This window comes from Ranitomeya variabilis, chromosome 2 (genome assembly GCF_051348905.1).
Source record: "Ranitomeya variabilis isolate aRanVar5 chromosome 2, aRanVar5.hap1, whole genome shotgun sequence".
NCBI classification, from domain to species: Eukaryota; Metazoa; Chordata; class Amphibia; order Anura; family Dendrobatidae; genus Ranitomeya; species Ranitomeya variabilis.
The window spans coordinates 880,795,208-880,867,296 of NC_135233.1; the positions used below are offsets into that span (position 1 = coordinate 880,795,208).

General features: G+C 43.6%; 1 protein-coding gene across 2 annotated transcripts; it reads right to left on the reverse strand.

Moving 5' to 3' along the window:
* Positions 1 to 24,291: 24,291 nt before the first annotated feature.
* LOC143808084 (uncharacterized) lies at positions 24,292 to 46,135 on the reverse strand. 2 transcript variants are annotated; one of them, XM_077290350.1, is made up of 3 exons: positions 45,478 to 46,134; positions 39,250 to 39,284; positions 24,292 to 29,549 (listed from the first exon to the last, which is right to left on the reverse strand). In XM_077290350.1, exon 3 carries the CDS (start codon positions 29,540 to 29,542, stop codon positions 27,134 to 27,136), a length of 2,409 nt encoding a protein of 802 aa, XP_077146465.1. In that variant the 5' UTR covers positions 29,543 to 29,549; positions 39,250 to 39,284; positions 45,478 to 46,134; the 3' UTR covers positions 24,292 to 27,133. The 2 variants fall into 2 exon arrangements, with proteins under 2 accessions (XP_077146465.1, XP_077146466.1); XM_077290351.1 differs by lacking the exon at positions 39,250 to 39,284 and having other exon boundaries at positions 45,478 to 46,135.
* Between the last annotated feature and the right edge of the window lie 25,954 nt (positions 46,136 to 72,089).

Consider the following 72,089-nt stretch of genomic DNA (forward strand, 5'->3'; position numbering starts at 1 on the left):
TTTGGTATGGGTTCATCGAGTTCCACGTTCAGTCTCTCTTTGGCCATAATATAATTGTGGAGAACCACACAAGCCTTCACCACCTCATCCACTGTCTTAATTTTCAGATTAATGGCGGATCCTAATATACGCCATTTGGAGACAAGGATGCCAAAGGCGCACTCCACAGTTCTTCTGGCCCTGAACAGTCTGTAATTGAAAATACTTTTTGTGTGGTCCAAGCCCCGACTGGAGTAGGGTTTCAGTAGGTTGGCACACATTTGAAACGCCTCATCCCCCACCACAACAAATGGCATTGCCGGGCCTTCGGTGTTGGGAAGAGGTCGTGGCTGGGGGAAATTAAAATTGTTCTCATATAATCTTCGCCCCATATCAGACTCCTTAAATGTCCGTGAGCCATTTGCACGGCCAAACGCACCAATGTCCACGGCGAGAAACCTGCAGTCCGCACCTGCAATTGCCATGAGCACGGTGGAAAAGTATTTTTTGTAATTAAAAAACAGAGATCCACTTCTTGCAGGCTTTGTAATCCTAATGTGCTTCCCATCCACCGCTCCAATACAGTTAGGGAAAGAACACTGTTGTTCAAATTTATTGGCGTTGGCCTCCCATATTTCAGTTGTAGGGACGGGTAAAAATTCATCACGGAGATTATCCCACAAAGCGCGACATGTGTCGGCAATAATTCCCGAAAGTGTGGAGACTCCAATCCTGAATTGGAAATGCAGGGATCTTAAGGTCTCTCCGGTAGCCAGGAAACTGCCAAGAAGAAAAATAAAGAAATTAAATTAAAGTACATTGTAATAAAAATAAATACATGTACCATACCCAACCCCAAAAACTTACCAAAAAAAAAAAAAAAGTGCACAAGGGCAGAAAATATCACTGTCATGCTACGTTACGTACCGTAGAGTCACCAGCAGCCGTTCCTCTGCAGAAATTGATCTCCGGAGCTGCGTGTCCTGCCTGGTAATGACTCCTTCCACCAAACGCAGCAGATAGCGGAAGCTGTCTTGAGGACATCCTGTTATATTCAAAATATTTGTCCAGCTTGTCATTTAGCTCGCCAAACAAGCAATGGTAGGCTCCACGGCTCTCCCGGACTTCCACGATAGGGTGTAGCCAAAAGCGCCGATGAATCCTTCTCCGTTTATCCCTTTTCCTTTGATGGTAATAGGCGGTAGCATAGGCATTAGCCAAGGCAAAATCCATCTCCATATCCATGTAGATACTCGCCATAGGACGCGCCATCATGATGCTGGAAACACAAGCAAAATGGGAGGAATTCATCTCTGCCAGGTTATATATAGACAATTACATTTTCCACCCACCCTCTTCTAGCCATTGGTGGTCTTTATCTAGTGTCTAGACACTATTTGGGGTTTTTTTTTTTGGAAGAATGACATCACTTTAGGAAAACGCATGCGTCGGAAAACGCTGCGTTTTTTGGTTAAAACGCAAAGATTTTACCAAAAAGCGCTGCGTTTTCCGATGCATGCGTTGAGCGCATGCGTCAAAAAAACATGCGTTTTTCCAAGCATTTTCATGCATCGTGCGTTGCGTCGCCGACGCTGCGCCCAAAGGCGCAAATGTGAACGTAGCCTAAGGGGTTAGCATTGAAAATTATTGAAGTATTTATGAGTTACTCTAGTCTAATCATTATTTAAGGGGTTATAAGTCCCCTGTCTACAGGTTCTAAGTTGCTACTAGGCACCTGAGGGCAGGTAGTGGTGTGGGGCGACACCAAGAAAAAAATATTTATTTATTTTAAATTTCCCCCTTCTTCTTACATCCGCTGGGCAAAGTATGAAAGCCGCCATCTTTATTGGGGGGACGGCGGGTGCATGGGCAGAGGAGCAACTATCCTCTCTGCCTGGACGGAAGAGGATGAATCACTGAGGTAAAGGACCTGTGATGACGTCATGCCCATGTGACTCTTATGGGAGGAGCCAGGCTACAGATTGCGAGTAAAATGTTTTCCCTGGCAGGAAACAGCAAATTAGTCACTGGTGACAGGAAATTAGGGAACAGCGGGGTACATGGGGTGCATGCTACATGTGGGGTTACATATAAGGGTGCAGGCTATATGTGGGGGTAAAAAGTAGGGGTCCAGGCTATATGTGGGGGTACATATAGGTGTGCCGGCTATATGTGGGGGTACATATAGGGGTGCCGGCTATATGTGGGAGTACATATAGGGGTGCTGGCTATATGTGGGGGTACATATAGGGGTGCAGGCTATATGTGGGAGTACATATATGGGTGCAGGCTATAGGTGGGGGTACATATGGGGGATGCAGGTTACATGTGGGGTACATATGTAGATGCAGGCTATATGTGGGGGTACATATGGGGTGCAGGTTATATGAGGGGGTACATATAGAGTGCAGGCTATATGTGGGGGTACATATAGGGGTGCAGGCTATATGTGGGGGTACATATAGGGTACATATAGGGGTGCAGGCTATATGTGGGGGTACATATAGGGGTGCAGACTGTATGTGGGGGTACATATAGGGGTGCAGGCTATATGTGGGGGTACATAAAGGGTGCAGGCTTTATGGGGGTACATATAGGGGTGCAGGCTATATGTGGGGGTACATATAGGGGTGCAGGCTATATGTGGGGGTACATAAAGGGGTGCAGGCTTTATGTGGGGGTACATATAGGGGTGCAGGGGCGAGGTACTTATCTTTCACGCTCTGGCATGCTACATGAAGATGGAGATCCTGGTTGGGTGTGTGGGCTTCGTCCATAGGGGCGCTACACCCTTGCGGATCACATGATGCTGATGACTTCAGCTGTTGAGCGGTTCAATGAGGGAGACCACCAGTCAACAATAAACAGTTTTTTAGTGAACAGTAATTTGGCAGGAATTATGTACAATAGGTAGCAGGTACATAACTTCACAAACTTTTTTTTAGAACATGGAGCATCTTCATATAAGCAGTTTGCGGGATGCAGTGATGGACAGAAGGCAGACCAAGGGTTAACAAGGGGTTTAATAAACAGTATTTACTCCTCGTAGGGAGATATGTACACAAGGAGCAAGGTTATACCTAATACAGAGAAAACTAATAGGGGGGAAAGTTTTTTAACAAACAGGAGAGAGTAATACAAATAATACTCAACACTTTGGGCATCAGCCACGGGTGTGCTCCTGCCCATGACTGAGGACGTTTAGATTATGTGACAAAAAAAGGATCTGTCACAGTTCTATGAAAACAATGAGGGAAACTTCCCTGGTGTTAACGGTTTCCTCCTGTGGTCCTGATGATGGCGGTGTCCTCTGGTGGTCCTGGCAGTGGTAATGTCCTCTGGTGAACCTGGCAATGGCAGTGATAGTCTGAGGTATTATCATGGGCACTGGCCCCAACGGATGAAGGGAGGAAGGAGGAATAGTCTCTTCCCTCAGCGGTGAGAGTCCCTACAATGCTGGTGGCTGTGACATTGTCCCGATACACTCTATAATGGCCAGCTCGGTCCGCTGTGCCATACTGATGAGCGCCTGTATCCTGTACACAGGCCTTGCCTCTCTCGGTCAGTACTCCTGGCCGGGGCTGTCTTGTCAGCGTCGTCAGTTGAGTCAGCAGTCTCTTAAAGGTCCACGATATAAGCGGGGACAGCAGTGTTAGTGAGGACAGCGTTATCTGTGGTGTCTCAGGGGGACCCTGTCTGTCGTTTCCTGTCAGCGGAGTCCTCTTGTCTCCAGCTCCAGTCAGGGCCGCCCCATCGCCTCACAGCTGATCTACTCTGACAGGACTCTCATATGCGTGCCTTTCCCGCCTGAACTGTTTGAATTTCTGCACGCGCATTAACTGTCTGCTAAGCCACGCCCCCTTCTCTCGAGCACAGGAACACCCCAAGCTCTCCCCCCTGTATCCTAGGTGACAAACCCATTACGGATGAGGCAACCCTGGTTTGTTTCTCCCCCTTACATTCCCCCTCTCTTTGTGCTTGCCATTCCACGGGTTGAGAGTTCCTGCAAGAGGCATTGATATTCTTTTATGTTTCGAACACCTTGTAGCCAAACAAAATTTTCCTGGTCAAATCGGTTAGGGGGTTTTCCTGCTGTCGAACATTCAGAACGCCGTAAACTGGGAATTTCAGCTGGTTCTGCTTGAGTACTTGAATCAGGCTGTATAGACAAAGGTGTGGGTTCGCTCTGCCCTGGAGAAACAGCCCTTATAGGAATTTCCGGAGTCTCTGGAGTCTCAGATTTCTGTTCTTTTTCTGATTCTATCCCTGTAGGTTCAGCATACTCGTCATCTTCTTCATTACTTGCAATGGGTAGAGGATGCTCAAGGGCATCGTTCTGTCAGGACTCTGAACATTTTTTACCTTTTGTGCATTTCTGCCCTTTTCCAACATGGCGTCTTTGGTCTCATGTGCACTTGTCTTCCTGCTATAAAACTCCACCCCAGCCTTCAATCTGCTTTGCATCCAGCTCCTGATTACTCCCTGGCCTTGCACCTGCTCCTGTGAACCTGTGTTGGAGATCCTGCCACTCTGCTCTGAGTTCCTGCTGCATACACCAGTGTTCAGTAATCCTCCTTCATCTGCTGCTCATGTTACTTCCATCTGCATTTGCTGGACATGTAAGCTGTTTGCTGCTCTGCAAAACCTGAGACTATTAACCAGGACTCCCTGGTTGAGCTAAGATATGATTTGAACTGCCTTATAGCATATCTATCTGTGTCTGGACTAAGTCAAGGATCTATTCGTGTCAAGTTTCCTCAAGAATAACTGTGCTTCGTAGACTTTCTGTTTATTTGCATCTACCTCTGAAGTTTGCTATTGACTGCTAAGCTGTGTTTATTATTTGCACCAAGTGTTGTGGACTTGAGTTTCTCTCTGCACCTGTTTGAATCACCGTGTGATAATATAAACTTTACCACTTATAAAACTGTGTCCTGTTGACTTGTTCCACGCAAAGAGTCTCCTGAATTATCCCCTATAATTATTACAGGATAATCTAGCCATAAAAAAAAGGAGACTGCTGGAACAATGAGTGCAGAGAGCAGATTAGAGCAGGTGTTTTCCATAATTAGATCACTGCAGAAAGATGTGGAAGGTCTGCAAAAGAAGTTTGGAAGCTTTGAACTTAATCAACAAGTGTTTGGACAAACTTTGCAGGACTTAAGCAATCGCATGGCTGCCCAGGAAAACAAACTTGCTGGCATAGAGTCCCAGTATGGACGGGCTTTTCAGGACATAAGCACGCAAATAGCTGCACAAGTGACTTTACCCTCTGGGCAACCACCACCAGCTAGCCCACCTAAGTTGCCCCCATTCAGATTTAATGGTGATCGCGACAAATTTCGTGGCTTTGTGAATCAATGTATGCTATAATTTGATGTGCATGCTGACCGTTTTCCTACTGATAGATCCAAAGTATTGTGTGTAATAATGCTACTGACCTCACGAGCGCTCGCCTGGGCGAATCCGCTGATTGAGTCTCGTGACCCACGGTTAAATGACTTGGATGATTTCTTGGCCGCTATGGCATTAATGTTTGATGACCCTAATCGCCGTGCAACTGCTGCATCTGCTTTGTTGCCTTTACGCCAGGCTAAACGTTCTGTTATTGAATATGCCACTAAATTCAGGAGATTGGCGGTAGATACCAATTGGGACAGTTATGCACAATTGCCTATTTTTAAAAGGGGTCTGTCTAGTATTATAAAAGATGAACTAGCTCGCTCGGAGTCACCACAAGAACTAGAGACATTTATACAGCATTGTGTGCGCATAGACATTCGCCTTACTGAGCATAGGCAGGAGAAATTTGCTGCATATAACCGTATTTCTAACTTTTCCCTTCCTTCCAAAGAGCCTGCAGGTAAAACATCTCGGGAAGTGGAGGAGGTGCCCATGCAAATTGATTCCATTCAGAGACGAGAGATCAATGAGTGCTGCGAGCATCGCCTTCGTGAAAGTCTATGTTTCTACTGCGGCCAGTCTGACCACTTCTTGATCAATTGTCCTAAGTGTCCTAGATGGCCTAACAAGGTGCTAGCAGCAATAGGGGAGTATGACAACTGTGATGATGAATCTGACATCTCTGAATGTAGCCTGCCTTTAAACGCTGTATTCCATTCACTTTCTATGACTTCACCCCCCAAGGAGCTGAAGGAAAAGAACTCTCACTGTTCTCTCCCTATTAAGATCCTGTGTTCAGGACAGTGGATTTCCAGTTCAGCTATGATTGACTCTGGTGCAGGTGGCAATTTCATGGATATCGCATTTGCCAAGGAACATGGTATTAAAACTCAGCAAAGAGCCTCTCCAATTACCATGGAAACAGTGGATGGGTCACCTTTAATCTCTGGGCCTGTGGATCAGGAGACCGTACCCCTTGAAATTTTGTTGGAGCCTAATCATCAGGAGCAACTTTATTTCTTGCTAATTTCTTCTCATTTTCCTGTGATTTTAGGCATTCCTTGGTTGCGTTCTCAGAACCCAATTATCAACTGGGAGACAAAGGAGATTATCTTTCCAACAAGGAGCAACTCAGCGTTAACAGAAGCTGTCCCTGAGTCCACAGCTACGGAACCACATGTACAAGTATTTTCTTTACCTCCAGCATATAAAGAGTTCTCTGACCTCTGTGACAAGAAGAGTGCAGATCAGCTTCCTCCACACAGGCATTATGACTGTTCCATTGAGTTGCTTCCTGGGGCAGGTATTCTTTTTGGTCACGTATACCCTTTGGCGGCACCTGAGCTTCAAGCCTTAAAGGAGTATATTGATGACAATCTGGCCAAAGGCTTCATACGTCCTTCTTCCTCACCAGCAGGGGCACCCATTTTTTTGTAAAGAAGAAGGATGGGACCCTGAGACCCTGTGTTGACTATCGGCAACTCAATAAGGTAACTGTTGTGAATTTGCTTTTTGCTCCCTCTAGTGGTTACTAGTTTTTTGACTCTGGTTTTTCTGTCATTCCTTTTATCCGCACCTGGGTCGTTAGTTAGGGGTGTTGCTATATAAGCTCCCTGGACCTTCAGTTCAATGCCTGGCAACGTAGTTATCAGAGCTAGTCTGCTGTGCTCTTGTCTACTGATCCTGGTTCCAGTTATATCAGCTAAGTCTGCCTTTTGCTTTTTGCTATTTGTTTTGGTTTTGTATTTTTGTCCAGCTTGTTCCAAATCTATATCCTGACCTTTGCTGGAAGCTCTAGGGGGCTGGTGTTCTCCCCCCGGACCGTTAGACGGTTCGGGGGTTCTTGAATTTCCAGTGTGGATTTTGATAGGGTTTTTGTTGACCATATAAGTTACCTTTCTTTATTCTGCTATCAGTAAGCGGGCCTCTCTGTGCTAAACCTGGTTCATTTCTGTGTTTGTCATTTCCTCTTACCTCACCGTCATTATTTGTGGGGGGCTTCTATCCAGCTTTGGGGTCCCCTTCTCTGGAGGCAAGAAAGGTCTTTGTTTTCCTCTACTAGGGGTAGCTAGATTCTCCGGCTGGCGCGTGTCATCTAGAATCAACGTAGGAATGATCCCCGGCTACTTCTAGTGTTGGCGTTAGGAGTAGATATATGGTCAACCCAGTTACCACTGCCCTATGAGCTGGATTTTTGTATTCTGCAGACTTCCACATTCCTCTGAGACCCTCGCCATTGGGGTCATAACAGTTTGCCAGGCCAGTATTAAATGTTTAATGCATTGCAGAAGAGGGATTATAAGAAAGAAGATTCTGAGTTGTTTTTTTTTTTTTTTTTTTCTTCTTCCCCTTTACCTCAGAGTGGCTATGCTTGCTGCAGACATGAATGTCCAGACCTTGATTACAAGTGTGGACCAGCTGGCTACTCGTTTGCAGGGCATACAAGACTATGTTATCAGAAATCCTAGGTCAGAACCTAAAATACCGATTCCTGAACTGTTTTCCGGAGACAGGTTTAAGTTTAGGAATTTCGTGAATAATTGTAAATTGTTTTTGTCCCTGAGACCCTGTTCATCTGGAGATTCTGCTCAGCAAGTAAAAATTGTTATTTCGTTCTTACGGGGCGACCCTCAGGATTGGGCTTTTTCGCTGGCGCCAGGAGATCCGGCATTGGCTGATCTTGATGCGTTTTTTCTGGCGCTCGGTTTACTTTATGAGGAACCCAATCTTGAGATTCAGGCAGAAAAGGCCTTGCTGGCTATGTCTCAGGGGCAGGACGAGGCTGAAGTGTATTGCCAAAAATTTCGGAAATGGTCCGTGCTGACACATTGGAACGAGTGTGCACTGGCCGCTAATTTTAGAAATGGCCTTTCTGAAGCCATTAAGAATGTTATGGTGGGTTTTCCCATTCCCACAGGTCTGAATGATACTATGGCACTGGCTATTCAAATTGACCGGCGGTTGCGGGAGCGCAAAACCGCAAATTCCCTCATGGTGTTGTCTGAACAGACACCTAATTCGGTGCAATGTGATAGAAAAACCGCAAATTCCCTCATGGTGTTGTCTGAACAGACACCTGATTTAATGCAATGTGATAGAATCCTGACTAGAAATGAGCGGAAAATTCATAGACGCCGGAATGGCTTGTGCTACTACTGTGGTGATTCTACACATGTTATCTCAGCATGCTCTAAACGTATAGCTAAGGTTGTTAGTCCTGTCACTGTTGGTAATTTGCAACCTAAATTTATTCTGTCTGTAACTTTGATTTGCTCACTGTCATCTTATCCTGTCATGGCGTTTGTAGATTCAGGTGCTGCCCTGAGTCTCATGGATCTCTCATTTGCTAAGCGCTGTGGTTTTACTCTTGAACCATTAGAAAATCCTATTCCTCTTAGGGGTATTGATGCTACACCATTGGCAGCAAATAAACCGCAGTATTGGACACAGGTTACCATGTGCATGACTCCTGAACACCGCGAGGTGATACGTTTCCTGGTTTTACATAAAATGCATGATTTGGTTGTTTTAGGGCTGCCATGGTTACAGACCCATAATCCAGTCCTGGACTGGAAGGCTATGTCAGTCTCAAGTTGGGGCTGTCGTGGTATTCATGGGGATTCCCTGCCTGTGTCTATTGCTTCTTCTACGCCTTCGGAAGTTCCGGAGTATTTGTCTGATTATCAGGATGTCTTCAGTGAGTCTGAGTCCAGTGCACTGCCTCCTCATAGGGACTGTGACTGTGCTATAGATTTGATCCCAGGCAGTAAATTTCCTAAGGGAAGACTGTTTAATCTGTCGGTACCTGAACATACCGCTATGCGTTCATATATCAAGGAGTCTCTGGAGAAAGGACATATTCGTCCGTCTTCTTCCCCTCTTGGTGCGGGATTCTTTTTTGTGGCAAAAAAGGACGGATCTTTGAGACCTTGCATTGATTATCGGCTTTTAAATAAGATCACTGTCAAATTTCAGTATCCTTTACCGCTGTTGTCTGACTTGTTTGCCCGGATTAAGGGTGCCAAGTGGTTCACCAAGATAGACCTTCGTGGTGCGTACAACCTTGTGCGCATTAAGCAAGGTGATGAATGGAAAACCGCATTCAATACGCCCGAAGGTCATTTTGAGTACTTGGTGATGCCTTTTGGGCTCTCCAATGCGCCTTCAGTTTTTCAGTCCTTTATGCATGACATTTTCCGGAAGTATCTGGATAAATTTTTGATTGTTTATCTGGATGATATTTTGTTTTTTTCTGATAATTGGGATTCGCATGTGGAGCAGGTCAGGTTGGTCTTTAAAATTTTGCGTGAAAATTCTTTGTTTGTCAAGGGCTCAAAGTGTCTCTTTGGTGTACAGAAGGTTCCCTTTTTGGGGTTCATTTTTTCCCCTTCTGCTGTGGAGATCTACCCAGTCAAGGTCCGAGCTATTCTTGATTGGACTCAGCCCTCGTCAGTTAAGAGTCTTCAGAAGTTCTTGGGCTTCGCTAACTTCTACCGTCGTTTTATCGCTAATTTTTCTAGCATTGTGAAACCTTTGACGGATATGACCAAGAAGGGCTCCGATGTAGCTAACTGGGCTCCTGCTGCCGTGGAGGCTTTCCAGGAGTTGAAACGCCGGTTTACTTCGGCGCCTGTTTTGTGCCAGCCTGACGTCTCACTTCCCTTTCAGGTTGAGGTGGATGCTTCGGAGATTGGGGCAGGGGCCGTTTTGTCGCAGAGAGGCCCTGGTTGCTCTGTTATGAAACCTTGTGCCTTTTTCTCTAGGAAGTTTTCGCCTGCCGAGCGAAATTATGATGTGGGCAATCGGGAGTTGTTGGCCATGAAATGGGCATTTGAGGAGTGGCGTCATTGGCTCGAGGGTGCTAAGCATCGTGTGGTGGTCTTGACTGATCACAAAAATCTGATGTATCTCGAGTCTGCTAAACGCCTTAATCCGAGACAGGCCCGCTGGTCATTGTTTTTCTCCCGCTTTGATTTTGTTGTCTCGTATTTACCAGGTTCAAAGAATGTGAAGGCCGATGCTCTTTCTAGGAGCTTTGTGCCTGATGCTCCTGGAGTCGCTGATCCTGTTGGTATTCTTAAAGATGGAGTTATCTTGTCAGCTATTTCTCCGGATCTGCGACGTGTGTTGCAGAGATTTCAGGCTGATAGGCCTGAGTCTTGTCCACCTGACAGACTGTTTGTCCCGGATAAGTGGACCAGCAGAGTCATTTCCGAGGTTCATTCCTCGGTGTTGGCAGGTCACCCGGGAATTTTTGGCACCAGAGATCTGGTGGCCAGGTCCTTTTGGTGGCCTTCCTTGTCAAGGGATGTGCGGTCATTTGTGCAGTCCTGTGGGACTTGTGCTCGAGCTAAGCCTTGCTGTTCTCGTGCCAGCGGTTTGCTCTTGCCCTTGCCTGTCCCGAAGAGACCTTGGACACATATCTCCATGGATTTCATTTCTGATCTTCCGCTATCTCAGGGCATGTCCGTTATCTGGGTGATATGTGATCGCTTCTCCAAGATGGTCCATTTGGTTCCTTTGCCTAAGCTGCCTTCCTCTTCCGATCTGGTTCCTGTGTTTTTCCAGAACGTGGTTCGTTTGCACGGCATCCCTGAGAATATTGTGTCAGACAGAGGATCCCAGTTCGTTTCCAGGTTCTGGCGATCCTTTTGTAGTAGGATGGGCATTGATTTGTCGTTTTCGTCTGCTTTCCATCCTCAGACTAATGGACAGACGGAGCGAACCAATCAGACTTTGGAGGCTTATTTGAGGTGTTTTGTCTCTGCTGATCAGGACGATTGGGTGACATTCTTGCCGTTGGCTGAGTTTGCCCTTAATAATCGGGCTAGTTCCGCCACCTTGGTTTCGCCTTTTTTCTGCAACTCTGGTTTCCATCCTCGCTTTTCTTCGGGTCATGTGGAGCCTTCTGACTGTCCTGGGGTGGATTCTGTGGTGGATAGGTTGCAGCAGATCTGGAATCATGTGGTGGACAACTTGAAGTTGTCACAGGAGAAGGCTCAGCGCTTTGCCAACCGCCGCCGCGGTGTGGGTCCCCGACTACGCGTTGGGGATTTGGTATGGCTTTCTTCCCGCTTTGTTCCTATGAAGGTCTCCTCTCCCAAATTTAAACCTCGTTTTATTGGGCCTTACAAGATATTGGAAATCCTTAATCCTGTATCTTTTCGTCTGGATCTTCCTGTGTCGTTTGCTATTCACAATGTATTTCATAGGTCCTTGTTGCGGCGGTACATTGTGCCTGTAGTTCCTTCTGCTGAGCCTCCTGCTCCGGTGTTGGTGGAGGGCGAGTTGGAGTACGTGGTGGAGAAGATCTTGGATTCTCGCCTCTCCAGGCGGAGGCTTCAGTACCTGGTCAAGTGGAAGGGCTATGGTCAGGAGGATAATTCCTGGGTGGTCGCCTCTGATGTTCATGCGGCCGATTTAGTTCGTGCCTTTCATGCCGCTCATCCTGATCGCCCTGGTGGTCGTGGTGAGGGTTCGGTGACCCCTCACTAAGGGGGGGGGTACTGTTGTGAATTTGCTTTTTGCTCCCTCTAGTGGTTACTAGTTTTTTGACTCTGGTTTTTCTGTCATTCCTTTTATCCGCACCTGGGTCGTTAGTTAGGGGTGTTGCTATATAAGCTCCCTGGACCTTCAGTTCAATGCCTGGCAACGTAGTTATCAGAGCTAGTCTGCTGTGCTCTTGTCTACTGATCCTGGTTCCAGTTATATCAGCTAAGTCTGCCTTTTGCTTTTTGCTATTTGTTTTGGTTTTGTATTTTTGTCCAGCTTGTTCCAAATCTATATCCTGACCTTTGCTGGAAGCTCTAGGGGGCTGGTGTTCTCCCCCCGGACCGTTAGACGGTTCGGGGGTTCTTGAATTTCCAGTGTGGATTTTGATAGGGTTTTTGTTGACCATATAAGTTACCTTTCTTTATTCTGCTATCAGTAAGCGGGCCTCTCTGTGCTAAACCTGGTTCATTTCTGTGTTTGTCATTTCCTCTTACCTCACCGTCATTATTTGTGGGGGGCTTCTATCCAGCTTTGGGGTCCCCTTCTCTGGAGGCAAGAAAGGTCTTTGTTTTCCTCTACTAGGGGTAGCTAGATTCTCCGGCTGGCGCGTGTCATCTAGAATCAACGTAGGAATGATCCCCGGCTACTTCTAGTGTTGGCGTTAGGAGTAGATATATGGTCAACCCAGTTACCACTGCCCTATGAGCTGGATTTTTGTATTCTGCAGACTTCCACGTTCCTCTGAGACCCTCGCCATTGGGGTCATAACAGGTAACCGTACGAAACCGTTACACTTTGCCTCTGATTCCCGAATTACTGGAAAGAGTCCACCATTCTAAGGTGTTCTCTAAGCTGGATCTTCGTGGGGCTTATAATTTGGTGCGTATTCGTCCAGGGGATGAGTGGAAGACAGCATTCTGATGCCGGTATGGACACTTTGAATCTCTTGTGATGCCCTTCGGGCTTTGTAACGCCCCTGCAGCATTTCAGCACCTTGTTAATGACATCTTCAGAGATTTGTTGGACCAGTTTGTGGTGATCTACTTGGACGACATACTAATCTTTTCTGACTCTCTACAGGAACATGAAGAACATGTCAAAACTGTTTTAAGACGTCTGAAAGAGAACCAACTGTATATCAAGCCGGAGAAATGCGAGTTCCATCGTTCTGAGATACAGTTCTTGGGTTATATCATCTCTCCCCAGGGGCTGAACATGGAATCTGGTAAGATTCAGGTTATCCTTGACTGGCCGGCACCCAAGAACATTAAGGAGGTCCAACGTTTTATTGGTTTTGCAAATTTCTACAGACGCTTCATTCGAAATTTTTCTTTTATTGTCCGTCCCATTACTTCCTTGACAAAGAAGGAAAAGTCCTTTAAGTGGTCATCACAGGGTCAAGAAGCTTTTGATCGGCTTAAGATTTGTTTTACATCAGCACCGCTGTTGATACACCCAGATCCAACACATCCTTTCATTGTGGAGGTGGACGCTTCTGATAATGCTTTGGGGGCTATTCTCTCCCAAAGAACTGGAGAGAAGGGTCTGCTACATCCTTGTGCTTTCTTTTCCCATAGACTAACCTCAGCAGAGAAGAATTACGACGTGGGAGACAAGGAATTGCTGGCTATCATTGCGGCTTTCAAAGAATGAAGGCACCATCTGCAAGGAGCTGCACAACAGATCATAGTGCTAACTGACCATCACAATCTAGAGTTCCTTAGATCCGCTAGATGTCTTTCTCCTCGTCAGGCTCGTTGGAATTCTTAAATCAATTTAACTTTGTTATCTCGTACCGTCCAGGTTCTCGTAATGGGAAGGCTGATGCTTTATCCCGAATCCATGCTGCGGATTCCGTACCTGGAGCCCCGTCCAAGTCCATTCTATCTGATGCCAATTTCATCGGAGTTATCCACGATCAGGACTTGTGGAAGGAGTGCAGGGAGGCCTATGAAGGTGATGTATTTCTGGCCAACCCACCTGTGGATATTAATCTTGTCTTTAAGGGTGGCATGTGGTTCACAGATCGACGTATCTACGTCCCGGAGGTCGTCCATCTGCAGATCCTTAAGTTGGTACATGACTCCAAGTTGGCTGGTCACAGGGGGGTACAGAAGACACAAGAGTTCCTGAGCTGATTCTTCTGGTGGCCAACTTGCCTGAAGGATACCAAGGACTATGTTCTCTCTTGCGAGGTATGTGCCCGTTACAAGACTCCTCATGTGGCACCTACGGGTCTTTTACAACCATTACCTGTTCCATCCCGCCCTTGGGGGTCTATATCAATGGACTTTATTGTGGAGCTGCCTACATCGGGGGGCATGAATACAATCATGGTGGTAGTTGATCACCTGACTAAAGCTGCTCATTTTGTTCCGTGCACCAGCCTCCTCTCAGCTAAAGATACAGTGAACTTGGTTATACAGAATGTCTTTCGGTTGCATGGGGTGCCAGATGAGATCATCTCTGACCGTGGAGTACAGTTCACTTCAAGATTCTGGAAGGGGTTTTGCTCTGCACTCAATATTATTGTCTGTCTCTCTTCTGCTTACCATCCCCAGACAAATGGTCAGACTGAGCATACCAACCGGACGCTGGAACAATATCTAAGATGCTATGTCAGCCATCTCCAGGATGATTGGTTGGAGTTGTTGCCGTTAGCTGAATTTTCATATAATAATTCTCAGAGTGCCTCCACTAAATTTACACCTTTCTTTGCCAATCTGGGTTATCATCCGTGTATTTTACCTAGGTCTCCAATTAATTCTCCGTTTCCAGCAGTGGAGGAAAGGCTGACTACGATGAGACAAAATCTGGAGGTTCTGAAGGAATCCCTGACCACGGCTCAAGAACGTTATAAGAGATCGGCTGATAGATTCCGTAAACCTGCACCCATGTTCAAGGTAGGAGATTCCGTGTGGTTAGCAACTAAGAATCTAAAGTTAAACGTTCCTTCACAAAAACTTGGACAGAAATTCATTGGCCCTTTCAAAATCAACGGTATTGTGAGCTCTGTGGCCTGCCGGCTGAAGCTACCTAGGACAATGAAGGTACACCCAGTTTTTCATGTATCTTTACTAAAGCCTGTATCTCCTAATACCTTCCAGGGACGTGTTGTGCCACCTCCGCAGCCTGTGTTGATTGATGGGCAAGAACAATTTGTGGTGGAGGAAATTATTGATTCAAAGATTCGCAGGAATCGGCTCCAATATCTGATAAGATGGCAGGGATATCCCCCTGAGGAAGATTCTTGGGAACCTGTGGAAAACATCAATGCCCAACAGAAGATTTCTCATTTTTATCAGAGATTACCTGAGAAACCAGGTCCAGGATCGTCCTGAGGCCGCTTCTAAGGAGGGAGTAATGTCAGGACTCTTAACATTTTTTACCTTTTGTGCATTACTGCCCTTTTCCAACATGGCGTCTTTGGTCTCCTTTGCACTTGTCTTCCTGCTATAAAACTCCACCCCAGCCTTCAGTCTGTGCTAGATTATTCTGCTTTGCATCCAGCTCCTGATTACTCCCTGGCCTTGCACCTGCACCTGTGAACCTGTGTTGGAGATCCTGCCACTCTGCTCTGAGTTCCTGCTGCATACACCAGTGTTCAGTAATCCTCCTTCATCTGCTGCTCGTGTTACTTCCATCTGCATTTGCTGGACATGTAAGCTGTTTGCTGCTCTGCAAAACCTGAGACTATTAACCAGGACTCCCTGGTTGAGCTAAGATATGATTTGAACTGCCTTATAGCATATCTATCTGTGTCTGGACTAAGTCAAGCATCTATTCATGTCAAGTTTCCTCAAGAATAACTGTGCTTCGTAGACTTTCTGTTTGTTTGCATCTACCTCTGAAGTTTCCTATTGACTGCTAAGCTGCGTTTATTATTTGCACCAAGTGTTGTGGACTTGAGTTTCTCTCTGCACCTGTTTGAATCACCGTGTGATAATATAAACTTTACCACTTATAAAACTGTGCCCTGCTGTCGCAAAGAGTCTCCTGAATTATCCCCTATAATTATTACACGTTCTTTTCTTTCTCTATTTGCATGGGATCTTTAGACACGCAGGGGCGTAACATGTTTCAGTGTACAACACGAGTAGAAGTATTGTCAATACCTTCGGGCTGGACTTCGTAAACAGGTCCTTCACAATTGACTAGTCACTGTACACGGTACGGTGTATTTTCCCATCGATGATCTAATTTGTTTCGAGGATGCTTCTCTCTGATTAACACCCTGCCACCGGCCTGTAGAGCTGTCCCACATAGAGGAGCCGTTTCTGGATGTTCCAACGTTCGAAAACGAGTCTTCACCAGACGATACAGAGTCTGTAGTCGATGACGATGTCCTCGGACCCAGCTTGACACCCCCGTTTTTGGGTAGTCCTCCTAAGGGTCAAGCTCCAACTCAGTGATTTCTTTTCCTGGCCGGCTGAAAAGCAGAGTATAGGGCGTGTATCCGGTGGTACGATGTACCCGATTGTTATACACCCACACTAGTTCTGCTACATAACCTGGCCATAATCCCTCTTCTAGGGTTCGCTACATTTGTATGAGGATTCGATTGAACCGTGTAGGCCGTTGGTTGAGTGCCACCCATTGCTGAAGTCAGGCGAGGTCTTCATCTTCCTGCTGAATCAGTACCCACTCATCACGAGGCTGCTCCAACACTCCCCCCAGAATTTCTGTCTGTTCTGTTTCCCTCGTAGCCGCCAACATACTGGCAGATCAGTGGAACTTCGGCACTTCATCAGCCTCCAGCTCACCATCACAGTTGTGTACGGATGAGGGCCTGTATCCTGTACACAGACCTTGCCTCTCATAGTCAGTACTCCCGGCCGGGGCGGTCTTGTCAGCGTCATCGGCTGAGTCAGCAGTCTCCTGTCAGAGCATCCTCTCAGCGCTGCCCCGTCACCTCACAGGTGATCTTCTCTGACAAAACTCTCACACGCTTGCCTTTTCCGCCTGAACTGTTTAAATTTCTGCACACGCATTAACTTTCTGGTTAGCCACGCCCCTTCTCTCAAGTATAAAGAAAACCACCAAAAGTTCCCCTGTATCCTAGGTGACAGACCTGATGGTTCTGGACCCGTTACGGATGAGGCAAACCTGGTTAGTTTCTCCCCGTTACATTCACACACATTTTTTGCTTTCCTTCTCAAGTCTCACTTGCCTCTGCCTCAGCTAGGATCTCTACCTTCATCACCACAAAGCACAGTACTCCGGGTGTCTCTCCAGTCCCCAATAATGGTACCACCATCCTGTAAATGAGTGTCCTATATGTTAACCCGTGGTTCTGCATCCTTCTTTCTCTTAGGGGAACTAGTATGGCAGTTACTTAACTTCTTTACTTGCTGATGCCTTGGAACTACCGCCCAAGGCACTCTCTTCGTCTTGCGTTCCCTGTTCTGTCCTAGCCTGTTACCTCTCTGACTTGCAAACTCATACAGCTAAGCATCTTGTCCCACGACCCATCTCTGATGCATCACTCTGTCCTTCTGTCACTTTTCTTTTCTCTACTCCAGCTCTCAATATTTGCTGCCTCGGTCTAAACTCACATCAGGGACATTGACGTTTTGCAGCTCTGCTGACTAGTCAGACCTTAGGGCTGCTTTTGTTCCATGCTAGGCCCTATCTGATCTCCAGACAGGAAACTGTCTCTGTCCTTGTTACCTTAGCCCCTCCCACTCTGGACTAGTCACAAACATTAAGCCTAACTGCCCCCTACTGTTGGACAAAATTCAATGTATCACTAATAAAGTATGCTCAATACGCGTTGCACAATATAGCAATACATCTGTCTTCAAGGGGGAACGTAGGCAGACTGTGCATCTTACAACACTAGGTTCAGGACCTGGGCACAAGATGGTTGAGGCCTGTGCCCAAAGAAGGGCAGAAAACTGCAGAAGAAAGAAGAGAACAGTAATGCACATGTGCAAAATTTACTCTCGAGCAGCCGATGTCACAGGTAGAGTGACATGGATGGGAGGCGAGATGTATGGAGGTGAAATGTGAAGGCAAAGTTATCTTCTGGACATTGTCCTGCACCATAGCCTGGAAGAGGTCATTTACATAAACAGATAAAAGATGATTTACCAGCAACAAGGCATCTGATAAGAGGCAGACAGATATCACTTTTTTCAGCATTCTATAACCTGTATGCTCATATTCCTAGTTTAGATAGGTCAAATGTGGTGACAAATTCCTTTTAAAAATGATTTAACTCAACAAACTAATGTGTCGCTCGTACATCGGTGACTGGAAGCCTGTTTGGAAAGGCTGATAATCGGTTCCAATGTAAATACATTTAAAGAGTGACTAAAATTTGTGGAGGGTTTTTTATGCTTTAGGCACTTTATTTCTGAAAAAGAAGGGATACTTATCATCGCTCATAGTGTCTAGTGTAGCTCATGAATCCACAAATTCACAGGGGGAAGTACGGATAATAGATTCCCAGTTGGTTGCTGGGTGGGGTGCAATAGAAAAGGAAATAAAATCCAGCAATCCCAAATAAAATAAAAAATATTAAAATTTCACATTTAATAGAAAATCTTTAAAAAAAAATTATCATGAAATAGAATAAAAATAGAGGCAAAAAGGGGGAACTATAAATTATGAATATGTGATGCATTTCAAACCACACTGGTTCTTAACCATTGCTAAATCTGAAAACTCTGATTGTGCCAGAAGTACTGCTGCACTCAGGAAATGGATTAATACATCATTGGATTTAGGATCTCTTTGCCTACATCTGGCTGCTCTCGGATGAGGTAGAAGTAACCTGCTGATAGTTTTCCTTTAATTTGTCAGACTTGACAACAGATTATCATAATATCAGTGTACAAGTGTGAGATGTGTGTCAGCATCAGTATAATGGCTAATCTGGCTAATCGTTACTCGGACGTGTCCGCTCTTCGCCAGTCGTTACACTGGCTGCCCATTCATTACAGGATACAATTCAAAGTACTTGTTCTCACCCACAAAGCTCTGCACAGTGCGGCACCACCTTACATCTCCTCCCTCATTTCTGTCTATCGGCCTAACTGACCGCTGCGCTCTGCAAATGACTACCGACTAACCTCTGCACTAATCCATACCTCCCACTCCCGACTCCAAGACTTCTCCCGTGCTGCGCCAATCCTCTGGAATGCTCTGCCCCAAGATATTAGGAACATCCATAATTTGCATAGTTTTAGGCGTTCGCTCAAAACACATTTGTTCAGAGCGGCCTACCACGTTCAGTAATCAAACTCATTTTATATTTGTGTGTGTGTAGCCCATTCACTATCCCCATCTATCCCCCACCCCCTGAAGATGGCTGGACCATCATTGTAAATACATCATTGTAAATACACACCTGTACTTTGTATCTCCCCCACCTCATTGTAGACTGTAAGCTCTCACGAGCGGGGCCCTCTTATTTCGCTTTAATTATTGTATTGATAACGTTGTTACTTATGATTGTTGTGTTTGAAACTGTTAAACTGTAAAGCGCTGCGGAATATGTTAGTGCTATATAAATAAAGATTATTATTATTATTATTATTAATGCTGTACCTGTTGTAAAGAGATTTGATTCTTTGAAGTAATGTTCTTATTCAGGCACAAGATGTCGCTGTTCCCTAAGCGTTACTGAAAGACTGTAAAAAGATGCAAAATGAATATCGGAGGAGGAGTTACAATGAAAAAAACACCAAAGCACAGGCAAAGATGTTTAACTATCCAGGCCTCTAAACAAATGCACTATCAGGGTGCAGCGGACCCAAGTAAAGATGGCAACTGCACAGGTGCAGTAATACCAATGAGGCAGACAGCTTACAATACGTTAGCTGGCATGTGACCATAATATCAACTAATACCTTACATACACATATATTATTATGTGTTTTTGTCCAATTTATTTATTTTTGGGGGTGCAGCTGGGCCCAGATGGTTCTGTAAACTGTGGCCTCTATTCACACTGGATGCATTATAGTTATCACTGGGCAGCCCGCCATAGGGCGTCATTAATAGGCTGTGAGCCAGATGCTCTGCGTTTTCTGTGTGAACATCGCCACATACAGATTATTTTTTGTTTGCACTAGTGTGCCAAGCGGCCAATCCCTGATTGTAGGCTGGCTGCCTCATCGGTATTACTGCACTTGTGTAGTTGCCATCTTTACTTGGGTCCGCTGCACCCTGATAGTGCATTTGTTTAGAGGTCTGGACAGGTAAACATCTTTGCCTGTGTTTTGGTGTTTTTTTCAATAATAGTGGAGGATTTTTCCTCTTTTGGTCTTTTGATTGTTTTTGTTGTTAGAGTAGGACTTGCAATTGTGAGGACCCTTGACGTGGGTTGCCAGCTTACGTATTGTGGCCATCATATCAACTAATACCTTACATACACATATATTGTTATGTGTTTTTGTGCACTTTATTTATTTTTTGAGGTGCAGCTGGGCCCAGATGGCTCTGTAAACTGTGGCCTCTGTTCACACAGGATGCATTTTAGTTGGCACTAGTCAGGCCACCATAGAGCATCATTAATAGGCTATGAGCCTGATGCTCTGCATTTTCTGTGTAAACATTGCCGCATACAGATTATTTCTTGTTTGCACTGGTGTGCCAAGCGGCCAATTTCTGATTGTAGGCTGGCTGCCTCATCGGTATTACTGCACCTGTGTAGTTGCCATCTTTACTTGGGTCCGCTGCACTCTGATAGTGCATTTGTTTAGAGGCCTGGACAGGTAAGCATCTTTGCCTGTGTTTTGGTGTTTTGTTTTAATAATAGTGGAGGATTTTTCCTCTTTTGGTTGTTTTTGTGGAGACACAATGAGAAATGAGGTGAAACACAGGAAGAGGAAGTGTGGCTATCCTAAGGGCAGTCTACAGTTATTGAGATCAGGGAGAGGACATGCTGGAGGGGAATCCAACAACATCCTCTCATGGATACAACACTGAGACCAGAGCAGTTACAAAGTGGAGCTGATGGTTTCCGTGACCAGAACCTGTCCAGATGTGAGAAGATTTCTGCCAGCCACACTGCTGACAGATGGAAAAGGCCGGGATCTAGCGTGAGAGATGTTGGACGCCACTGAGGAGTTAAGTCACATTCATCAAAGGTACCATTCATCTGCCCTGCATCGGTCCATATACACCAATTGTTTTTCCAGACCAGACCAGGTTGAGTAAGAAATATCAAAAGATTGACCGTCACTTCCAAACAGAAATCAGGTGTGTACAGGTACTTGCTAAGAGTAGCCATCTCCATATCTAACAAACAAAATAAAGTAGCACTCTGTAGCACTATAGCATGCAAACATGAAATTTGAATTGCATTACTGCACTAGAAAATGTGAAAAATTAAGAATACTTAGAGAATAAATTGGCAAATTTGCATGTACCTGACAGCCGCAATAAGGTGATTCTCGTTGCTAGGACCTATCCTGTAGGGACTCCTCTCATGGGCTAATAGCGTACATTTATATGGGAAGGTAGGATCTTACTGTAATTAAAACTGTCAGATGCTGAGGGATGGAGTGCTCAGTCAGAGCCAGTGTACTGTATGCAGTCAGTAAGAAAACTTAGGCCCACTGCACCGCAGTGGGTAACCTTGCACGCACCTCAGTACATTCCAGCGCCAAAATACTCAAGGCTGAAATAGAGCCTGTAGTTACATAGTGTGGCATAATGACTGCTTCAGGCCACATTTGTTGCCAACATTAGCGTCCAGAATGTCCAGATTTGCTGCCACGTTTCCTGTTTGTTCCGCAATTAAGAATCCTAATCTACACCTGCTCTGGTATTCGAGTCAAGCAAATCATAATGCTTGGGTGCTCGACCCAAGTAACAAGTATAATGGAAGTCAATGGGAAAATCGACCATTTTTCCGGTGGCCCCTACTGGTAGTCTGAAGTGGGTCTAAAAATTGCTGAAAACTATGGATATAGTCCTGAAAAGCCATGGGAACAGCAAGGGGAAGACAAGGTTGGTGCTGAAAACACTGTTGTCAGAGTATTACGCCACTTTTACGGACTGACAATATAACATACAAAACCGGACTTAAAAAGGATTTGACTGGAAAAAATGTTAAGAAACATTCTTTCCAGGATAATGATATGCATATAAGACAAAATGAATAAGAGAAATAAGAGTTGCTCCACACCTTGGGCAATATTCCCACCCAGTGTTTTTGCATGTTTGCATTGCTTTCAATGGTGAAGAAAACATTCAACAGGAAATGTAACTTTATAATTTTAATACCTTATCTGGTCATGTGGTGTGTGAGACATGGTCAGACACATTAAAAGTCACTTTTTTTCTTTTCAGGTCCATCACTATTTGTAAAGGGCCATCAGGGGGCCTTTTGTACTGTTAGAGGACCAGAAGGTGTCTTGGGGACAGATAAGACCAAGATAGAGTTTTTTGGTAAAGCACATCATTCTACTGTTTACTGTAAATGGATTGAGGCCTACAAATAAAAGAACATAGTATGGTGGAGGTTCAAAGATATTATGGGGTTGTTTTACTGCCTCTGGTCCTGGGTGCCTTGACTGTGTTCAAAGCATCAAGAAATGTGAAGATTACCAAAGGATTTGGGTATGCAATGTAGAGTCTGTGGCCAGAACTCTGGGTTTGCATCGTAGGTCATTGGTCTTCCAGCAGGACATTAACCCGAACATACTTCAGGAAGCACCCAGAAATAGATGGAAGCAAAGCACTGGAGAGTTCAGAAGTGGTAATTCCAGCTCCAGCGTAAAGTCCCTTACCATTGCCTCTTACATACAGATGCTAGAGAGAAACTTCAAATGGACACATTAAATAAGTTCATTTTGCCTGCTTTGATTAATTTCTGAGTACAGAAAACCATAAAAAACATTAATTGGTCAATGAGTGCATGGAAAAAAAACAGCAGCAAGGCTTAGAATTTATAAGGTAATAATCCCTGACTAGATGCCTCTCATACACTATTCCTACTGCCACACCTCACCGTAGTCAAAGTGCATATGAGATTGGTATTAGTATAACAGAATAGAATCTATTTGAATTAGTCTTGAAAAAAAAGTGATTAGCTTAATTTAGCAGCATCAAGGACTGTTATTTCATCAACCTTGCTGGGGAATACAGTGGAGCGTTTCACATCTACTCAGCCTGATATGGAGGAGACCAGGATCTTCTGTACTTACTGCACAAACTCTCCTGTCCAAGCTGTGAAATCCTGTATGCAGTGTGAGAACTCCCTCTGTGACGACCACCTGACAGCCAACAGCAAGGCACTGTATCACATACTAATAGAACCCATAGGTTCTTTTGATTTCAAAAATATTTCCCTCAACTAGAAGTTGGATCCACTGAAAAGCAGTTTTCCCTTTACTAAGGAGTGGGTCTCCTACACTGGTAAAGGGTATGTACTAAGTGCAAGGGATGCCAAAAATTAGAAGCAGGCACTCCCAATACCACTTTGAAGAGATGTAGTGGAGGGCCTCAGAAAACATTTTTTTTTCCCATTATTAAGGAGTGGGTATTCTAGACTGGTAATGCCCATGCACTAAGTGCAAGGGCTAAAAAACATTTACCCCTGGAGGGTATACATACACATAAAAGAATGTTCAAGGTAGTCCTCTAAAACTTGTCAATGGAGCATCATAAACACCCTTAAAAAATGTATAGAGAGGGTAGCATGATCACCCTGTTGATATGGTGGTGGAGGAGGACGACACAAAAAAAGGACGAAATCCTTAAGCGTATACCGTCTGGGTGGGAAGGAGTGCATGGGAATAGACCAGAAAACCCTCCCCACTAGATTTGAGTTTAAGTTCTCCTGCTGTCATCTGGTGGTTTATAGAAGTCTGGCCCAACAGTGGGGTATAGGACAGCAGAAAGAAGGTGGCGAGAAAAGCTGGACATGGGACAGCAGAAAACAGCTACAGAAATGTATGTATGAAATGGCAGGAAGTTTTGCAAGCAGCTCATAAATGTGACTGAGGAAGAGGTCTTTAGGTTCTGCACTAGTCCAGCTAGCATTTGAAGACCATGACATAACTGATCAGCTGGGTGATTCTACAGGAAGCTTGGTGACTGAGCCCACAGCATTCTTGAATCACTTACACACACTAATTACAGCATTTACAAATGCATTGTATGAGGTCACGCCGATTTAGTCATAATGTTGTTGGGAGTACACATATCGCACACTTGACTTATTATTTCTACACAACTGTGCAGCCATTAACAATAGGCAAACACTTTCCAACGATACACAGGAAAGTCGCAGTGATTTTTATGAATATTCTGCATTGCACTATCCAATCCACTACAAGGGACACAGAAAGCACTTTAATAACTCATTTAGTTAGCCATCCACTAAATTATACCTGTCAATAAGGCCGGCTTCACACATAATTTTACAATCTGTGGCTTTGATTCATCAAGGCCAGCAATGTTCATGCTAATCTTGATGAGGGATGTGTTGGAGTCAGAGGCTTCTGATTTATTAAGAGGAGCACACCTCTTATTGAATCAAGAGCATCTAAAAAGTGTTATACGCCACCATACACAGAGCCTGGGGAGGGACTGGACTAAGGTTTCTGATATAAGGAAAGCCTCAGCTCATCATGAATTAGACAGCACTTCATAAATCCCAATATGGGTGGAGATGGGCAAAATGGGCTTAAGAACACCAAAGGCAAATTGGTATAAAAATTTAGCGCAGCGCTTTGTTAAGCCAAAATGTAGCTATTTTTCAATTTACAATTTATATCAGAATTCTAGCATACTTGCTTGGATAAGTTGGGGCCTATGTGCAGTTCACAATTTCTGGAGAGACTTCAGGGTTATTGACCATAACTAAAAGCCTCATATATGCCTATAGGAATGTTAATTTGGGTCTTGAAACCAGTGATCTGTCTCAAAATTCCAAATTGTGTGCAAAATTGTGAGGCCAACCTTAATCTCCTACCTTATTTTCATAGCGTTATGTGATGGGTACTATGAGCACAGGAGAAGCATATGGTGAACAATGTAATATAAAGGATTGTACACAAGTCAAATATAATGGGATAAGGGATCTGCACATGCCACATCAAAAAGACAATTCTTACAACACTATACAAAGTGCAACCTGTCACACAATATATATTTTTATTCATACTTTAAACAATTCATTACACATCATAAACAATATTTTATTTTATGCTATCATGAAATCTCTCATGTGCCTAATATTTGGTCTGTTTCTATAAAATCTTTGGGGCTAATCTACTAAAGCGTTTTACACCAATTTTCTGGTATAAAACCATTTGCAAAATGTGAAGATGCGCAGAAAATGTTGCAACCTTTGTGGTTATGACACCAGTCTTAGCCAGCTCTGCCAAAATGAGCTGAGCTTGGTTATGACAATGGTGTGGCCTGTCTAACATTGCCAGATGTGGTGGAAGCACACGCCACTCGGAAGTTGTGCCTGCTTCATTAAGAGGCATGTTTCTCCCTAAAGAATCAGCCTCCTCTTACTCAATCTAGTCCCTTCCTCAAGACCACGGTGAACAATCCCAGTATTACTGGATCAGATCATTAGTCTCAAATTTCTTCACATATTGGGCACAAAGCACTGTGTGGACATGAAAACTAGTGTATATTATGACTTTTATCAGAAATCCCACAAACCAGGCATTTATTGCTCTTTTTAAGCTATGTACATTAGATTAAGTAAGATCTTGGAGATATTGAAAGGATCTGCAATCAATAGAATGGGGAAAGTTGCTTACCGAATTGTGTTAGGAATCAGGATGGAACATGTTCAATGCCAATCCCGTTGTACAAAGCTTCCACTGATAGATTGGGCGCTGTAAGAAATATCAAGCCGATGCTTGTCTCCCTTTCACTTTTGGCATGTATTGAAGGTGAGGAAATAGCAATTAAACCAATATCTTGCTAACAGATATAATATGTGTATGACCAGCTTTAGGGACAGAGGGTAAAGCCATGCAATTGTCAGTGATTCCATTTTTCCCTTGTGGCTTATTGTGCACTTTGAGTCTTTACTGTAAAGCACTGAGTCAGCTCATACACTTTATGGACAGAAGTGTTGGACACTATGTCTTAATAAGGTTTTTAGTCCTACTGTCAAGGGTGTATAACATCCACCAGTCTGCCTTGCTTTACAAACGTTTGTGAAAAGAATGGGTCTTTCTAAAGAGCTCACATACTGTACTTCAACCATGTTTGTATAATAGTATGCCACTATAGCAACAAGTTAGATCATGAAAATTTTTCCCTTCTAAATATTCCACAATCAACTAAAAATGCTATTAGTGAAAAGTAGAAAAGTTGGGGAACCACAACATTGGTGACGACCATGTAAAGTTACAGAGCAGGGTTGCCGATTACTGAGGCACATAGGGCATGAAAGTCATCACTTTTCTGCTGACTCACAAAATCTGTATGTTAGAAGCTTTAACGGCATGGATTTAAATGTCTGAGTAGCTGCATTCAAGTCTTACATCACCAAGCACAATGACAAGCATTGGATGAAGTGATATAAAGGACGCCACCAGTGGATTCTAGAGCAGTGAAACTGTGCTGTGCAGTGACAAATCACTCTTCTCTATCTGACACTATGATAAACAAGTCTGGGTTTGGTACATGCCAGGATAAAGTTCACCACCGACTATATTGTGCCAACTATACAGTTTTCTGGAGGAGGTATATATGGTATTTTTTTTCCGCATTGGTCTTAGTTCCTGCGAAACAAAATCTTAGTGCTTCAGCATACCAAGATATTTTGTGCCATTATTTGCTTCGACTTCATGAGAACATTCTGAGGAAGGCCATTTTTTTCGAGCACGATTGTGCCCCAGTGCACAATTGATGTGGAAGAACTTTACTGACCTGCACAGAGCCCTGACTTGAACCCTATCTCACACCTTTGGGATAAATTAGATAGCAATTGTGAGCCAGGCCCTTTGGCCAACTACAGTGTCTGATCTCACAAATGAGGATGAATGGGCAAAAATTCTCAGCCACACTTTTGTAAAAAGAATTCCCAAAAGTAGCGCTAGAGGGGGGACCAACTCCATATTAATGCCTATGCTTTTGGAATGGGATGTCATCATGAAAGCTCCTGTAGGTGTCCCAATACATATTTTACATACAGTTATATAAATTCCAACTGGCATACACCAGCTTTAGGCTACACACCTACATTAATGTTACTATAAATTATTTTCATAGAGAGCTTTACGGTTCCTTTCATGGTCTCTGTAATCACATTGCTTAGTAAGTGTGCCTAAGTCTTCTCTTTTTTACTATACATATGCACCAGCCTTACAGGGAGCACTGGTATCTTTACACTACGTATAGATTTATGCAGAGTGTAAGTAAATATTATTAAAAAAATTGTAGTACAGAGTTCAATACATAATAAAGTTAGGTAGGAGACAAAAAGGAACTGACAGTGATGAATTCTGGATCCAAAGAGAAGATTGTCTTTTAACTGTGACTTTTCTGATGAAGGTAGTATGTATTTTTCACCATCACTAATCATCTCGGTGGTCATAGTACTTGATGCACTTAAGTTGCTTTCTGTAGAAATGGCATTGATCAAGAAGATTGCTGTTGTGGGTAATGTGGCACTCTGTGTTGAAGTCTGTGTTGTTGGAATACATGTAGAAGAAACACTTGTAGTTGTCTTCTGTGTAGTAAATAAACTAGTTAGTTCCCTTGGTGTGCTTGCAATTGTAGATGGTGTAGACAATGTTGTGGCTGCTTCAGTGTGTGTAGTATAGACAGTTGATGTAGTTTGATGATTGCTTGTTGTTTCCATGATTGTAGTTGGCAGAGATGTTGTCGCTTGAATTGTTGTTAGTTTCATTGTTGTAGTTTGGGTGGTTGTAAGTTTTGAGGTTGCCATGAGTGTTGTAGCTTGTGGTGTTGTTAGTTCTCTCGTAGTAGTTTGTATTAGGGTTGTTTTTTGAGGTGCTGTAGTTTTTAAAGTTGTTGTAGGTTGTGGGGTTGTCTGTTCTGTGGTTGCCATAGTTGTTGTCATCTGTGGTGTTGTGACTTTTATGGTTGTTGTTTTGATAATAGTTGTTTCTTGAGGTGTTGAAATGCTCAAAGTTGTAAAACCTGTTGTAAGCTCTGTTGTTGTAATGGTGGTGGTTGGGATAACAGTAGTTTTTCGAGTAGTAGTTGGCAGAAGAGTGGTGTAAAGAATTGTTGTTTTAAGTGTCGTAGGCAATACAGTTGTTTGAGGCTTTACAGTAGTGACCTGCGGAGTTGTGAGAAGAGTTGTTGGCTGAGTTGTGATAATGGGTGCTTTAGTGGTGGCTAGAGATGTCCTAGGAGTTGTTAAACAAATGAGTTCATCAAATTTTAGAGAGATGATTACACTTCCTTTGAAGTTAACTGGTGATTCACAAAATATGTCTTTAATGTCTTTCACTTTTTGTTTGTTATCATTAATCCAGTTGTGAAAATCTTTAAGGTTACAGTCACAATTCCAAGAATTATTCCTTAAATATATAGTAGTAAGTTTAAGCACTGAATCAATTGGTTTAGGCATGATGGTAAACTTGTTGTTATTCAATCTTAAAGTCTTTAACACTGGTAGGGATGAGAACACATCATCTTGTAAGCTGCTGAGATAATTATCTTCCACATTGAGTTCTGTTAACTTACCGAGATCCAAGAACATTTCCTTGTTTAGCATAGTGATTTGGTTTGAGGACAGCACTAACTTTTTCAAAGACCTAAAGTTATTGAATGCAGTAGCTGGAATATCAGTTAATTCATTCTGGCTCAGATCAAGTTCTATAACATTTATACCATCAGTTATCTCATCTGGAAGCATTTTCAGTTTATTTGCATTCATTTTGAGTTGCTTTATTTTATTTAACCCAAATAGCATTTTTTTTGGAAGCTCCTCTAATAGATTTCCATCCAAAAGCAATTTTTCAAGATTTGCTAAATTAGATAAAAAATTTGGGGGCCACAGTTTTATTTTGTTGTTATACATATTAAATTCTGTCAGATTTTTATTATTGTCCACCAATCCTTGAGGAAGTTCTGTGAGCTCATTTTCATAGAGACGAAGGACTTTTAGGTTAGGTAATTTACTGAATATGTCCACAGGTAACTGAGTCAGTTTATTTTTTGCTAGATGCAATATTTTGAGTTTACCAAGTGCATCAAAAATGCCTGGAGGAAAGGAAGATAATTTATTGAGATTTAAGTAGAGTTCTTCCAAATTGTGCAGGTCATCAAAAATTCCTTGGCCCAAAGAACTAATGTTGTTGTATTTAAGAATCAGCTTCCTCAGATTGGTAAGATTGCTAAAGACTCCAGTCTTTATTGCATGCAAATCTGCATTTGCAGATATCTCCAATTCAGAAAGGTTTTGTAAGTTATCAAAGGCACCAACTTCTATTTCGCTAATTTTATTATTCATGAAGTATATTTTTTCCAAATGAGCCATGTATTTGAATGCATCTTTTCTGATAGTTGAAATTCCTGTTTGCACTAAGAAGATTTCCGTTGTTTTGGGGCTAATGGATTTAGGTACGTCGGTGATGGTTTCCTTCATGAAGACTTCCTGGTAATCTTTGGGGCAGTCATACACAACTTGACAGTTTGTAGTTGAAGAAAATGTCACATTAATTGCTCCAAGTAATGCCAGAATGTGTAAAATCAAATGCATTTTATGTCTGAAAAAAAAAATAAACATAGGGTGTTAGGTCTTAGGTCTGCTTTACATATAGAGTTGCCAACCGTTCATGCATTTCTGGATGGTCTGTAAAACTTATAGATTTTCTTCATTGAAAAAAATTGCAATTTTAATGATTTTTTTTAAAGGTTGGAAAAAATTATCATCATTTTACAGATTTCTTTAATTACTGCAAATGTAGGAAGGAATACTAATTTTATTCTTAATGTTTTATTTTTGTTTTCCATAGTATCTGTAATAGAATCGATGTGCACTGCTGTGCACTGCTCTGTCTTCCGCATCCTCTGCCTGTGATATTCAGGTCAGAGGGTGCAATGATGTGGTTAGTGCACGCCATCTGAACAGTCACAGCCCGAGGACCCAGAAGATGGAGCGGCGCCCAGCAGTGGAACAGGGACAGGTGAATACAGCAAGTGCCGGGGGCCTGAGCCAGCAGTGACTCCAGCACCTGACCCCCATCACGTGCCAGTGTCCCCGCCTGCTAAGGCCCCCGGCACTCAGCGCCCAGCGATGATAGGTGAGTATGTCATTTTTTTTTAATCACAGCAGCATACGGGGCATATTATACTATGAAGCATCTTATGGAGGCCATCAACCTTTATGGAGCAGGGTACGGGGCATATGGATGGGAGCAGCACATGACAGAATGGGGGCGCAGGATGGGTGCAGCACATTACAGAATGGGGGCGCAGGATGAAAGTAGCACATTACAGAATGGGGGCGCAGGATGGGAGCAGTACATTACAGAATGGGGGCGCAGGATGGGAGCAGCACATTACAGAATGGGGGCGCAGGATGGGAGCAGCACATGACAGGATGGGGCGCAGGATGGGATCAGCACATGACAGGATGGGGCACAGGATGGGAGCAGCACATGACAGGATGGGGCGCAGGATGGGAGCAGCACATGACAGGACTTGGCGCAGGATGGGAGCAGCACATGATAGAATGGGGCGCAGGATGGGAGCAGCACATGACAGGATGGGAGCACAGGATGGGAGCAGCACATGACAGGATGGGAGCGCAGGATGGGAGCAGCACATAACAGGATGGGGGCGCAGAATGGGTGCAGCACATGACAGCATGGGGGTGCAGAATGGGATCACCACATGACAGGATGGGGGCGCAGGATGGGAGCAGCACCTTACCAGAATGGGGGCACAGGAAGAGAGTAGCACATGACAGGATGGGGGCGCAGGATGGGAGCAGCACATGACAGGATGGGGGTGCAGGATGGGAGCACTACATAATAGGATGGGGCGCCGGATGGGAGCACATGACAGGTTGAGGGCTCTGTAAGAGAGTACCACATGACAAGATGGAGGTGCACAAAACAGGATGGGGGCGCAAGATGGTAGCAGCACATGACAAGATTAGGGCGCAGGATGGAAGCAGCACATACCAGGATGGAGACCATATATCAATATAAATGCTCACCACCCGGGCTTAGAACGGGTTCAATAGCTAGTTCATAAATAATGTTCAGTGATTTTTTCCAGAATACACAAAAATTTAGGTTGGCATCCCTTTTGAACAACACATACATTTTACACTGTTGAATCATAAATATCCACCAAAATCTAAGCTAAAATCCACATTTTGCTGCATTTAGGGGGGTGGATGAAACTCATGACATTGCGGAGTGTACAGGGCATGCCATGGATTTCTTGCTATGCACTATGTGAATTGGTTTTGTTAACTACATAAATTACAAATTGCTTTATAGCTCTGCATCATGAACTCGTAGGTTCATGCGAGCGTGTAAAAAATCGTTCAGAGTTTCATCCAGAACACTTGGACAATTTTTTCTCACTTGTCATCCGAGTGCAGTCTGTATGCAAGCCGATTTTTACTGCACCAGCTATGAATCATTTACAGTTTCCTATATTACAGAAATGCAATGAATTGTTAAAAATCTCATGTCATACTGTGGCTCCGTATGGAATCTGATTTTGTTTGAGCATCCATAGACTTGAATAGGCGCATCTCATCTGATTTATGGAAGAAACTAGTGCATGCTGCAATTTTTTCACACTCAGATTGTCATTTATACTGCTTCATTGAATAACATTGGTCCAAGTGTGGTCCGTTTTTTTTCACAGATAGCACCCAGACCAAAAATATGGTCAAGTGAATGAGGAAATACAGTATATTTCTAAAGTTCCTTTTGATATGAAATTCTCACCAGATATTGATAACGTAACGACCCATCAAATCCACATATATATTTGCAGACATTTTGAGAATTGAAGAATACGCAAAGGACAAAAATAAAAAAGATCTCCAAAGAAAGCTCTATTCTCACATAAGATCCATTGTGGGCTGCAGAAGGAGAAAGCAGTCCAAAAATAAAACTATGCTGATACATGACAGCTAGAAAGAAAGACAGCATCGTCCCCAATACACAAATCTCATATACAGCATGTATTACTCACATAGTCACGTCTACTTATGAAAGATCTGAAACTACAAGGAGGTTGAAAAATTTAAGAGGAATGGGCACCGCTTAAAAACTATTTTGTGAAAATGGGTGGTACTAAAATAAAAAATATATATTTTCTCACCTACTGGACAAACTCCACATCCGAAGTCCCTAGGGAAGAAAGTGGGGTTTTCTAACTTAAAGCAGTTTTACCATGAGCAAAGTTTATTTTTATTTTATGTTTTAATCAATAGATCTTTAAATAATAATAAATTCCGCAATTGGATGTGTTTAAATAAAATGTTCCTGTGCTGAGCTAATCTTATAAATGTGCCCCTGTTTTGTACTGTGTAATGGCTGTGTCTGAGGCCATGTGCACACGTTCAGTATTTTTTGCGTTTTTTTCGCGTTTTTTCGCTATAAAAACGTGATAAAAATGCAATAAATAAAAAAAAACCGCTTACATATGCCTCCCCTATTATTTTAAGTGTATTCCGCATTTCTTGTGCAAATGTTGCATTTTTTTCCGCGAAAAAATCGCATCGCGGGAAAAAAGCAACATGTTCATTAAATTTGCGGAATTGCGGGGATTCCGCGCACCTAGGAACGCATTGATCTGCTTACTTCCTGCACGGGGCTGTGCACACCATGCGGGAAGTAAGCAGATCATGTGCGGTTGGTACCCAGGGTGGAGGAGAGGAGACTCTCCTCCACGGACTGGGCACCATATAATTGGTAAAAAAAAAGAATTAAAATAAAAAATAGTCATATAGTCACCTTCGATGGCCCCCGGAGTCTTCCCGCCTCTCAGCGGTGCATGCTGCCGCTTCCGTTCCTATAGATGGTGTGTGTGAAGGACCTGCGATGACGTCGCGGTCACATGACCGCGATGACGTCGCGGTCACGTGACCGCGACGTCATCGAAGGTCCTGCACACACACACCATCTATAGGAACGGACGCCGCTGGGGAGATCGGCTGTCTGCAGAGGGTGAGTATAACCATTTTTTTATTTTTTAATTATTTTTAACATGATATCTTTTTACTATTGATGCTGCATAAGCAGCATCTATAGTAAAAAGTTGGTCGCACTTGTCAAACAGTATGTTTGACAAGTGTGACCAACCTGTCAGTCAGTTTTCCAAGCGATGCTACAGATCGCTTGGAAAACTTTAGCATTCTGCAAGCTATTTCGCTTGCAAAATGCTAAAAAAAACGGGAAAAAAACGCAAAAAAAAAAATGCGGATTTCTTGCAAAAATTTCCTGTTTTCTTCAGGAAATTTCTGCAAGAAATCCTGACGTGTGCACATACCCTGACAGTGCAGGGACATGGTTTGATCATACCACATCTCCTTTTTATTCCAAGATCTATTGATTAAAATGTACTTTGTTCATGGGAAAACCCCTTTAACTCCTTCATGACCGGAGGTATTTTCGTTTTTGTATTTTCATTTTTTGCTCCCCTTCTTCACAGAGCCATAACTTTTTTATTTTTCAGTCCATAAGCCATGTGAAGGCTTGTTTTTTGCGGGACGAGTTGTACTTTTGAGTGACACCATTGATTTTAACATATCGTGTACTGGAAAATGGTAAAAAATGGTAAAAAAAATGTGCGTCTATGTGTTTTTTTTTGCTATTTTACTATGTTCACTAAATGCTAAAACTAACCTGCCATTATGATTTTCCAGGTCATTACGAGTTTACATACATAAAACATGTCTAGGTTCTTTTTTATCTAAGTGGTTTAAAAAAATTCCAAACTTTGCTAAAAAAAAACCAAATTGTGCCATTTTCCAATACCCGTAGCGTTTCCATTTTTCATGATCTCGGATTAGATGAGGGCTTATTGTGCTCCAAGCTGACATTTTTAATGATACCATTAATATAGAACGTGTGGACATACTCTAAGGCATTGTTTTCCACTAGTGATGCTGTGCAAATTGTTTTATTAATGCAGGTTCATTAATTAATCTAACATTGTCCAAAATAAGGAACCCATTGGCAAAATATTATAGAAAAGGCTGATGCAGTATGTGACTCTGAAGTAGAAATTGTTGTGAAGAAATGCTTATTGGGGTGTATACACAGTGGCATGTAAACGTTTGGGCACTGCTGATCAAAATTCAATAAAATATGCAATAAAAAGCATCTTTTAGTGTGTGACAGTAGCCAAACATAAAAACCCAATATAAATCTGGTATCTCTGTAATTGCACCGAAGAATAAAGTCGCCAAATCACTTTTACCACACAAGGAATGGCGTAAAAAATAAATAAAACCAATACTTCACCCGCTGTTGATTTTTCATTCTGCTTCCCAAAGATTGCAGTAAGGCCCCTTTCACACATCAGTTTTTTGCCATCAGTCCCAATCTGTCGAATTTTGAAAAAACCGGATCTGGCGACTGATGATTTAGACGGAACCTCTGGCGGAAGTTTCCCTATAATGAGGCAGATGGAGGCACTGTGGATGCCATATGACCTGTGTTCTGGCGATGTCCGTCTTTTTAGGATTGCATAAAAGTGCCTTTGGCCACAGTTTTATGAAAAAAGGACACTGCTGAAAAAAGGGCAGATGGAGTCCAGAGTAACTCTTCTGCCTTATTATAGTGAATGGATCCCTCAGCGGTTTCATCTGAGTCACGTCACTAAGAGACTTAGATGGAAACTCCAAAGTGCTCAGCGTAGAGCGCCGGATAACTGTGATCCCTAACATTATGTAAAATGTTCCCAATATAAGCTTTAACTCAATCCACAAAAAAAGCAAGCCCTAACTCAGGTCTGTCGTCTGTTAATAGAAATATAGGGGGCTTCCAAGTTACTGGTAGCACAAAGGCTCTGGAAAAGCGAAATGGACCCTCAGCCATGAAATGAAATTCAGCAAATTCTCCACTCTCAAATCCAAATGCCCCTATCCCTTCAAAACCCCACAGTGTACCTAAACCACATATTGCATCCACGTTTGGCATTTCTGAAGTGATAAGAGCCCACCTAACTTATGGGTGCATGCCTCCAGAAGCATGGGCTGGGCATAACGTACTGGTGACTACAGTGTACTGGTGACTACAACATACCGGTCACTATAACAGCAGTTTGCAATTTTCATTCGGCAACATTCATTGCTGCTTGTTGCTGGAAAATACCAATGTAGTCAAAATCGTCACTACAACTGTAGATAAATTCCCCAAGGGGTATAGTTTAAAAAATGGGGTCACTTGAGGGGGGATTCTGCTCTTCTAGCAAATGGGGGATCTGTATATGGAGTCCGCAAACTGTTCTAGGAAAATCTGCGCTCCAGTAGGCAAATAGAGCTCCGTTCCTCCTGAGTCTCTCCGTATGGCTACGTAGTACTGTACAGCCACATATGGGGTATTGCCACATTCAGTAGAAATTGTGGGACACATTTTGGTGCCATTTTTACCCACTTACCGTATGTGAAAATGTAAAATCTGGGACTAAAACAAAATTTTGTTTGTAAAAATGTAGTTATTTTTTCTTCACTCCCCAATGGTATAAAATTCTGTGACAAACCCGTGGTGTCAATATGATCACTGCGCCCCTAGATGAATTCATTGAGAGGTGTAGTGTTTAAAATGGGGTCACTTATGGGGTGTTCTGCTGTGATGGCACCTCATTGGCTCTCCCAGTGGGTCATGGCACCTGCAAACTATAACAGTAAAACCTGGTGCTCTTTGCCTTCTGAGCTTTGCACTGTGCCTGAAAAGTATTTCCCGTTTAAATGTAAGGTATTTGCGCCCTCAGGAAAAAATGGACCTTAGTTTGTTGTAGAAACAATTCCTATTAGCCCTTAGAAAAATGTAAAACTTGGGGCTAAAACAACGTTTTAGTGGTAAAAATGTAATTTATTCTTTCTTCACCGCTCAGTGGTATAAAATTCTGTGAGGCACATGTGGTGTCAGTACGATCACAGCACCACTAGATGAATTCATTGGGGAGTGTAGTTTGTAAAGTGAGATCACATATGGGGGTTTCTGTTGTTCTGGCACCTCAGGGGCTCTGACAACGTGACATAGCACCCTCAAATCATTCCAGCAAAATCTGAACTCCAATATGACGCCTCTTCCCTTCTGAGCTTTGCACTGTGCCTCAAAAGTAGTATTCCCCCTCATATGGGGTATCGGCATACTCAGGAGCAATTGCACTACAAACTGTATGGTGCAATTTCTCCTGTTACCCTTATGAAAATGCAAAAAAATAAAATTTTTGTGAGGAAAATGTGATTTTATTATTTTCAACTGCTCAACGTTATAAATTTCTGTGAAGCACCTGGGGGTTCAAGGTGCTCACCACACCTCTAAATACATTCCTGGAGGGGTCTAGTTTCCAAAATAGGGTCACTTGTGGTGGTTTCCACTGTTTAGGCACATCAGGGGCTCTCCAAATGGGACATGACACCCGCTAATGATTTCAGGAAATTTCACATTCAAAAAGTCAAATGACGCTCCTTACCTTCCAAGCCCTGTCGTGCACCCAAACAGTAGTTTTCTCCCACATATTTGGTATTGGCACACTCAGGAGAAATTGCACAACAAATTGTATAGTGAAATTTCTCCTGTTATTCTTATAAAAATACAATATTTTGTGCTAAAAACATATTTGTGGGGAACATTTTATTTTTTTATTTTTACGGCTCAATGTTATAAACTTCTGTGAAGCACCTGAGGGTTCAATGTGCTCACCACACATCTAGATCAGTTTCCTGAGGGGTCTAGTTTCCAAAATGATGTCACTTGTGGGGGATTGTCACTGTTTAACCACATCAGGGCTCTCCAAACGTGACATGGCGTCCGACAATTGTTCCAGCAAGTTTTGCATTCAAAAAGTCAAATAGCGTTCCTTCGCTTCCAAGCACTGCTGTGCGTTCAAACAGTGGCTTTCGCCTTCATATGCAGTATCTGCACGCTCAGGAGAAATTACACATATTTTGAGGTCCACTTTTTCCTGTTACCCTTGTCAAAATAAAAAAAAAATGGATTTGAAGTAAATTTTTTGTGAAAAAAAGTTAAATGTAAATTTTTTTTACACATTCCAAAAATTCCTGTGAATCACCTAAAGGGTTAATAAACTTTTTGAATGTGTTTTCGAGTACCTTGAGGGGTACAGTTTTTAGAATGGTGTCAATTTTGGATATCTTCTATCATATAAACCACTCAAAGGGCCCTCAAATGTGATGTGGTCCTTAAAAAAATGGTTTTGTAAATTTTGTTGCAAAACTGAAAAATCGCTGGTCAACTTTTAACCCTTATAACTTCCTAACAAAAAAAATATTGGTTCCAAAATTGTGCTGGTGTGAAGTAAACATGTGGGAAATGTTACTTATTAAGTATTTTGTGTAACATTTTTCTGTGATTTAAGGGCATGAAGATTCAAACGTGGAAAATTGCAAAATTTTCTAAGTTTTCACCAAATTACCGGTTTTTTTTTCAAAAATAAATGCAAGTCTTATCAAAGAAATGTTCAGACTCTTATGAAGTACAATATGTCATGAAAAATAAACAGTCTAAGGGTATGTGTCCATGTTCAGGAAACGCTGCGTTTTTGACGCAGCGCTGAGCCGCAGCATCAAAAACGCAGCGTCCAGATGTTACAGCATAGTGGAGGGGATTTAATGAAATCCCGTCTCCACTGTGCATTGAAAAACGCATGCGTTTTTCCCGCAAAAATGGTGCGTTTTTTCAGAACGCAGCATGTTGCTACAATGAGCAAAACACGCAGGAACACCGCAGGTGACCTGCCAGTGACCTCAGGTGCATTTTTGGTCAGGATTTTACCTGCATAAAATCCTGACCAAAGCCTGAAGCAACCCTGAACGTGGACACATACCCTCAGAATCAACGGGATCCGTTGAAGCATTCTAGAGTTATTACCGCATAAAGTGACAGTGGTCAGAATTGTAAAAATCGGCTCGTCATTAACGTGCAAACCACATCCGGGGGTAAAAGAGGTTAAGGGTAGGAATAATTAAAAGTGCAAAAAATGAAAATGGGCTGTGGAGGTAGGGGGTTAATCACGTGTGCGTTCAAGAAATTTGCAAAAAATGCGTTTATTTTTATAGCTTAAAATTCTGATTCCAGCCACAATAATCTGCAGAAGTTTGATCAGGTATAAAATAGTCATAGATTTAATTATTTTTAGGGACACTGATCAATACTTGTCCCTTTTTACTGATTGTCCAAGTAATTAGACTACTATGGTGTTGGAGTTGAGAGGTGAGTTGGCACAAGCAAACAGGCTTACAATAGATATCGAAATCAGAAGCAAAACTGGCTCTCAGCATATATACAATACCAGACATTACAACATATGGAAATCGGCAAATGGTGGCCCAACAGATTAACAGGTAACAAGGGTAGTCTAACATTAAACATTTAAAGCATGTCCTTGTACCATATTCTCTGATTTCCAAGTGCCGTCTTATCCATACAGTTCTGTGGAGCGCTGACCTTGTTTCTACTTAGGCCTCGGCTCTACATTACCATCTGGTGGAGTTCTGGAAAATGCCGACCAGGTTTAACTATCTTTCTATTGAGCTGTATAGAGAGAGCCCTGGCTAGGAATTAGAATACGGTTGGCACAGTAGGACCTGAACCTGTGAGGTATTTATTCTGTATCATGAGGTTGTGCAATAAGTAAAGTTTATTTAACATATTTAACAGTGACTTTAATTGCCAGAAGATTGGTAGGGGTCCAGAGTGAAATACGGAATTAATAGAAAACATAGGCTATGAAGGCAGTGATTTCTACTAAAGCCATATCCCCGCTCTGAGTGCGCACTCAGACAGGAGCTATGCTCTCCTGTCTTCTGAGCTGCGCACTGTTCTGGGGTCTGTTGAGCGATTAATGGGTGTCTCAGGACCCGGACCTCACTGATCTTCACATTACTAAAGTGCCTGCTAAATATGGAAAAAAAATGTTTAAAAAAACAAGTTTAGTTTCTCACTCTTTTAGATGAAAATTTGCCTTTGGATGATACCCTTTTAAGTGTCTAATAATCCTACTTCATCTCCCTTGGTCTGTTGGTGGCCATCGCACCTATAAGCTTATTTTGTTGAGCTGTATGACGTAAAATTTAGCATTCACTTTAACTCCATAAAAAACCCCAAGACAATAAATGAAGGAGAAGTAGGTAAAAAAGACACAGAATATACACGTGATGAGAGCAGCTTTCTATAACATATTTCTGGTGAGCAATCAGTTTTATTCGTTGTTTTACTATTGAGATTTGTAGGATGCACTTACCTTTACGGGAAGCCTCTGTAGGGTCTATTCTGCTCCTGGAAGAGAATAAGACATTATCTTGTGATAGGACGGACAGCCTGGTGCAGTTCACACTCCGGATCTGCTGACAGCCTCACACTTCTGTATACGCACCTTCTACTAGCAAAACATCTGTGGGGAAGAGATATGATGTCGTCTTGGCCGATAATCTTTTCGTGCGTAATTTGGACGTTCAGATAACCAATCCCATTATGTCTAGTCCACAGTTTACAGAGAAATCCTTCTGTGTTTTTGGTGTTACTCTGCACATGCAGTGTGATAATAACTTTGTGGCTTTTGGAGGCCTGTCTTAGATGCATGCACCAGCTGAATTTATAAACATCTGACTGCATAACACCAGCCGAGGAATTTCCTATACTCGGACACCAAATGGCCAGGCATTACAGAATAGCTGTTTCAGTGGCATCAAAGTAAATTTTTGATCCAGATTCACCCAACAATCCCAAAAAATTTAAATTTGGAAAGTATCTAGAATTAGACTCATTCAGTCGTATGTGAGAAAATTTCCAAGGGTCTCTTAAAAGCCCTCATCCCCTCAGTTATGATTGGCCTAGGTTTTCTAGTGCCCAATCCAATTTAAATTCCACTAAGCCAGTATTATATATATATAATTGTCTTGTGTGCCGGATCAACAGAATTGTACAAATGTTATCAAACTAAAGAGGCTTCCTGCAATATTTTTTAAAACTGTTCAAATTAAAGGATTGTAATAACATACAGAAATAAGTATTACTTACCACTCCAAACCTCACCACTATCTCACCAGGATAAGAAGTGATAACCTGCCATTCACGCACATGACCGCTGAGGCCAATGATTGGCTGCAGGGTCAGATGACTGTTGGAGTAGTAACACACATCACACAGCCTTTATCAAGTCCTGGACTCATCTGTTTAGATACGTTACCAAACAATAAAAAAACACCACGTGGACCCAGTATAGCGTCTGTGACATAATAAATGACATTTTAAGTCTTTAATTCCCAAATCTGTGTGTAACTATAAAGTTTTGGCAACAAATAATTTTGGAAATGAGAAAATATACCTGTAGGAGCTGTTATTATAGTGCTAAGAATTGCTTTCACAGCTGTCATTAAGGAAGTGCAATATGTGCAATCACAGCCAACAACTGCTAATATTGAAGACAATGTCACCAACTCCGATGACACAGGATGCTACTTTATTGTCTAGTTTATTCATTTGGGAGTTGTTACTAAAGTCTAATAGTTTTATTTGTACACTGTATGATTGGATTATATAGGCAGTATGTGATATACCATAAGGTGGTGTCATCAGAAGAAAGTTATATTCCAGACACCAACTCACTTAAAGGAGTTGTCCGGTCTAAAACGACAATTCTGCCGTCACTGTATATGACTGCAGATTTGTGAATCCTGACATTGCGTGCACTGAGCTCTACGACGATTCTCCAGTATCATCGCCAGGAATGGCAGTCACGTGACCACGAGTATGCCAAATCTGACTAGACTGTTTGCAGACTTGCATAGTACACTTACACTGAGTGCGCCGAAAACAGTCTAGTCAGATTCTGGCCCGGAGTATGCATATTACATAGTTTTGATTACGTGACCGCCGTTCCTGGTGCTGAAAGCAGAGAATCTTCACAGAGTGGCATAGTCATATAGATTGACTGTAGACCTCTCGTTTTAGACTGAACAACATCTTTAAAGGGTTATTCCAATCCTCATTGATACATATTTGGGGATAGTGTGTCATGTCGGACACTGTTCAGACCAGGTCGTCTGACAGACAGCGGTAATTCCGCGTTTGACCACTGTTTGCTCATTGGCGTCGGCTAGTTTTCGTCTGGCTGCTCCGGGGTTAATTGATCTTCGGATTAGAAGCTGGGCCATGCCCATTTCCTTTAAATGGTTCTCCTGATCTTTGGGCGTCGCCGATTATAGCTTCTGTCTTATCCTTAGTTATCTCGGTCCGGAGTGGAGAGCTGGTTGTTGGAGAGTCGTTGCTGGTGGTGTATTTTCCTTGGTCTTATTTACTCCTTCCTATATTTGTATTTATTTTGCCCTGCACATTTATAGTATATTCCTGATTGACTGCGGCGTGGTGTATATTTTCCTTTATCCTTGTTTGTTATAACTGTGGGTATTGGTCTATTGCATTCACTGGGTGGTGGGCGGTGGTGTTCAGTCTAGGGCTGAATCACGAGTCAGGGTGAGGGTGGAGGCCTGAACATGCACACCTTCAGTGTAAACTTCAGGTAGAGGGTCAGACAGGGTTTCCCTAGTCTGAGGGAAATTGCAGGGGCCCGGGTTGTTAGCTCTCGCCCTCCTTGTCTCCCCGTGACATAGTGCTTGTAAACACAAAACAATTTTGCAATTTTCTGCTAATTAAAATTTTCTTGAGATGTTAGCACTTTTCTTTTGTTTATGGCATGCTGCCTTGGAGGCATAGCATCACTGCTAGTAAACAGAACATGTGTAGCACCTACAAGCTCTTTTTTATTGAGCTTGAAAACACTGTTTTGAAGTTGGCCTAGATGTGCTGTTACCTTCTAAAACCTGCCAGCATTTGTGCACTGCTTCTAAGCTAATTTTATCATTTACCTTTCGTGTCTCCCCTATTTCCTCTTAGGCTTCTTTCACACTTCTGTCTTCCAAATCTGCACAGGATCCGTCAAGACATTGAAATGACGGATCCTGTGCAGATTGTGGAAAACGTGTGCACTGGGCCTGTCTTTCTGATGGACCCGTCGAGGCTATGTACACCTGTTGTGTATGTGTCTTGATAGCGGTTTTCCGCTGCGAAAACGCATACACAACACAAACCAGGTTAAAAAAAAATAAAAAATCACAGTATTCTCACCTACCGGCGTTCCCGCGCAGCGATGCTCCCGGCAGCTAGCATTCCTAGTAATACATTGCGAGATTTCGCAATGTATTACTAGGAACGCTAGCTGCCGGGAGCATCGGTGATGCTGCGTGGGACGTCGGTAGGTGAGAATATTGCAAATTTTTTTTTTATTATTATTTTTAACATTATATCTTGTTACTACTGATGCTGCATAGGCAGCATCAATAGTAAAAAAGAGAAAGACAGCGAGAGAGAATTTCCCGTCAGGGAAATTCTTCCACTCATGCTCAGTTTGAAAAGGCAGCTGGATTCCTGCTTTTCACAGTCAGCGACGCATCCTGCGCCCATAGGCTTCCATTGTAGACAGTGATGGGCAGCGCAGGATGCGTCGCTGACCGATTTTCCGACGTGCAGAAAAAACGTTCCTCTGAACGTTATCTCTGCCCGACGGACCTTTTTTTTTTACGCAGGATCCAGTGCACGACGGATGAAACGGATGGCCATCCGTCACAATCCGTCGCTAATACAAGTCTATGAGAAAATGCAGGATCCTGCAAATTTTTTTGCAGGATCCTACATTCTCAAAAATCGACGGATTGTGATGGGAGCTGAAAGACGGAAGTGTGAAAGAGGCCTTAGATTGTAAGCGTACAAGCAGGAACCTCACTTCTTTTGGTATCTTTAGTTATGTTTATTCTGTAATGTCTTTATTGTCTGTACAAGTTCCCTCTAAAATTGTAAAGTGCTGCGGAATATGTTGGCACTATAAAAATAAAAATATTATTATTCGGTGGTCGGTTTCCTAAACAACAGGTTGTAAACAAAAGTGTTACTATTAGTGATGAGCGAATATACTTGTTACTCGAGATTTCTTGAGCATGCTCGGGGGTCCTCTGAGTATTTTTTAGTGCTCGGAGATTTCGTTTTTCTTGCCGCAGCTGAATGATTTACATCTCTTAGCCAGCATAAGTATATGTGGGGATTCCCTAGCAACCAGGCAACCCCCACATGTACTTATGCTGGATAACAGATGTAAATCATTCAGCTGTGGCAAGAAAAACTAAATCTCCGAGCACTAAAAAATACTCGGAGGACCCCCGAGCATGCTAGGGAAATCTCGAGTAACGAGTATATTTGCTCATCACTAGTTACTATCTCAAGAACAGTTGCAAATTTTTCTAAGCAGTAAATTGCAAAAGTGCCTGTGTTTACAAGCACTAACTAACAATATCCATTGTGACAGGGTCACTGGCGCTGTATGTGAGGGGAAAAATGTGTCATAACGGTTGCTATCCTGTGTAATGTGAAACCCATAAGTTTCATAAGTTTCTCTCCAGCATGCTATGTGCTGAGTCCTTAACTAGCAATTACAAGTGTTTGGGTTTTTTGTGAGTAGTTGTAAGAGATGGGCAGGACGCCTACTCACCATTGCTCCACCTCAAGGGTGTGTTTGGGGAAGTTAAATATCCAGCTACTGTTTTTTCTCTATGTGTGTTTGAAGGAAATAAGTCTCCAGGCTCAAACTCCGGTGGCAGCTGAAGTGTGTTGTGTCCCAGAAGGCTGGAGCCATGCAGGGGAAGACTTTTGTATGTACTTTTTATCTTTATTTGTGCCAGAAAGGCTGTTTTTTGTTACTATTTTGCTTTGTGGTTTATGAAGCAATAAACCACCCAGAGACTTTAATACCAAGTGTTCCTGTGTCTACCTCAGGGAGCAGCTGAGTGAGCCAAGCTACCGCACCATGAAGATGATAATAACCAATGACAATGGGCCTGATTGTCACCCAGCTTTTCCCAAAAAGAAATAAGAAATAATAACTAATAATGAACTGATTTACATTTTGCCTACTTTCCCTCTATGATTCATATGATCCTTCAGAACATCTTAAAAGACCCTTTAACCATTGTATGTACAGTATATACAGTACAGACCAAAAGTTTGGACACACCTTCTCATTTAAAGATTTGGTGTGGGGGTGCTTTGCTGGTGACACTGTTGGGGATTTATTCAAAATTGAAGGCATACTGAACCAGCATGGCTACCACAGCATCTTGCAGTGGCATGCTATTCCATCCGGTTTACGTTTAGTTGGATCATCATTTATTTTTCAACAGGACAATGACCCCAAGCACACCTCCAGGCTGTGTAAGGGCTATTTGACCAAGAAGGAGAGTGATGGGGTGCTACGCCAGATGACCTGGCCTCCACGGTCACCAGACCTGAACCCAATCGAGATGGTTTGGGGTGAGCTGGACCGCAGAGTGAAGGCAAAAGGGCCAACAAGTGCTAAGCATCTCTGGGAACTCCTTCAAGATTGTTGGAAGACCATTCCCGGTGATTACCTCTTGAAGCTCATCAAGAGAATGCCAAGAGTGTGCAAAGCAGTCATCAAAGGAAAAGGTGGCTACTTTGAAGAACCTAGAATATAAAACATATTTTCAGTTGTTTCACACTTTTTTGTTAAGTATATAATTCCACATGTGTTAATTCATAGTTTTGATGCCTTCAGTGTGAATGTACAATTTTCATAGTCATGAAAATACAGAAAAATCTTTAAATGAGAAGGTGTGTCCAAACTTTTGGTCTGTACTGTACATGTTTTGATTTGCTATCAAACTAGTGTTTGACATCATGAAAAGTTCTAACTCATAAATATATCCATTTTTTATGCTATCCTCTAGGTGGAGCTATAATCCCATCAGCAATTTGTAAGCAACTTGCTCTGCTTATTTTTACATATTATATGAAATCCATCCATGGTTATTCTATAATGTCTGATAACTACAACACACGTCAAACACATTCTTCTGAGATGGATCTTTCTGAGATGGATCTTTTGTATCAGGTTTTATATATGTTATAACAACTTAAATAGCTAAGTATACAGATAAGAGGAAAACGCGCATGTTAATATTTTAATACATATGGAGGAGTGAGATAACATTCTTGGCACATTAGATCTGATAGCCCAAAACATAGTATGGAAAAGACAAATGATCGTGAGGTGCCTTTGATTGAAGTAAGTTATGATTAGTAATTATTACAGAGCATCTAATTAAAATTGACATATTTAGTTTTTTTAATAAATGTTTTAAAACATACATTTTAAATCAAACACACATAAACTAATGCTTCCAAAAGGCATCCTATACAACTGTCTACTCTGCTTACTCCTGGTTTCATCCCATACTAAATTAAAAGTATGGACTGTCTATTCTGTAAGAAACATAGAAGTCAGTGATGCCCTATGTGCACCATAAGGAGGCCACCATTCTTTCAGAACTCTTTATAGCTCTTTTACCAATCCTTATCCCCCTTCTCCCCTTAAACTTTTTCCCCAAATTAACTCCCACCTCACCTTGACTGTTTTAACCCCTGTCTTGCCCTACAAAGCTGAGCTATGGGTCACTGGGATCATGACTCAGCCAGGGCTACGTTTTTTTTCTCTTCCAGTCTATTCCATCGATGGGGTGTTATTGCCGATGTGATGCTGAATAATAGCCTGCTCCTTGCAGTTAGTCTGTGGAGAGTCGACTGTCAATAAGTATGATATCAGCAGTGACGCCCTGTCGACAGAGCAGAACGGAAGGGAATGGGCTGCTTTGTCAATGTGACGTCACAGGAAACAGCAGAATCAGTGGCATGAGCTCTGTGACCACTGTGAACTGAGGCAGATTGTCACAGGGCAGAAGAGGCAGGTAGTTAGCAAATACATAACATAACTTCTTAGCCCCCCCCCCCCAAAAAAAAAACAAAAAAAACTAAATCCATGATAACTCCTTTAATGCTGACAAAGAGGTGATTCCGTAGGTTCTGTTCATATAGCTCTTCACACATTCTGTTTTTGCAGGTCCCAGCTTGAGGGGCTACATCAGTAGTCAGCGGATGCCAGTCAAGAGACCTACCAATCTCTTTACACCTGTTAGTATCCTTGCTGCCTCTTCTGTTTAGGCCCTGCACAACACCATGCATGTATCACACTGCAAGATAATGATGGAAGGCAGGGTTAACAATTAGTGCCAGCCCAGGTGGGGAAGAAATACATGGGCATTTTTCAGGAAACTAGTTTCTGGTTACTGTTACTAATGGATAGATCTTGAAGGAGATAACAACTGCTTTTAGTCAGTTGGCCATAGGTGGGAAGTGTGCAGCAACTGGGAATGAAAGATTAAAGCTCAGAACAGTGCTAAAGAAGACTACTACCACCCAACGAACAGACTGCGGAGATAGACAGGAAGTAACAGCGACACACATTGACCCGTGTGACTACTATACTAAGAAAAATTCTTCACATTCAGTGAGTACTTTCTGTACCATAAATAGAGACGACAGAGGCATAATTCCTGTATGCAATTAGCAAAGAGTGGACTACAGGTCAACATGTCAAACCGGTCCTGGAGGACTAAATAGAATCTTAATCTGATGTGGCAGGAGCATGGGGTACTGCACCAGTGGAGAATATTAATAGTGGAAGAACGACTCTGTCACTCTGGTATGGTACTGAACATCTTGTTATGCTGTGGTGCCCAAGGGTCCTGGTCGTCACAGTAGCTTTGCTTTCCTCACGGGGAGAGTGATGTTACGCTTGAAGGCAAGAAGGGATAACTGCAACCAGGTACCACAAACATGCAACACATTCACACTTCAGGCCACCAGGGGGAGCTTTTGATCCTACTTGCTAGGTGACTCCCTATATATATATATATATATATATATATATATATATATATATATATATATATATATATAAACTGGTAGTCTGTAGGGAAAGTTCGTGAGTTCCAGGCAGGTCCAGTCAGGAGATGGACTGGATCAGTCTGAGGCAGCAGAAGGGTTTACTGAGCTGCATAGTCGCAGTGCTCCAGCTCCTGGAAAGAGACATTGAGAAAGCCGAATACATTGCAGAGAGCGTGCAGGAGAGCAAAGCACAGAAGAGAACATCAGGGGGAGACCAGCCAAGAGCAGGCTGCCTCCTTCTGAGGCGCAGAGACCAAGGTTGTAAGGACCTCTATGACTTACGTCAGAGACCGGCAGGACAACCGAACTTTAAGTTACCTGTCCGACCTAACACCCAGGAGGCACAGTGGCACCCCTCAGAGGCCGGGGCATGCTAGAGTCCCTATAAACAGCCTCAAGTCATACGGGTTATGTCCTATCCTACCCGGGGGACAGAGAGAGAGCGATAACATCTGTGAGGACCTTATGTGGAGCTTTAAGCCGTAAGTAACTACAACACCACGGCACTAGAGGAAGGCTTTTGATTTCCACCTGGGTAAGGGGACTCCTAACTTGCCTTCAAGCCGGCCTGACCCTGCCTGCCCTGTGATTTGGTGCTCTGGACTGTGGATGCTGAAGTCTTCAGTAAACCAAGGTAAAGAGACGTGCGTTATTGAGAGATTGTGTATTGTGATTTGCCACCAAAATTGCCGCCAAAATCGCCACCATGTGGCATGCAGGAGGAGTGGGGCGTGTTGTCGTGGGCGGAGCTTGGAAAAACGGCGCGAAAGTAGTAGACAACCCTCACAGATATTACTATGTCCGCAAAATATGCCCATCAACAAAAGAGATCGCCTTCTAGTCTGGGATAGAGGGGGAAGGAGCAGAGACCGCCCAGAACAGGAAAACGCCGAAGCAGACCTGGTTGGCAAGATGGTGAGCGGAGGTCACCCGGAGGGGGGGGGGAAGCCTGCAGCTATTCTAGCCAATTGGAGGAGGAAAAGGCCCCATCGTCACCGATGGACCCGGAGGTTCTCGGCGCAGAGGTGGAGGAGCTATGCCGTCAACTCCGGCGCTCGTGGTACCGCGCAGCCGTAAGTTGTATGCTATTGACAACTGGTCTTTTTACAGGTCCATAGCATTTACTTTTTCTGGGTACTAAATATTTATGATTTTGTTATTATTTATGGTACATACCAGTTACCCAGATAATTTACTTGCTTTTGTTCATCCCCCAATTTTTTTGCCATTTACCATGAAACCAAGATTTGTGCCTCTGCCTTATGTGGAAGAAAAGTGCAAGAGAATGCATGCCTGTTACCAAGTGTTGAGAACCATATTTAAAAATTCAAGTAAAGATGTTTTTAACTTTTTAAAATGGTTGTTATCCTCACTGATTCATCGCATGAATTTAAGGTACCCATTGACTCGTACCACGTGTGGCATAAAAAGGGGTAAGCATTCAGCAAGTCCCCATAAAACACATGCACACTCAGGGGTACTGTAGCATGGTGAATAGGGACATGGAAGTAACCAACGGCAACCAAAGTCACTTATAAGAGAACTAGATGGTGGCCCGATTCTAACGCATCGGGTATTCTAGAATATGCATGTCCACATAGTATATAGCACAGCCACGTAGTATATTGCCCAGCCACGTAGTATATTGGCCTGTTACATAGTATATTGCCCAGCCACGTAGTATATTGCCCAGTCACATAGTATACAGAACAGAGCCACGTTATATATTGCCCAGCCACGTAGTATATTGCCCAGCCATGTAGTATATTGCCCAGTCACGTAGTATATTGCCCAGTCATGTAGTATATTGCCCAGCCACGTAGTATATTGCCCAGTCACGTAGTATACAGCGCAGAGTCACGTAGTATATTGCCCAGCCACGTAGTATATTGCCCAGCCACGTAGTATATTGCCCAGCCACGTAGTATATTGCCCAGCCACGTAGTATACAGCACAGAGCCACGTAGTATATGGCCCAGCCACGTAGTATGTAGTATATTGCCCAGCCACGTAGTATATAGCACAGCCCATGTAGTACATTGCCCAGCCACATAGTATATAGCACAGTCCATGTAGTATATTGCCCAGCCCATGTAGTATATTGCCCAGCCACGTAGTATATTGCTCAGTCACATAGTATATTGCCCAGCCACGTAGTATACAGCACAGCCCATGCAGTATATTGCCCAGCCACGTAGTATATAGCACAGCTCATGTAGTATATTGCCCAGCCCATGTAGTATATTGCCCAGTCACGTAGTATATAGCACAGCCCATGTAGTATATTGCCCAGCCCATGTAGTGTATTGCCCAGCCACGTAGTATATAGCACAGCCCATGTAGTATATTGCCCAGCCACGTAGTATATAGCACAGCCCATGTAGTATATAGCACAGCCCACGCAGTATATTGCCCAGCCACGTAGTATATAGCACAGCCCATGTAGTATATTGCCCAGCCCATGTAGTATATTGCCCAGCCACGTAGTATATTGCACAGCCCATGTAGTATATTGCCCAGCCACAAAGTATATAGCACAGCCCATGTAGTATATTGCCCACCCACGTAGTATATAGCACAGCCCATGTAGTATATTGCCCAGCCACAAAGTATATAGCACAGCCCATGTAGTATATTGCCCAGCCCATGTAGTATATTGCCCAGCCCATGTAGTATATTGCCCAGCCCATGTAGTATATTGAACAGCCCATGTAGTATATTGCCCAGCCCATGTAGTATTTTGCCCAGCCACGTAGTATATAGCAATGTGGGCATCATATCCCTGTTAAAAAAAAAAGAAATAAAATGAAAAATAGTTATATACTCACCTTCCGGAGCCCCCGCATCCAAGCGAAGAGGTGACCGACGCTGCTCGTGCGCTTCGGTCTCAAGAGCGCATTGCGGTCTCACGAGATGATGACGTAGCGGTCTCACGAGACCGCTACGTCATCATCTCACGAGATCGCAGCATGGACCGGTTACCGGAGCGTCGCGAGCGGGAAAGGCCTGTTGTCGATCCGGGGGCCGACGGACGGTGAGTATATAACGATTTTTTATTTTTTTTATTATTTTTAACATTAGATCTTTTTACTATTCATGCTGCATAGGCAGCATGAATAGTAAAAAGTTGGTCACACAGGGTTAATAGCAGCGTTACCCGAGTGCGTTACACCGCGGTCAACGCTGCCATTAACCCTGTGTGAGCGCAGAGTGGAGGGGAGTAGGGAGCGGGCACTGACTGTGGGGAGGAAGGAGCGGCCATTTTTCACCGGACTGTGCCCGTCGCTTATTGGTCGTGGTAAAACAGCCACGACCAATCAGCGACTTGGATTACATGACAGACAGAGGCCGCGACCAATGAATATCCGTGACAGACAGACAGACAGACAGAAGGATGGAAGTGACCCTTAGACAATTATATAGTAGATTAGTCTCCTCCCTTGAATATGTACATAGGTACACCTCTTACTCTGAAGGATACTACAACTAATAGAAGAATAGCCTGCAGTGCAACCCAGACAAAGCACCACACAATTTTTCATTTGGTACCAAGTCTTTAAATTTTACAGGGAGCAGGTAAAGCATTCTTTGTTTTCAATGACGATAATTAGTTACAAATGAGTTCTTCAAGGGGCCTAAGGGCAGATAAAGGGGCTATCCAGGGTTTGAAAAAATATGGCTTAATAATGACAGAAACAGCACCACACATGTCCATGGGCTCAGTCAAGCATTTCAGCTCAATTCTGTGAACCAGTGTGGTGCTCTTTTTCATGATCCTTGACAGCCCCATTAAACCACCAGTAATGATTACCTCAATGTAGCTTCTATTCATAATTACACAGGAGTTTTCCAACATAGACTACATCCACCAAACTTAGGTGGACTGAGCAGAATGGTGTTTATGGTGTCACTGTCAGATGCTACATCATTCTGCTTTGGTTACGATGAATGATGGGACATATGCTCCAATACGCCCTGCACTTCCTCCCTACTAATATGCTAAAGAGAAGCAAATGAGGCCAAATATGACCTGTGTTTGATACTACTACTGCCGAAACTGTTGCTGCCAATAGTGCTGGTGGTTTGGGTGCTGCTGCTAGCAACTAACATATTCTTATCTATGATTTTTTTTCCTATTGCCATATAACGAATGTTACCCGTGCCACATTTGGGTCTACCATACATTTTTGGCACAAGTATAATGTTTAACCCCTTTACCTCCCAAGCCTGTTTCTGACCAGTGTTATTTCCTGTATTTAGAATAGATTTACTGCTTTTCGAAGCATCATTGGACAGGCTGAAAATAGATTGCCTATGCAGACTGTAAAAGTAATAGGTCTGTTGTTGTCATCAGGGCTTAACCCCTTCATCCCCCAGTCTGTTTTCACCTTCGTAACCAGGCCAAATGACCAGTGTTACTTTATGTGGTATGAGGGAGTGACCAGTGTCATATGTGAGGGTTGCTATGTGTCCAACAGGATACTCTCAGAAGCGTATTAGATCCGCTGGAGTGCCTCGTGTTCAGAGCAGGGTGCCTGTGAGTCAGAAGGCAGAATAAAAGTAAGTATGAACCTGGTCAAGTTATTTTTGACCAAGGAGCTTGTTCAGTAAAACCCGGTATGGGCTTTTATTTTTGAAACGGACCGCAGGAAGGTAGTGGGGTCCGGTCAGTTTCCTCCATCCCAGATCTTATAAGTGGCCCATGGCCACACAGTGGAGGAAAGGAAAAAAAACCCTGCAGGAAGGGTGTAGGTGTGCTGTTTTAGGTTTTAGTCTTGCAAGCAGACAGAGCAGTTGGTCTGCAGAGCACTCCCTGTGTGAGGCAACACAGGGTCAAGAGGAGCCAAAGGGTCTGGCACATCTGCGTACATGGCAGTGTGGACACTCACTGCAACCGGTCCCGGACTGTCTTTTGTTTTCCCAGCTGCAATTTGGAGGATACAGAATGCTGTGCACTGTGTGAGTTTTTGGACATTAAACACGTTTTGTTTTGAACTTGCTTGGGTCACTGCCTCATCACTGCACGGCGTGGACACCGCTGCACTACATATGGTGGAGAAGGCGGGCAGTGTAAACTGAGGCATACCACAAGTGTGCTACATGTTGGTGGTCAGGCCTGCAACACTGCACCTTAAGCCTGTGGACAAGATGGGGGAAATACTAAGACAGCAGGAGGCGCTGCAGTTGCAGCGGCAACAGCTGGAGCAGCAGCAACGGCAGCAGGAGCTATATAATCAGCAACAGCAGCAGACAACTTAATTGTTGATGCAGCAGATCGTGGCTATGCGAGAGGCAGGTCCACCAGTGACAGCATTCCGGTCAGAGGCTCGGTAGAAGGTCCGGTCAGAGCTGAGGAAGATGATGCCTGAAGACGACATGGAGGCTTTTCTCACCATCTTCGAACGCACTGCAGCGTGAGAGAGCGTGGTGTCCAACTTCTTGACGGGAGATGCACAGAAGGCTTACCTGGACCTCAGTCGGGATGATGCCCTGGACTATGGGAAGCTGAAGAGTGAGATCCTTGCCAGACTGGGGGTTAATACTTAGTGTTGGGTGGGGCAAGGGGACCCGGGCACTCTGGATCAGATAGTAGGACTGATAGAGCAGTATACAGCCACTCAGGACTTTTTATGGGACACTGCTCCACTTCGACTCTCACATAAGGCCCCACCATCCCAGGAGCCTAAGAAAAGTTCACGATCTTCTACCGGGGGCCAATACGGATCATGCCCGTACCTAGAGATCTCTCAGAAGGAGAGTGACAACAAACCTGTGCCCCTAAATTGGCCCCAAGGTTCCCTCGTGCCACTGTTGTTAAGTGTTGGCGATGTCAAGAGCCTGGAAATGCGGTTGCCAACTGCCCACTAACAACAGAATCCATGGACTGCGGGTATACCCGATGTGTATCTATGCATACCCAGCCAGTCTGCACTGCCACTACAGGGCCTGGCAGTACCAAACCTCAGCTGTGCCTGGTACTCATTAATGGGTATGAGACGGACGCTTTCTTGGACTCTGGTAGTTTGGTCACCCTGGTACACAGGTCCCTGCTTGATGGGGACAGTCCTAATGGACAGAAGGTGGGGGTAGTGTGCATATAAGGGGACCTCCGAGAGTACCTGACTGCGGAGGTCACGTTCTCCACCCCGTGTGGGGAGATAAAACATGTGGTGGGAGTGGTGAAGACTCTTCTATATGGAACTGTACTGGGAAAAGACTTTCCCCTGTTCTGGTCCCTCTGGGAGACCAGATTTAACCCTCTCAGGGTAAATAGTATTCCGGGTGCAGAACCTGAAGATCCCAAGTCAGGGATACCTGCCGTAGGGTCGCCACCATAGGGACAGAGTGTAACCCTGATAGGTTCCCCTAGAGGTATTGGCAGGAGAAGTTGAGGAGAACCCACCGATTCCTGAGCTGAAAGTGTCACCTGGTAAGTTCGAGACTGCTCGTGTCCAGGATCCCATTCTGATCCGGGCAAGGGAAAGAGTAATCGAGGTGAATTGGGTGGCTCAACAACAAGGTGCAGAGAAGGAGTTTCCCCGGATGATGATCAACCAGGATTTACTGTACAGGGTTGATAAAATCATGGATGAGATGGTAGAACAACTGGTAGTGCCCCAATCCTATCGTCGGGTGGTGCTCGATATGGCTCACACTGACATCTTGGGAGGGCATTTGGGTGCCAAAAAGATGCTAGAGCGCATATTTTACCCAAAACAAGAAAGTGAATCGCAGAGCAAAATACAATTAAATGTATTACTTTTATTAAGATTCAGTACAAATAGAAGCCATTAAAATACATAACAAAAGAATGACAAGGATTGTGACACCCGAGTGCCATGCCCAGCAAAAAAATATGATGCAATACAAGTGTAAGGAGGTATACACAAAATATAAGCCCAGAAAGGGGGGGGAACGAACTTTAGTACATTCAACGGTTAATACTATGGCTTACATAAATATGCAAGTGCACAAACACAATAGGTAACTAGTCACCCGTACATTACATCAATCAGTGCGGTCAAAGCACTGTATGTAAGGCCATCAAAAAATACAACCATACTATGAGAAAGTAAAGTTATCACTCAAAGGTCCCCAATAATCACAGTTAGTGTTTCAGCAAGTGCTGCATGGTAATAAAGGTAATACCAACCTAAATGCGGGACACGGGAGAGGCATATTGTAGTGCTTGTTTTGGCCTGGTGTCTACGTTGAGGTCAAAAGGTACTGCGACACATGTCCGGAGTGCCAACTAACCTCACCCATTCACCCACCACGAACTACCGGAAGCCATTAGTGCCTCTGCCCATTATAGAGGTACCTTTTGAGCGGATTGCGATGGATCTGGTAGGACCAATAGTAAAATCTGCCCGGGGCCACCAGCACATATTAGTAGTCGTAGACTACACCACCCGATACCCAGAGGCAATACCACTCTGCCACACTTCAGCTAAACTAATAGCCCGTGAACTGTTCAGGATGTTCTGTCGCCTTGGGCTACCCAAGGAGATCCTTATGATCAGGGAACTCCTTTTATGTGTAAGGTGACCAGGGAGCTATGTAAGCTGCTCCAGATTAAACAGCTACGTACGTCGGTGTATCATCCACAAACCGACTGGTTGGTGGAGAGATTTAATAAGACCATCAAAGCCATGCTAAGAAAGGTGGTCGCCAAGGATGGGAGGGATTGGGATATGCTACTGCCCTATCTAATATTCGCCATCTGCGAGGTACCGCAGGCATCCACGGGGTTCTCCCCATTTGAGCTATTGTATGGCAGGCACCCAAGGGGACTGCTGGATGTAGCCAAAGAGACGTGGGAACAGGAGCCTACTCTACATAAGCGTGTCATCGAGTATGTGGCAAGTAGGCAGGATCGGATTGCGGTCGTGCGGCCCATAGTAAAGGAGCATCTGTTGGATGCCCAGGCCATTCAGAGCCGCACGTATAATAAAAGGGCCACAGTCAGGACCTTTGAAGAAGGAGACCGGGTGTTGGTATTAGTACCCACCCCAGAGAGTAAACTCATGGCCAAGTTGCAAAGGCCTTATGAGACACGAGGGAAAGTGGGGGAAGTGAATTATAAAGTGTACCAACCCGGGAAAAGGAAACCTGAGCAACTGTACCATGTAAACCTGCTAAAGGCCCGGAAGGACAGAGAATGTTTGGTCACAGAGGCAACTCTGGTCGTACAAACGGGGATCCCTCTGGCACTGGCCAAGGACACAGCTGGGTATGAGGTAAAAGTAAATTAAGACCTCACAAAACAGCGATGGAAGGCTCAAGCTTTGGTGTCGCAGCCCCAGGTAAGGGTACGGATCAAACCATACCAAGTGCCAGAAGCCCAGAGGCAAGCAATAGCAGCGGAAGTGAAGCAAATGCTTCAATTGGGATTCATTGAGTCCTGGAGTGAGTGGGCTAGTCCCATTGTGTTTATACCTATACCGGAAGGATCGTTACGCTTCTGTAATGACTTCAGGAAGTTAAATGAGGTGTCAAAATTTGACCTCTATCCAATGCCTCAAGTGGACGAAGCTAATTGAAAGACTGGGGAAGGCCCAGTACTTTACCATGCTCGATCTCACTGAAGGATACTGGCAGGTCCCCATGACAGAATCGGCTAAAGAGAAGACCACATTTATCACTCCAGAGGGTCTATTTCACTATGTCGTCTTGCCCTTTGGGTTACATGGGGCTCCGGTGACGTTCCAGAGGCTGATGGACACAGTGTTAGAACCGCATCGGTAATACGCATTGGCCTATTTGGATGACATAGTCATCTTCAGTACCAACTGGGAGATCCACCTGTCCCAGGTACAAGCCATGCTAGAGTCGTTCGAATCGCGGGGTTAACAGCAAACCCAAAGAAATGCGCGATAGGGCTCACGGAAGCTCGGTACTTAGATTACGTGATCAGCCACGGGGTGATCAAACCCCAAGTAAACAAGATCGAAGCCATCCAAAACACCCAAGCCCTTAAGTACCAAACAGGTAAGGGCATTCCTTGGCATCATTGGGTACTACCGTCGGTTTATACCCAATTTTTGTGGGGAAATCAGCACTCTTAATGGACATGTTAAAAGGTAAGAAGATGGTGATGGTCCGATGGAATCCTCAAGCGGAGGAAGCATCCCAGTCCCTGAAGTCGGCATTGTGTGGACAGCTTGTCCTCATCAGCACCGACTTCAAAAAGACCTTTATTGTACAAACCGATGCCTTAAGATAGGCTTAGGAGTGGTGCTGTCGCAAGAGTTGAATGGGGATGAGAATCCAGTCATCTACTTGAGCAGGAAATTGACCCTGGCAGAGAAAAATTATAGCGTAGTGGAGAAAGAGTGCTTGGCAATTAAATGGTCCTTGGAGTCCCTACGTTACTATTTGCTCGGGCGCCATTTTCATTTGGTAACGGGCCATTCACCCCTAGTCTGGATGAGAAACACAAAAGAGAGGAATGCCCGAGTTACCAGATGGTTCCTGTCCCTACAAAACTTTAGTTTTTCAGTGGAACATCGGGCGGGGAAATAACAGGGAAATGCGGATGCCCTGTCACGGGCCCCCTGTATGGTGACAAATGTTCAACCCCACAAGTTTGAACAGGGGTAGGTATGTGAGGCAGTGACATTGTCATATGTGTGGGTTGCTATGTGTCCTCCAGGATGCACTCAGAAGCGTATTAGATCCGCTGGAGTGCCTTGTGTTAACAGCAGGGTGCCTGTGAGTCACAAGGCAGAATAAAAGTTAGTTTGATCCTGGTCAAGTTATTTTTGACCAAGGAGCTTGATCAGGAAAACCCGGTATGGACTAATTTTTTTTAACTTTTCTCCCACACTCATTGTTTTTATTACGTATTTGCATTTATATTACTGTTATATGTTTCACAGCAACTGATGAAGGTCTATGTTTGAGACCGAAACGTTTTGATGTACCTTGACGTACCACTGTCTGGGATCGAATAAATTATCTGTTTCACATTAACATAAGTTGAGTGCCAGGTTCTTCTTTTCTACTTATTGCCACGGTTTGGGAACTTACCTCGGCACCACCATATAGTTGTGCACACTTTATTTTTGAAAATTTATTTTTGAAATGGACTGCAGGAAGGTAGTGGATTTAAAAGCTATCAATAATTTTAAGAAAAAAAATAATTTGACTTTGTCTCAGAGACAGGCCTTGGGGGAGATTAAAAGTTTGGACGATGTGGTTATTAAACCAGCTGATAAGGGGGGAAATGTGGTCATCTGGCCGGTAGAGAGATACGAAAGAGAGGTGATGAGACTGCTTCGTAACAAGGATTATTATACTCAGTTACCACAGAATCCCCTTCATAAATTTCCAAATCAATTACATAGCATTTTAGAGATTGCATACGGAAGGGGTATCATTCCTAAAAAGATATTGGATGGATTGTTGGTAGAATTTCCGGTGATCCCCATGTTCATCTCCTCCCCAAGATCCACAAGGATCCTGTTTCTCCTCCTGGACGCCCTGTTGTCTCTGGCATGGGAGGGCTATGCGATCCAACCTGTAAATTCATTGAACATTGCTTACATCCTCAGGTTGAGACGTTGTCCTCCTACGTCAAAGACAATACTGATGTTCTTAGGCATTTGGATAGCGTCTGTGTGGAGGCAGATATGGTACTTGTAACGGCGGATGTTGAATCCTTATATACCAGTATTCGCCATGAGGATGGAGTGAGGGCAGCTATATTTTTTCTTGAATCCAGTAATGTTGATGCGGACACACGTGAGTTGGTGTTGGAGTTGTTGCAGTTCATCTTGACTCACAATTTCTTTACGTTAGAAGACCGTTTCTTTTTACAGAAACAAGGGACCACAATGGGGCGGCATGTGCACCCTCGTATGCAAATCTATTTTGGGGTTTTTGGGAGCGATTGATTTTTTCGGATGGCGCACATGCCGTCCCCCAGATTCTAGGATGGTATAGGTACATCGACCATGTCCTATTCATCTGGCAAGGCCCTATATGTGAGTTGGATAAGTTCATGAAGAGTTTGAATTGCAACGGCTTCAACATCTATCTCACGTATACTTACCATCAGAAACAAATTTCCTTTTTGGATATATTGCTTGAGGTTCAAGGTGATGGATCTATACGTACCAACCTTTTTCGTAAAGAAACTTCAGTGAATGCCCTTCTACACGCCTCATCCTCACATCCGCATGCTACAATCTGGGCCATCCCTACTGGACAGTTTTTGCGTACCAGGAGGATCGGTACTACTGATCATCAATTTGAGGCACAGGCTGTGGATTTTGGGGAACGTTTCAAACAGAGAGGTTACAGCAATAGATGCATTAGGTGAGGTTACTGGAGCTCCAAGAAGGCTCTAAGGAATGACTTGCTGGTGAACAGGGGGAGATTGATGGCCAAAAAGGACGTGGATTTGAGATATATCTCCACCTATAATCACAGGTGGCATCTCATTAGGACAATATTGAATAAACATTGGCCTGTATTAAAAACAGATCCTATCCTACAAAAATGCCTACCACAACGCCCCCTCATGACAGCATGGAGGAGTAACAATCTCAAAGACATATTGGTAAATAGCCATTATGTTAAGAAAAACCCAGACACTTTTAATGCTGGTAAAATAAGAGCTGGCTTTTATCCATGTGGGGATTGTTTGGCCTGCAAAAATTTGTGTCGTGCCACGTCCTTCACATCATCGGACGGCCTCAAGGAATATAAAATCAGAGACCACATCACTTGTAGTACCTCCAATATGGTATATTATGCTGTATGTTCCTGTGGTCTTGTATACATTGGCCTGACGTCACGCGAATTGCGTATTCGCATACGCTAGCATGTCAGAGACATTGACTCCGTGATGTGGAGGACATAAATAGTTTGAAACCAATCCCCAAACATTTCAGACTCAAGCATAAATGCAACCCAAACGACCTTAAGGCATGGGGAATTGAGAAGATCTGTACTGGCATAAGGGGAGGCGTCATTAAACGTTTATTAGCCCAAAGGGAATGCCGATGGATTGCCGTCTTAGACACTACGGCCCCATTGGGACTTAATGAGCAGTTGAGTTTTAGCTCCTTTTTGTAAGAAGTGTCTGGACCTAATTTTTAAATCCATCTTTGGTGTCTTTGTGTATTTCTGTATATTCATTTTATTTCATGTTGTCTATTTTTAGTTTTCCATTGGATCAATTATATGACTATAGCTACATGTGGATTACAGAAAGATCTGGCTGGGTCTGACTTTTCCTTGAATTTTCCTCCATCTAATTAAAGGGGTCATGAATATTGAAATGAATGGGGTTTTGTCCCTCTCACGTCATCACTTTAATCTTATTGTTTATTTGTATGGTACTGCTGATGCTTTATAGTAAAGTATTTTATATATACACTCACCGGCCACTTTATTAGGTACACCTGTCCAACTTCTTGTTAACACTTAATTTCTAATCAGCCAATCACATGGCGGCAACTCAGTGCATTTAGGCATGTAGACATGGTCAAGACAATCTCCTGCAGTTCAAACCGAGCATCAGTATGGGGAAGAAAGGTGATTTGAGTGCCTTTGAACGTGGCATGGTTGTTGGTGCCAGAAGGGCTGGTCTGAGTATTTCAGAAACTGCTGATCTACTGGGATTTTCACGCACAACCATCTCTAGGGTTTACAGAGAATGGTCCGAAAAAGAAAAAAAATCCAGTGAGCGGCAGTTCTGTGGGCGGAAATGCCTTGTTGATGCCAGAGGTCAGAGGAGAATGGGCAGACTGGTTCGAGCTGATAGAAAGGCAACAGTGACTCAAATCGCCACCCGTTACAACCAAGGTAGGCCTAAGAGCATCTCTGAACGCACAGTGCGTCGAACTTTGAGGCAGATGGGCTACAGCAGCAGAAGACCACACCGGGTACCACTCCTTTCAGCTAAGAACAGGAAACTGAGGCTACAATTTGTACAAGCTCATCGAAATTGGACAGTAGAAGATTGGAAAAACGTTGCTTGGTCTGATGAGTCTCGATTTCTGCTGCGACATTCGGATGGTAGGGTCAGAATTTGGCGTAAACAACATGAAAGCATGGATCCATCCTGCCTTGTATGGAGCATCTTTGGGATGTGCAGCCGACAAATCTGCGGCAACTGTGTGATGCCATCATGTCAATATGGACCAAAATCTCTGAGGAATGCTTCCAGCACCTTGTTGAATCTATGCCACGAAGAATTGAGGCAGTTCTGAAGGCAAAAGGGGGTCCAACCCGTTACTAGCATGGTGTACCTAATAAAGTGGCCGGTGAGTGTATATATATATATATATATATATATATATATGTATATATTTATATATTAGTAATATGACACTCTTATTATTGGATTTACCATTATGTTTTTGGTCTTAATTGTTTTTTATAGAGTTGTGGAGCGCCCCCACGTGTAGGGCAATGGGGTACTCGGTACCGGGTCTATCTCTCTCGGTTCTGGGGATGTCACGGTGGCCCGACCCGGTCCGTGGCCCTTCTGAGGGGCGTCCAATTAAAGGTGTAGTTGGTTGTACGGTGTTCGTGACGCCACCTGTGGTATTCGGTCAGGGTGACCGACGCTGCTAGGGGTCCGCTGGGGTGATGGAATGGCAGCTAGATGGTGTACCTTCCCACAGGTGAAGTATGTCCCCAGGGCTTCCCAGATGTGTAAGTGGTGATGGTGGACGTTGTAAGGCGTGGTGAATAACGAGGACACAAAGGTTGCAGCCTCTTTACCTTTTACTGAAGACTTCAGAGTCCACAGTCCAGAGTACTGTTCACAGGGCAAGCAGAGTCCGGCCGGTCCGAAGGCACATCCAGAGTTCCCTTATCCAGGTGGAAATCAGTAGCCTTCCTACTAGCGCCTGTGTGTTGTAGTACCTCCCTGCTGAGCACCACGGGATAGTCCTCACAACTTTTGTGGATGTTTCTGATGTTCTCTCTCTCTGTCCCCCAGATGATATGGATAGGACAACCCGTATGACGGGGTAGGCCTGGAGCTATTTTATAGGGACCCTAGAGACGCCCCTCTCCCACAATTTGCCTCCGTGTCTTCATGGGTATTAAGGTCGGGCAGCCAACTTGGAATCAACTGTCCTGCCGGCCTCTGAAGTAATGCGTAGAGCCTATTACTCCCTCGGTGTTCCGGCCACCGGCTACGCGCCTCAGAAGGAGGCTGCCTATCTTGGGGCAGGACTCCTCCCGGTATTATCTCCTTGCGCTGTGACTTCGTTTCTCACTCTCCACAATATACTTCGCTTCGTGTCCTTTCTTAGGATACTGCCGCAATGAAGTGCAGGCGCAGCTCCGTAACGTTCTATCTCGTGCTTGGCCTCTGTCAGGATCCCACCCCTGACAGGGACCCTCTGTCTGCAGCTCAGATGTTCCTCCTTCTCCCCCTGTCTGCCTGACAGGTCCTCTCTGGGTCTAACCCAGGCAGCTTCTGACTCACTTCCTATCCAACCCACCAGTTTTACCCGTGTGTGAGGAGTGGCCTAGTAAATAGAACCTTTGCTCCCCCTGGTGGACTGGAGTGTGAAGTGTAGTGTGTGACTGTGATACCTGGTCAGGTGAACTCCTTTAGTACCATCAGACGTAACATCACTCCCCCTGGTGGAAGAGCGACATTACTACAACGACCAGGACTCTGGGGCGCTGCAGGTGCATTACTCTAAGTAAAACACTATTCACTATGTCTTAAGCACATCATTAGTTTAATCACTTTTTATTGGGGAGGATTGTTCTGCTCTTTTCCTATTGATTTTAATGTTAGGACTTACAGGATTATGGGTGCCTTGTGCGCATGTCCCCAGTGTTATGGAGTCGGATGCATTGCCAATGGCACTTGGTTATGACGCTTGCGTTCCAGCAACATCATGGCGACGGTTGCTGTGATCCGCAGCGCTTGCCTTGCCGGAAGTGATGCAATATCCGGCACGCATCACCGGATACATGCCCCAATACCAGAGGCACCTGTAGGAGCAATGTATAAACCTCAGTTGGACACTTGACACTACCGCACCTTGATAAAGCTCACGTGAAACGCGTGTTGGTGGCGGAAAGGCGTGTGTTCCTGCCCGATCACCAATATGGGTAAGCACTTTGGGGAGAGGGGATAGTACTTTAAGCATAATATATGCATTTAGCAATAGGATGAGCTGCTATATACATATGATTGTGGACCTTATACTCCATTTTTTTCTGGTTTCTGTAGCTGTTTTTGGAGTGTCCTAGTTATGATGCTTAGTGGCCTATCCACTGGATGATAGAGCTACCCAGCACTATGTACTAATGGTTTTCCTGATGGTGTATATGTATTCTCTACCACCGGAGGTAGCTGAAACCCTGTATATTTTCCAATGCTGGGGGGGCACTATAACCTTATTCCCCATTGCCATTTTAAAATGGCAATGAGGGAACAAGGCTCTTTAACGGACGCCATTTTAATGTGTATCGGCAGTCGTTAGGTGGTTTTATGTGGGTTTTTTATTCTGTCCCACGCTTGTATGTTTTTTTAATTAGTCGTGTCACCTTGGTGTCCTTAATAAAATCATGAACTTGCTAATTACTTTTGGATTATTCATACTTTTTTAATACCGTAAATAGTTTTTCAGTTATATCAAGACACTGTGGAAAATAACTGGTTTATGTTGGTACTTGCTGTGTCAGCATAGTTGTATAAAAAACTTTAAATGTATACTGAGCAGACACTCCTACTGCCATCTTCATAGAGGTGAATTGCAACTGTATGCTTGTGCATAAGAAATAAACCTTTGATGCGAACTCAGATGTCTCCAGTATTGCATTGGTAGATAAAAATTCTCCCCACAGTGGGCAGTAGGGTTGTGGGGTGTACAATATCGGTATATTTTAACCATTAGTTATTTTTTTCTATGTAAATGTTTGTGTTTAAGTTTCAGGAAAAAGGAGATTTATCCTTTTTTTAAAAAAAAAAAAAAAAGTCAAATAAAAATTGGGCCTGTGCATCTCAAAATACAAACACACAAGGTTTTAGGCTGTGTGCACACGTTGCTGATTTTTCACGATTTTTTCAAGTTTTTTCGCTATAAAAACGCTATAAAACCGCAAAAAAAACAGCATACATTAAGCATCCCATCATTTACAATGAATTCCGCAATTTTTGTGCACATGATGCATTTTTTTCCGCGAAAAAAGGGTCCCTTTCACAGGTGAGGTGATGCAGCAGCCTGGTAAGCAGCAGAGCCGGGTGAATCATGTTGTTATCGGTGGTGGCGGCTATCTTCCTGAGGCCGCGCGTGCGCAGATGGAGTGCTCTGCTTCCCGGGGCTTCAGGAAAATGGCCGCGGGATGCCGCGCGTGCGCAGGTGGAGATCGCGGCGGCCATTTTCTGCCGAGTTCACAGATTTAGATCTCGGCTTCAATGGATGGACCCCCATCTTATAAAAAAATCTTTTTTTCTCTGCAATTTTCACCCCAAATTTTGGGTGCGTCTTATGGTCCGGTGCGTCTTATAGTCCGAAAAATACGGTATGTTTGTGACTCCACAGCTGCATGATTTGCGGCTACAGTGCCCTGCGAAAGTATTCGGCTCCCTGAAACTTTTCAACCTTTTCCCACATAACATGCTTCAAACATAAAGATACCAAATGTAAATTTTTGGTGAAGAATCAACAACAAGTGGAACACAATTGTGAAGTTGAACGAAATGTATTGGTTATTTTACATTTTTGTGGAAAATTTGGCCATGTGAGGGCTTATTTTTTGCGGGACGAGTTGTACTTTTGAACGACATCATTGATTTTACCATGTCGTGTATTAGAAAACGGGAAAAAAATTCCAAGTGCGGTGAAAGTGCAATCCCACACTTGTTTTTTGCTTGGCTTTTTTGCTAGGTTCACTAAATGCTAAAACTGACCAGCCATTATGATTCTCCAGGTCATTATGAGTTCATAGACACCTAACATGGCTAGGTTATTTTTTATCTAAGTGGTGAAAAAAAATCCAAACTTTGCTAAAGAAAAAAAAAATTGCGCCATTTTCCGATACTCGTAGCGTCTCCATTTTTCATGATCTGGGGTCGGTTGAGGGCTTATTTTTTGCGTGCCGAGCTGGCGTTTTTAATGATTCCAATTTGGTGCAGATACGTTCTTTTGATCGCCCGTTATTGCATTTTAATGCAATGTCGCGGCGACCAAAAAAATGTAATTCTGGCGTTTTGATTTTTTTTCTCGTTACGCCATTTAGCGATCAGGTTAATGCTTTTTTTTATTGATAGATCGGGCGATTCTGAATGTGGAGATACCAAATATGTGTAGATTTGATTTTTTTTTTATTGATTTATTTTGATTGGGGCGAAAGGGGGGTGATTTAAACTTTTATATTTTTTTTATTTTTTTCACATTTTTTTTTACTTTTTTTTTAACTTTTGCCATGCTTCAATAGCCTCCATAAGAGGCTAGAAGCAGGAACAGCACGATCGCCTCTGCTACATAGCAACGATCTGGTGTTCGCTGCTATGTAGTAGAAAATCAGGTGTGCTGTGAGCGCCGACCACAGGGTGGCGCTCACAGCTACCGGCGATCAGTAACCATAGAGGTCTCAAGGACCTCTATGGTTACAATGGAGAAGCATCGCCAACCTCCGATCATGTGACGGGGGTCGGCGATGCCGTCATTTCCGGCAGCCCGGCCGGATGCGGTAGTTAAATGCCGTTGTCTGCGTTTGACAGCGGCATTTAACTAGTTAATAGCAGCGGGTGAATCGCTATTTCACCCGCCGCTATTGCGGGCACATGTCAGCTGTTCAAAACAGCTGACATGTCCCGGCTTTGATGCGGGCTCACCGCGGAGCCCTGCATGAAAGCAGGGGAGCTGACATCGGACATACTATCCCGTCTGATGTCAGTAAGGGGTTAATACTTTGTTGCGCCACCTTTTGCTGTGATTACAGCTGCAAGTCGCTTGGGGTATGTCTCTATCAGTTTTGTACATTGAAATTCTTGCCCATTCTTCCTTGGCAAACAGCTCTAGGTCAGTGAGGTTTGATGGAGATCGTTTGTGAACAGCAGTTTTCAGCTCTTTCCACAGATTCTCGATTGGATTGAGGTCTGGACTTTGACTTGGCCATTCTAACACCTGGATACGTTTATTTGTGAACCATTCCATTGTAGATTTTGCTTTAGGTTTGGGATCATTGTCTTGTTGGAAGACAAATCTCCGTCCCAGTCTCAGGTCTTTTGTAGACTCCAACAGGTTTTCTTCAAGAATGGTCCTGTATTCGGCTCCATCCATCTTCCCAACAATTTTAACCATCTTTCCTGTCCCTGCTGAAGAAAAGCAGGCTCAAACCATGATTCTGCCACCACCATGTTTGACAGTGGGGATGGTGTGTTTAGGGAGATGAGCTGTGTTGCCTTTACGCCAAACATATCATTTGGCATTGTTGCCAAAAAGTTCGATTCTGGTTTCATCTGACCAGAGCACCTTCTTCCACATGTTTAGTGTGTCTCCCAGGTGGCTTGTTGCAAACTTTAAACTACACTTTTTATGGATATCTTTGAGAAATGGCTTTCTTCTCACCACTCTTCCATAAAGTCCAGATTTGTGCAGTGTACAACTGATTGTTGTCCTATGGACAGACTGTCCCACCTCAGCTGTAGATCTCTGCAGTTCATCCAGAGTGATCATGGGCCTCTTGGCTGTATCTCTGATCAGTCTTCTCCTTGGGATGGCCGGGTTTTGGTATTTTGGTAGATTTGCAGTGGTATGATACTCCTTCCATTTCAATATGATCGCTTGCACAGTGCTCCTTGGAATGATTAAAGTTTTGGAAATAATTTTGTATCCAAATCCGGCTTTAAACTTCTCCACAACAGTGTCACACAACCTGCCTGTTGTGTTCCTTGGTCTTCATGATGCTCTCTGTGGTTCAAACAGAACCCTGAGACTATCACAGAGCAGGTGCATTTATACGGAGACTTGATTACACACAGGTAGATTATATTTATCATCATTAGGCATGTAGGACAACATTGGATCATTTAGAGATCCACAATGAACTTCTGGAGTGAGTTTGCTGCACTGAAAGTAAAGGGGCTGAATAATATTGCACGCCCCACTTTTCAGTTTTTTGAATTTCAACAAAAATTTAAAATAACCAATAAATTTCGTTCAACTTCACAATTGTGTTCCACTTGTTGTTGATCCTTCACCAAAAATTTACATTTGGTATCTTTATATTTGAAGCATGATATGTGGGAAAAGGTTGAAAAGTTCCAGGGAGCCGAATACTTTCACAAAGCACTGTACAAGGCAGCCTGAATACAAGTGGGGATTCCCTAACAAGCAGGCAATCCCTGCATGTGTTCAGGTTGTCTAACAGCCACAAATTATGCAGCTGCAGTGACACAAATATAATCTATGAGCACGCACAAAATACTCAGAGAACACCCAGGCATGCTCGAATATCTCGAGTAACGAGCACACTCGCTCATCACTACACCTACTACATCTACCATTACTTATTTTACCATCATGCCAAACACGTATATTACATGTAACATATAATTTATTGTTGTTTTATCCTTTTTGTTATAGAGTTATGAATTATGTCATTCAAAAGCTTAGGTCACATGAGCACTGGCATCTCCCCCCCCCCCCCCCCCCCTATATGAGCAGGCCATTAAAATTAGCAAGATCAAACATTGCATGTGTATTTTGTATATGGAGTGATTAGCAGCTACCTCAATCCAATATAACCAACCAAATGAGCAAATATTGAATGAGGTGAGGGAAAGGCCTGAATAACCCCAGGCACTATAGTTTTGCAGAGCAATATTTTGAGGTTATCTTTATAATTACATGAGTTTAATACAATCCCTGGACATATCCATGATCAGGTAACATATTGGCACCTGTGGGTAAAATTGCAAAAGTGTTGGTAATTGTCAACAATGCGCTTGGTAATCTGTCGACCCACAGAAATGCAATATTTCAATGAACAATGGATATATCTTATTCATATTTAGTGTGGAATTCTTAAAGTGTATTCAGTAAAATGATGGCCATATTGTTCCTCTAGAAGGCTCCTGAGGGAAAATGTGACCCAGGGTAGAAGTTAGGGATAAAAGCGAGGTTTAATGGCATCTAATCAGCCGTCCTCCTCTCACCTCAGCTGAGGGAGGGATGAGGGGTCTTGTGCGACCCTTTATAACATCTCGTCAACCAAATATCATTTTCAGACCCAAGGAGAAGCAACGTGTTGGTCAAATGTCTGTATTTGATATAGCGTTCTCCTCTGCCAGAAGCTCTCATGGATCCAATTTTGTAAGAGGTATCTATATAGTCTACCTTTTATTTTATATTATTTTGCTTGTATTTATCTCCTTTTTGTTAATTCATTTTTTGTCATCTTTTTAAGCACTATACTTCTTTTTGTGTTGTAAATCTAAAATGTAATAAGTTTGTTCCTCGCCGCTCTGTATGTACCTTTCAACCGTGAAGAGGGTGAGTATAGCTTGGTTGAGTTACCTTATGTATGAGTTCAAAAACCATACTTATAAGGTGCTCTGGAAAGTTCTGTGGCATGTGTGCTAGTTTGTGACCCAGTGAGATCTCTCTCTGGCCTATCAAAATGACGAGTAATGAGAGCAAAGTGTGGAGTGGACGTGTGAACTGGCTGTGGGGTGTGCTTAGCTCATTGTCCGCCTATTATGATAGGTGAGTGGACAAGTGTGTGTGGGAAGCCTTTACCATAGCATCCATTGCACGTATGTCGCAAACCTGTGATGTTAGTGACACTTTTCATAGAAGGAACTTCCAAGTCAGGAATCCATTGAGGAATTGGATCAGAATGACCTGTACTTCATGTGAGGATATATCAGAATTTGCTTTCTCTTAGTTTCTAGCTCCTTTGTATACTTTTTACTAGGAATCTATTGATGTGATGTAATTACTTGTCATTTCTTTACAAAAGTTACAGGTCATTTCAGCCCGGGTGCAGCCACTATACAGTTGACATAGCTATGCTGTTCCACTCTGCAGTTGATCACATCAGGCCTCTGACGGCACTGGGAACAGCTTATTGACGAAGGTGGCGGGGGTCACACCCCATCGATTTGGATAAGGATGGGCCATCAACAGTAATGTACTGAACAACCCCTTTAAGCTGTAGTGCCTATGAATGAACATGGGCCTTTGCAAAAAAAAAGCCAAAATTTAAAAAATAGTATGTGGTATGTGGTGGTCCTGCTACAGAATTTGTATTGAAGCCGAGGATCTTAAAGCTAGATTGCTAAAGGAAAAAGATAGGACATCATCACTTAATAGCAATGGCCAAACAAAGTTTATGAAAGCCGAGCATTAACCCCTTAGTGACAGAGCCAATTTGTATAATTCTGACCACAGTCACTTTATGAAGTTATAGCTCTAGAACGCTTCAATGTATCCCACTGATTCTGAGATAATTTTTTGTGACATATTGTACTTCATGTTAGTGGTAAAATTTCTTCGATATAATTTGAGTTTATTTATGAAAAAAATGGAAGTTTGTCAAAAATTTAGAACATTTTGCAATTTTAAAACTTTTAATTTTTGTACCCTTAAATCAGAGAGTGGTGTCACACAAAATGGTTAAAAAATAAAATTTCCTATATGTCAACTTTACATCAGCACAATTTTGTAAACATAATTTTTTTGTTAGGAGTCATAAGGGTTAAAATTTGACCAGCGATTTCTCATTTTTCCAACAAAATCTTCAAACCCATTTTTTAGGGACCACCTCATATTTTAAGTGAGTTTGAGGGGTCAATATGACAGAAAATACCCAAAAGTGACACCATCCTAAAAACTGCACCCCTCAAGGTGCTCAAAACCACATTCAAGGAGTTTATTAACCCTTCAGGTGCTTCACGAGAACTAAAGCAATGTGGAAGGAAAAAATTAACATTTTACTTTTTTTCACAAAAAAATTACTTTGGAACCAAATTTTTTTATTTTTACAAGGGTATCAGGAGAAAATTGACCACAAAATTTGTTGCACAATTGCTCCTGAGTACGCCAATACCCTGTATGTGGGGGAAAGCCACTGTTTGGGCGCATGGCAGGGCTCAGAAGGGAGGGAGCACTGTTTGACTTTTTGAACGCAAAATTGGCTGGAATCAAGGGTGGTGCTATGTCGCATTTAGAGACCCCCTGATGTACCTCAACAGTGGAACCTCCCAATTCTAACTTCAACCCTAACCCCAACACACCCCTAACCCTAATCCCAACCCTAACTATAACCTTAACCACAAACTTAACCCTAACACACCCCTAACCCTAATCCAAACCCTAACGGTAATCCCAACCATAACCACAACCCTAACCCTAGCCCAACCCTAACTTTATCCCATCCCTAACCCTAGCCCAACCCTAACTTTAGCCCAACCCTAACATTAGCCAAGCTCTAACCCTAATGGCAAAATGGAAATAAACACTTTTTTTTTTTCATTTTATTATTTTTACCTAAGGGGGTGATAAAAGGGGTTTGATTTACTATTTTTTTTAATTTTGATCACTGTGATAGGGTCTATCACAGTGATCAAAATGAATAGGAAAAATTTCCTATTGGTGCCAGCCGGCAGATCTCGGCGGGCACACTGCGCACGCACCTGCCATTTTCTTCCAGGAAGAAGATGCCACCGGCCATTGGACTTCACGGGGTCTGCAGGGACTCCGGAGGTACCAAAGGGATTTGGGGACCCCATCTTTCTCTCCTCTGATGCGCGATCACATCAGAAGAGAGAGAAATTAAATGGGAAATCAGACTTTTCTTTTTTTTGCGGTCGCCGCTATTCCTGAACTTCCCGAACGGACATACACTATGTCGTGCTGCACATCATGATTGGAGACTGTTCCTCAGATGCCTAATTTCAAAATCTTGCTATTATGCCAGACTATGGCACTTTATTAATTAGCTAAGTAATTTCTTTATATCTCTGTCACTCCTGATGAACCTTGAGAGGGGAAACGCGTCAAGTGTTATTTTTTGGGGCTCTTAGTTTCTTTATATGCTGTTTTCTGACGATAATCATGTGTGTATGTATAGTATACTAAATGGTAGCCCGATTCTAACGCATCGGGTATTCTAGAATATGTATGTAGTTTATTTATGAAGATTTTAGAATAATACATTGAATACACAGGATTCGGCCGGACTGCTCCTGTCGCTGATTGTTCACGGCCGGCCACTTAGTATATAGCACAGCCACGTAGTATATAACAGCCCACGTAGTAAATAGCAGCCACACAGTATATTGCACAGCCACGTAGTATATAGCACAGCCACGTAGTACATAGCACAGCCCACGGAGTATATAGCACAGCCCACGGAGTATATAGCAGAGCCACGTAGTATATAACACAGCCCACGGAGTATATAGCACAGCTACATAGTATATAGCACAGCCCACGGAGTGTATAACAGCTCACATAGCATATAACACAGCCACGTAGTATATAACAGCCCACGCACGCAGTATATAACACAGGCCACGTAGTGTATAACACAGGCCACGTAGTGTATAACAGCCCACGTAGTACATTGCACAGCCCACGTAGTATATTGCACAGCCCACGTAGTAAATTGCACAGGCCACGTAGCAAAATTGCACAGGCCACGTAGTATATTGCACAGCCCACGTAGTATACAGCACAGGCCATGTAGTATATTGCACAGCCCATGCAGTATATAGCACAGACCACGCAGTATATAGCACATCCCACGCAGTATATTGCACAGCCCATGCAGTATATTGCACAGCCCACGCAGTATATAGCACAGCCCACGCAGTATATTGCACAGCCCACGCAGTATATTGCACAGCCCACGCAGTATATTGCACAGCCCAAGCAGTATATAGCACAGCCCATGCAGTATATCGCACAGCCCATGCAGTATATTGCAAAGCCCACGTAGTATATTGCACAGCCCACGTAGTATATTGCACAGCCGTGTAGTATATTGCACAGCCCACACAGTATATTGCACAGCCCACACAGTATATTGCACAGCCCATGCAGTATATTGCACAGCCCACGTAGTATATCGCACAGCCCATGCAGTATATCGCACAGCCCACGCAGTATATCGCACAGGCCACGCAGTATATCGCACAGGCCACGCAGTATATCGCACAGCCCACGCAGTATATCGCACAGCCCATGCAGCCCATGCAGTATATTGCAGAGCCCACGTAGTATATCGCACAGCCCACGCAGTATATCACATAGCCCACGTAGTATATCGCACAGCCCATGTAGTATATTGCACAGCCCATGTAGTATATAGCACAGCCACGTAGTATATTGCCCAGCCCATGTAGTATATAGCAATGTGGGCATCATATCCCTGTTAAAAAAAGAATTTAAATAAAAAATAGTTACGGTATATACTCACCTTCCGGATCCCCCGGATCCAGGCGAAGCGGTTACCGATGCTCATCGCGCGCTCCGGTCTCAAGAGTGCATTGCAGTCTCGCGAGATGATGACGTAGCGGTCTCGCAAGACCTCTACGTCATCATCTCGCGAGATTGCAATGCATGGAGCGGTCACCGGAGCGTCGCGAGGAGCGGGAAAGGCCTGTTCTGGATGCGGGGGCCGATGGACGGTGAGCATATAACGATTTTTTATTTTTTTTTATTATTTTTAACATTAGATGTTTTTACTATTGATGCTGCATAGGCAGCATCAATAGTAAAAAGTTGGTCACACAAGGTTAATAGCAGCGTTAACGGAGTGCGTTACACCTCGGCATAACGCGGTCCGTTAGCGCTGCCATTAACCCTGTGTGAGCGCTGACTGGAGGGGAGTATGGAGCGGGCTCTGACTGCGGGGAGGATGGAGCGGCCATTTTTCCGCCGGACTGTGCCCGTCACTGATTGGTCGTGGCTGTTTTGCCGCGACCAATCAGCGACTTGGATTTCCATGACAGACAGAGGCCGCGACCAATGAATATCCGTGACAGACAGACAGACAGATGGAAGTGACCCTTAGACAATTATATAGTAAATGGCAGAGTTATTCTTGGTGTTGATTATATTTTAACTTTATCAGTTTTTTGATTGGGGTGGTGCAATAGACAAAACGTGGAACATTGATAGAATAATGCCAAACAAGGCTTTTTTGAACAGGGTCTCATAGAGACCGGTTGCAATTGTTTCCTCTTTTTACAGTGGAGTCACATTTTGTAATCCATTGAGCTCACTGTAT

Bases quoted from the DNA above. Each gene is read 5' to 3' on its own strand.
- LOC143808084 (XM_077290351.1), bottom strand. From the start codon at position 29,542: ATGCATTTGATTTTACACATTCTGGCATTACTTGGAGCAATTAATGTG.